The 72089-nt window shown below is 32.2% G+C and overlaps 3 protein-coding genes, 1 non-coding gene and 2 pseudogenes across 5 annotated transcripts; 2 read left to right on the plus strand and 4 right to left on the minus strand.

The window, feature by feature from the left end:
• Positions 1-6030: 6030 nt before the first annotated feature.
• Positions 6031-10329, minus strand: LOC137819718 (uncharacterized). Of its 2 annotated transcripts, none has more exons than XM_068623709.1 (7): positions 10067-10329; positions 8651-9018; positions 8165-8392; positions 7665-8019; positions 7454-7581; positions 7159-7294; positions 6031-6559 (listed from the first exon to the last, which is right to left on the minus strand). In XM_068623709.1, exons 2-7 carry the CDS (start codon positions 8992-8994, stop codon positions 6320-6322), a joined length of 1431 nt encoding a protein of 476 aa, XP_068479810.1. In that variant the 5' UTR covers positions 8995-9018; positions 10067-10329; the 3' UTR covers positions 6031-6319. The 2 variants fall into 2 exon arrangements, with proteins under 2 accessions (XP_068479810.1, XP_068479862.1); XM_068623761.1 differs by having other exon boundaries at positions 9964-10152.
• Positions 10330-14609: 4280 nt separating this feature from the next.
• TRNAA-UGC (transfer RNA alanine (anticodon UGC)) lies at positions 14610-14682 on the minus strand. Its single transcript has one exon. It is a non-coding gene; the product is annotated as a tRNA-Ala (tRNA).
• Positions 14683-19237: 4555 nt separating this feature from the next.
• Positions 19238-20172, minus strand: LOC137809023 (uncharacterized mitochondrial protein AtMg00810-like). The gene is made up of 2 exons (XM_068610166.1): positions 20052-20172; positions 19238-19971 (listed from the first exon to the last, which is right to left on the minus strand). The coding sequence occupies exons 1-2, from the start codon at positions 20170-20172 to the stop codon at positions 19238-19240; spliced, it is 855 nt and encodes a 284-aa protein (XP_068466267.1).
• A 3890-nt stretch (positions 20173-24062) lies between these two features.
• On the plus strand, positions 24063-28275 carry LOC137824692 (uncharacterized; annotated as a pseudogene).
• Positions 28276-39296: 11021 nt separating this feature from the next.
• Positions 39297-42956, plus strand: LOC137810546 (receptor-like protein kinase; annotated as a pseudogene).
• A 16394-nt stretch (positions 42957-59350) lies between these two features.
• LOC137829915 (kunitz type trypsin inhibitor 104-like) lies at positions 59351-60211 on the minus strand. Its single transcript, XM_068636942.1, has one exon. It carries the CDS (start codon positions 60134-60136, stop codon positions 59513-59515), a length of 624 nt encoding a protein of 207 aa, XP_068493043.1. The 5' UTR covers positions 60137-60211; the 3' UTR covers positions 59351-59512.
• Positions 60212-72089: the final 11878 nt, after the last annotated feature.

Consider the following 72089-nt stretch of genomic DNA (forward strand, 5'->3'; position numbering starts at 1 on the left):
TATTTTTTTAGGTTTTGCGATTTAAGAGTTTGATTTGATTTTTGAAGAAATTAGTTTTTACATTGTGAACATTTCAATAACTTTTGAAATTCATAGGAGGCAATATGAATCTTTAAAGTAGTGTAAAACAAATAAGATGTCTGAAACTTCCAATGTTAAGGAACACTCGTTCCGATTTTTATTAGAATTCTTATTCGTAGTCAATTTGTTGGGATTCTTTCAGAAGAAGACTGAAACACACCGACTTAAGGTAGTGAGTTTGTCAATGAAGTAATAGGGTTGGCTTGAAGGTTGGAATTTGTATTCTTATATCCAAATTATTTAGTATAATTTTATTATTTTTTATAATTTTTCAAATTGTCTTTGATCTAATTGGTTGGCTCATGGTAGGCTACTAAGAAATTTACTCATGGGTAGCATAATTTTTTTCCTTAACCTAAGATTCTTTAAGGTATCAATGGACTTGCTTTTCTTTGGTTTCCAAACTAGGGCTTTGTATTTCAAACAATGATTGATTGACAACATATAATTCACATCCAAACTAGAGTTAAGATTTTGAACACTGATGAAGATTCGTCTATTTCCCCAACAACTACTCCAAAGTTGACCCAGTTGAAGTAGTATAACATTTGGAGCATTATATTTGGTGTTGCTTATTTTTGTTAAGTTTTTCTTCTCATCCAACTTTATATATATATAGTAAAAGAAACATTATGAAGTTTCTAGTTTATGTGTTTTGTTATTTTTGTCTCCTCTGGATGGATTCTACATTTCTAGATAATATAGAAAGTTTCACAAAAATTGCTTCTGAAACATATATTGCATTACTCACATATATGGATACAACACCAGTAGGACGTAGGAAAGGTCGATTGAATGTGTGGGATAATTTTGATAATCAAGATCCTTTGTTTGAGAAGAGAGTTAAAAATAAGTATTGTGGAGATTTGATTAACTATAATACCAGGATAGGTGTTATGTATAATCATTTGACAATGTGTGATGATAATCCTAACAGATAAGCAATGAAAAGGCAAAAAAGTTGTCAACAACAAAATGCATTCACCAACTACTTTTAACTTTGACCAAAACGCATCTCGAATGAAGCAAACTAAGATGTTTGTGAAGTGTGAGCTTCCTTTGGAATTTGTGGAGAATGAGGATTTTCACAGACTTTTATGGTCCTTACAAGCACAATTTGGCATCCCATCACGTAGTACACTGAGGCATGAAATTTGGGAACTTTATTATGAGGAGAACAGAACTTGAAAAATAGTCTACCAAAACATTGTTGAAGGGTTATTTTAACTACAAATGCATGAACTTCAATCCAAAATAGCTACTATATAATTTGATTGCAGACTTTATTGACAATGATTGGAAGCTTCAAAAGAAATTTTAAATTTTACTCAAATATTAGGACATACATGAGAAATCAATGCTAAAAATATAGAGGCTTGTTTGAATAATTGATAGTTGAAGCAAGTTCTTAGTATTAGTATGGATAATGCTACATCAAGTGATGTTGGGTTCAATACCTTGAAAAAGGACGTTATCATGGAATTGCCTTGTATTGAAGGGAGAATACATTCATATGAGTTATTGTACACATATATTGAGTTTGACCATGAAGGAGGGCTTAGGAGATATTAGTAGTCTGATTTTGAGAATTCAAAGAATAATTAAATATGTGAAGTCATCTTCTACAAGATTGACTATGTTTAAGGCATAGAGCAAGAGAAAATTTCTTACAAAGGTCATCTTTGCCTTGATTTCAAAACTAGGTAGAATTCAACTTACCTAATGTTAGAGGCAGTCTTGAAATTTAAATATATCTTTTGATTTGTTGGATATTCAAGACAAGAAATTTGGTGTTGAATTTTTCAAAAACAATGGTAGTGTTCCATAAGAAGAATATTGGAACCACGCTAGCTCAAACAAATCATTTTTAAAGATGTTTTATGAGTCTAGATTTCACATTTCTAATTCTTCCTATGTGACTAGTCATATATATGTGAAGGAGGTGTTTGGCATTGGAAAAAAGATTTGAGAGTAATGATGAAAAGATAAAGTCCATTGAACGTGAAAGATAAATATAAAAAATAGAGAAAATGTTATGGAATTAATATGTTGTTATTGATTATTTATTTTATTGTTTGAACCTATAAATAAGTTGGATTTTTTTATTTCCTGTATTGACTATATATTTAAACATGATCAAGTAGTCAATTGTAGTCAACATTATTGTCATCTTTGAAAGCACTTTATGAACAATATCTAGGTATTAAAGAGGGTTCACAATGTAGCCAACAAGAACCACAATTAGATTATGAAGATAATGATCCTCATGGTATCAATTTCTATTTAAAATCCATTAGACATAGATTTAATTATATATCAGAGCTTGATAAACATATGAAAGAAGATCTTAAACCTTATATCAGTCATTTGAGCTTTATGTTTTAAATTGGTATAAAGTAAACTCAACTAGATTTCATGTCCTTACAAATAGGGCTTTAGATATGTTAGTCATCGTCATCTCTACTATGACATTGGAATTTGCATTTAGCATAGAATAAAGGGTGATTAGTCCTCATCACAGTTGTTGATCGCCCAAAATAGTAGAAGCATTTGTTTGCATGCAAGATTGGTTGAAAAGAAAGTCTTTCTCTTTGCCTTATGATAAGGATGCTAAAGAGCTCAATAAATTTGAGCAAGGTGAATTTATATTAATGATCTATTGGTTTATATTCGATTTTTTTTTGAAAAATAATTAATTGATTTTTTATTTTGTAGTGGTGACCTCTGAAGATGAAGTGGCACCTTCAAGTACTACTAGTTGTAGGTGAAACTAGCATCAAGGGGGAGGGGAGGGGGGGGGGGGGTTAATAGAGTTTGGACTCTTTTTAGAACGAATAAAGATAGATTGTCTAATAGATCATTTAATCAAATAATCTAGGCAGACTTTCTAGTTGATCGCCTAACAGATCCCCTAACAAGAAGAATAAAATAAGCAACAAAGGATGAGAAATATCAAAAGTAACAAAAGATCAGCACACAAGAATATATCCCGGTTCATCTAAATGCAGGCTACATCCAGTCCTTTGAAGAAACGGCTTAAAAGCTTCCACTAACCAAAATACTTTGTTACAACGAGTTTTCTCACCTCTCCGGGGGGGTTAATGGAGTTTGGACTCTTTTAAGAACGAATAAAGATAGATTGTCTAATAGATCATTTAATCAAATAATCTAGGCAGACGTTCTAGTTGATCGCCTAACAGATCCCCTAACAAGAAGAATAAAATAAGCAACAAAGGATGAGAAATATCAAAAGTAACAAAAGATCAACACACAAGAATATATCACGGTTCATCTAAATGCAGGCTACATCCAGTCCTTTGAAGAAACGGCTTAAAAGCGCCACTAACCGAAATACTTTATTACAACGAGTTTTCTCACCTCTCCAGGTTATAACTAATATTCACACATCTCTAGTTACAACGAGTATTCACACATTTCTAGGTTACACGTTCTTAACCTCCCCCTAAGAATAAGAACTCTCAAGAAAACAAAGAACAATGTCAAAGAGAGCATAAAAGAACTCACAAGTGTATAATTTCACAATATGAAGAACTACAATGGTTTAGCACTCAATCCAAAAGACTAAACACACTAACATTGGAGAATGTCCAAAAGACTAAACTCAATCCAAAAGACGCTCATTGTGGCTCTTGTATTTTCAGCAATATCATTTCTATATCTTTTGTTATTTGGCTTTCCTTTTCTTTCGTTCTTTACCTTTATTCCTTTTATATACCTTTTTAAATTTGTTATTTGATACTTGAATTAGTTAAGTTTGAAATTTGCAATGTCTTCATATTTTCATCTTTTTGTTTCATAACAGAAAGCTTGGATTTTTATTCCTTTAATTTGTTTTTGCTTCGAATATTGTTAAGAAACTAATTCAAAAGTATTTGTGGGTTAGTTAAAAAAGATTGAAACATAATTAAAAAATCTTTTCATTATGAATAATACATGATGCTCAAAACATTGTACTTCAGATTTTCTTTTCTATCTAAAAAATATTTAGAGATATTCGCAATATATTACAATTGATAAAATTTGTTTAAGCAAGATCATTATGAAAGAGATAATAAAAGATATTTTATTTTCAAAGATTATATTACTTTGATTAAATGCATTTTTAGCAAGTGTATTTCAATATTTTGTTTTTCACAATTAACTATTTTAAACAAATTGTTACACGTTCAATTTGTTCATCAAACGGTCTATCATGAACAATCTATCAAACCGTTTGTCATGAACAAAAGTTGTAGATGCTCAGAGGGTCTACTACATACTATAATTGTTTAAAACACTATTAGATCATTCAAATCACAAATAAACCATTCAGGTTGTTTTTTTTTAATAATCAAAACATAAACTCATCATATAATCTTCTAGTTATCTGACCGTCTAGTGGGTCATAGATCATCTAATGTCTCAAAGGACCGTTTATAAGGTCTTAGACCATTCAGGGTCTCAACATTAATTTGGATGGCTGAAGATGTATTTTGTTGTAGAGTGTACCAATTGTCTCGTGACATAAGCCAGTGGTATAAGTCACAATTGATAATGGTGTTTAAGTTTATGTCACTTTTGTCCTAATTGTAAGCCCTTGATCGAACATATTTTACTTTCACTAGTTTAGGTATATTTGATTTTAATATTAGAATATTTGAATTTTGAGGTAGCTACTTCATGTTGCCATTCTACAAAGTCTATAACAATATTATATTATACCCATAGCCAAATAAAAGCATACAATGCTAGTGAAATTGCAGGTCATACTGTTGCTTAAGTCAATGAATGAAATGTTTTGATGTTTACAATGCTTTTTAGATCCACATTCTCATTAATGTTTTATTTGGTTGTTAGCATAACTATATACTTCCAAGATAGAAAAATAATTTTTTATTCATATGATCCATAGTCTTGTTTTTTATGTCACATCAGCATACTCCAATATAGAGATCTTATAAGGCCTAGATTTTAATATTATAATCTTACAATGAAGATGTTCTTTTGTTTGTGTGTATTAGAAAGTTTTAGATCTTCCACAACTTCATTTCTCATCAAGTCAATTACAATACCCTTTTAAAGATGTATTTATTGGGGGCAAGGTTAACATCATTCACCTCAAATACCATTAATTGATGAAAACAAAGTATTCTAATAGTCTAAAACTTTCTACTACTGCATGATATGGAGAATTGAGTATGGTCAAATAACACTTTATATGCTCTCTTTCATCACAAACCAAGTTGATTACATACTCAAATGAAAGTTGAGATACACCTTTCTGCAAACTTTTAAAAGTAAGTCAAATTCACGATGAAATATATCAAAAATCATATATTCTTGAACAAGTTGCACTAACATTGGAGAATGTCCAAATTTCAACCTGAGAAACCTATGTTGAAAGTCGTATTCACATTCTAACTCATTATACCACTTCTCTTCAACAACTCTGCCAGTGTTTGAAGAATAGGATGACATTAAAATATGGTTTCTGCATAAAATTATTCTGTATAAAAAGGAACTTCAAAAATTATTCTGCCCCTAATGGTTGAAGCCTAAACCCTTGCACATAGAAGTGTCTGGTCTAATAGAGTCATCTTTCCTTTTGCTATTGTTTTTTAACTCCAAAACCAATTTTTTTCTACATTCATTCCAAAAGTGCCATACTGCATCTACACTATCAAACTACTTAAACAGTCAAAGAGTAGGAGAAAGAAGAGTTAGATGTCATTGAATAATTTTTTATTTTAAGAAAAAAAAAACACAAATAATGTTGCTGCATGGTCAACGAAATGACAAGCTTGAATGTTTATTTTCCCCAACAAACAATGTCAATTGTTACAACCTGCCCACGTTTATAATCTTAAAAAAAAGCACGACCTCAGCACTTTCAATCTGTTAGTACTATTTCCAACGAAAGATTCTTGTCAAAAATGAATGCTTCACACGTCAAGAAAAATAATATGAAATAGCAGGTAATGTCTAGAACTAAGCTATCAATTAAGATCCAGTTTTAGCCCATGTATCAGACTGACATTAAATTAACACAAGTCTATTCAGAGAAAATCAAAAACGTTTACAGTGATATACTACGGGCTTCCTCCGCAGAGAAAAGATTAAAACTAATCTAAAGTTCTTCCTTACTGGGTTAAACAACCTACAAGCAGTACTCAATACACAGCAAAACTGCAGGTGTGGTAGGAGAATTGCTTCACCAACAGTAAATGCTAAGCAGAAATCAGAAACCAAAGAAGCCAAGCTCACTAGCTCTCTCCTTCTCAAATGTCTCGAAGTACTGATATATGATTGTTACTGCAAGCAATATTCCAGTCCCTGAACCAATTGCGCCCATGAAATCTGCCAACACAGTCAGAGCACCAATACAAATGCCTCCAAATGCTGCAGCAGTGGGAATGTATCGGTTCAATTCTTTCTGAAGGTTTGACTCCCGATGTCCAGGCATTACCATTTGTTGCTCCTGTAAATTAAAAACCAAGATATTATATTATGACAACAGAAATTTTAACAAGCATCAAAATAGATTCAGCTCACGAGTTTTTACAAAGATCAATTTCCATAGGATGAGACAGAGTGCTTGAAGATCAGACTTACCAGCTTACAAAAAAACATTACTAATAAAATTGCAGTGATGCTAGAACAATTGAATATTTTAGGTAGTGTGTGGCCTAACTGCTTTGGGCTTCTCTTCTTAAAGTAGAGGATCCTCTAACTAGCTTTTATAGAAGCTCTACTTTTTGGCTCATGGTTATTAAAAAAAGGAATACTACAAGAGGTTTTTTCTCCATTTAGAAAGATAAGCCCAAAGAAAAGTTAGGGCTAAATACTACATTAGACAATATGTTAGCTCATCCAATCCTATGATTCTTATCTATTTTGCTTCAAGTGTTTTAAGAGTATATTTCCAGTACTAATTCAATTGGGAAACAAGAATTCAAACATGCAGATACAAAACTAAATAATGATGAGAAAACGGCTCGTTATTATATTGAAGAGCTTAAGTTGCATATACAAAACAAAATAATAAATTTACAAAAATGCATGTTAATCAGTACGTACCTTCAGCTGCTTTGCGACATCTTTAGCAGATGAACCAGAGACTTCAATCCAAGTTTTAGAGAACAAGGCACATGCTGACAACATAAACACAAGGTAGAACAATGCATGGAAAGGATTTGCTGCCATGTCAGCTAAGCTGCAAAAAAGTGCCAAAATGGAAATTTAGCAACAAATAATAATGGCGGTAAAATGTAGTTGATTGAAATTTTAGATCATATCGGCACGACATAATAAAGTAGCACAAATTTACATTATAATAAACCATAAACAATACAGTGGGCCGCATTTCTCTTACCTGGAAGGAGCAGTGATGTAGTATGCAATACCACCAACAGGAGCAGATTGACCACCTCCATATTCAGACTCCTTCCATTTGCCCAATAGATCAACAAAGAAGTTTCCACTGTACTTTCTGTGTAGAAGCTGTACAAATACAATAAAATCTGGTTAAAACTGTAAAGAAAATTTACTCCAGATGACAATTTACCATCCTTAAACTTCACTACCTGAGAAATGAAGTAGAGATTGGACACAAGGGCAGACTGAAGAATAATTGGCATATTGGAGGTATAAAATAGCTTGATTGGATATGAACCCTGCTGCCCACGGGCATTCTTTGATCTCACAGGCAAAACCACACGGAAACCTTGGAAGTATATCACAATTAGGAAGATCAAGACAGTAGCAAGCAGATTTGTCACATTGGGAAGGTTTTGCCGATAAAATGCTTCACGAAGGGCTCGAACCTTGTCCGATCTAGTTATCAACAAATGGAATAGTGCTATGACAGCACCCTCAAATTCAGCTCCTCGTCCACTATTAATGGTGGTGGGACTGAATGCTTTCCATATGATGTTTTCACTAACATAATGAGAGAATTTTTATAAGTTTTCTGATAAAAGGCCATACTCTTCTAATAGTTGTTATTATGAGACGCAAGATCAATGCTGGAAATAAACTATAAACAATTTAAATTATTACTAATAATAAAGATAATAAAACTTACCATATATTAGTAGCAATGAATAGAGAAATTCCAGATCCCAAACCATACCCTTTCTGAAGGAGCTCATCTAAACATATCACAATAATACCCGCAAAACAGAGCTGGAGGATAATGAGGATTGCATTTCCCACTCCAAGTTGGCCCACACTACCATACATCCCAGAAAGAACATATGCAACTGCCTCACCAATAGCTATCAAGATGCCAAGTAGCTTCTGTGCTCCATTTCTGGAATACGAAAAGAAATTATGTCAATATTTATAACAGTGCAAAGCCTCATAAAATATCTAAAAGCTCATAAGAACTGACAGCCATAAGATATAACCCAGTGCACAAGAGAATAAACTGTATATGTCACTAAATGAATGAATGCATGAAAAATTGATAGCCACGAAACCAACCAACTAAATCATAGGTATTGTAAAAAGAAAAAATGTGAAAAACATGTGCCAAGAAAATAAATAAGTTACAAAGAAAGATACTAACAAGAGAGCTCGATCCTCCCGCACATTGTTGTCCACTTCAATTATCTTTGACCCAGCCAAGAGTTGCATTACCAGCCCAGAAGTCACAATGGGGGTTATTCCTAGCTCCATAACAGTTCCACGGTTTGAAGCAAGGATAACACGCATCCAATAGAATGGATCGGCTCCAGTTGTAGAGTGAATTCCATACAGAGGGAGCTGACTGCAAACGAGAAAAATGAACAGAGAGATCACAGTATATATGACCTTCTCTCTAAATGGCACTTTCCTGTCAGCAGTCTGAACTTCCGGAAGAAATGAGAGAAATGGTCTGACTAGGTGAAGCACTCTAAACCCACCTCCCATCTTGTCAGACTACAAGAATCTAACCTGCGCCATAAACTTATAGGACATAGATAAGAGTGGAGAAAAACAGAAATTGTACTTTAAAAGCACACCTCTGCATCCAAATGACAATTAATATAAAAAGGCAAAACCCAAGATAAGAGGGGGAAAACACAAATTGTAATTCAAAAGCATACCTCTGCATCCAAATGACAATTCAAAAGAAAAAAAAAATCAAGTAATGCAAAAATCAACATGACACAGTAAGTCTTTATGAAGTTATTTCAATTGCAAGTCTTTATGAAGAATCTCAAATGAGATCTGGTCCCCAAAACCTATGATGCATGGAGTATATATGTACAAGACTACTACACCCAGGTTAATTGGATAAGGAAACTATTAAAACACCAAAGCATAGGTTTCTACTATTATTTTTGATTATGAGCATTCAACTCATTCATGTAAAATAGTGACAATAAAAATCATATAAAAAAAGGAAAAAGAAAAGGGATTCAGCTCTGGAAAAAACTGAAATAATGAAAGATTATCACATCCAGAAACTAGTCATGCACCCCCATGATTGAGCATAAGAAAGTTTTTATATATTATTAATTAACTAATATTAATTAAATTAGTTGCTTAAATGTTCAATGGAAATGGACAAAATTGGTGATACTGAACAATTCCAAAATTCATAAAAACTAGCACATGCATTGACTAAGAGAAGGGATGCAACCTAGCATGTCATTGTGGTTTAGAAAATAAAAATAACTACAATGATACAGGCAAACCAATCAGACAACCAGTGAAAATCACAATACCAGCAATCATCACACAAAAAAATATTCAAGATGAGACATCAATCAAATCATGCGAGAAAACGCGATCAAGCTACATCTGAGCCAAGTCAAACCCTAACAAATAAAAAATAAAATCGGAACAAAGACGGCCACATCATTCACACAAAGCAAACATTCAGAAAACATTGACCTATGCAAAATGCAGATCGAACAGAGGCAGAATATGACTCAGATCTGTTATTCTGAGAATTCGGGGAAGCGAATCAAAGAGAAAATATAGAGAGAAGATTTACCAGATTATTGAAGATATTGAATCGATGAAGAAACTTTAAAGAAAAATTTGAAATAAAAGAAAAAAAATTTGGACACTACGAACTATGAAAAATGAAGCTTTGTGAATTCTCTAATAAGAGCAGAGGGGTTGCAGGTTTTGCGCAGGTAAGAAAGAGTTTACGTGGAGAAACTAATCATATTTTGACATGTGTACTAACTTGGTGACATGGCAAGGTTGCCATTTTTGACTTCTTTCCTAATTTTAGCTGGGTCAAGTATTTTCAAACCAAGCCATTTTTTCGAATTTTGGGCTTTTTAAGAGAAAAAAAAATCTATCAGACCATTTTTTTTCCTTTTTTTTTTCTTTTTTTTTCTATAAGTGGTTTCAATTCAAAATTGTTCCATACTAACTTGATACACTTTTTTTCATAAGAAAATTTGGTGAGTTTTAATTAGATTATTTTATTTTTTCATTAAATAAAAATAATTTTATTATTTGGTACAAATTTAAATAGGTAATTGTGACCACAATTTTTTACTCAAGTAATAATCTAATCTCTTTATTTAAACTAATCACAACAAACTTAAATAATTTAGAAATGGATATGAATATTTAAAAATGACATTTTTTGTATTTCTTCTTACAATCAATTTATAATCCTTCTAACATAATTATTATTTTAAACTTTTTTAAAATATTATTATTTAAGAGTAATACAAATTCTGTTATATAATTTTTATTTTATAAATGTATATAATTTTATTATATGAATTTTTAAAAAAAATATTGCAAATTATTTATATTAATTTATAAATTTCATTATATAAATTATATAATTTTATGATTTTATAATTATATAGTTTATCATTTTATAATTATATAACTTATAAATTTTTATAATTTTAAAAAAGTTATTATTAATTTTTTAGTTTATAATTTTATATAAATCTGTCATTGTATATAGTTTACCTAGTTTATATACTTTTATATAATTTATACAATTTTATATAACATTATAATTTAAGTATTTTATATAATTTTGTTATATAAATTAAATACTTTATAGTTTTATATTAATTCATATAATTTTATACACTTTTATATAAATTCATATATAATCAATTTTTAATTTCATATAACTTTATAATTTTAAATATTTATATAATTTATATATTTTTTAAAGTTAGGTCTTTCACTAAGTTGTCAATTCGGATAAAATTAGATTTGATTCATTCTATGATGACTAACCAATTGGATTATGGGAAGTAATTAATCCGATTGAATTTGTAGAAGATAAAACATGACAAAATCCAATCTCCTCTATTTTGTAGAATAAGCAATATTTTTAATTGAATGAGAAGCTCTTACTAATAGAGATGGGTTGTGATAGAATTATGGAAACTTTACCTAGGATTATGTTTAGCTAAAGAAAAATGAATTCAATCTATAGAGGTCCAAGTTAATTCTCAAACTATGGTGACCTACTTGTCAAGTATTAAAAAAAACTCTATTGTAGTTTGTATAGTTTGGTTAAAGACATTCAAGACTTAAGTGAGGAAAGTTAGAAAGTTATATTCAAACATATTTCTAGATAATCTATAAGAGGATTACTTGTTGTTAGAGCAACCTTACTTTTTTTATCTTACATGGATTGTTTTATTCTAATATATATATATGAGAGTTGTTGTTATTATTAGAGTAAAGTATTTTAATGTTTTTTATTAATTATTGTTTAACAATAAAGTAAAGTATAAATATGTTTGATAATTTTTATAAACATAAAAGATGTCAGTGCTTTATTTTAAGGACGATATAACACATTATGATCTCTTACTTTGTTAGATAAGTAAAGTTATAGTTAATATTCTCACAAATCTTAAATTAATGTTGTACTTTAAGAAATTATTTATAAATTTGTTTTGTGTTAAAGGAAATATTTTCATTTTTACGTCTTTAAAAAGATTTTTTAAAGTTCCTATTTACATGAAAGATCTCCCGAAAGGCACATTAAAGTTGTTCTACCCTAATAAGCATCTTGACATGCCTTATATCAACCTTGAAAAGGCTATATGTTGCTACAATCTTTTGCTTTACTCCATTTTGGGTGAAATCTCTTTGACCTAGGTATGATAAGTCATTTTAGCTATTGAGATGTTTTTTGAAGAAGAAATAAGTATTTAATGTTGCATGGAATACTTTTAATGTATCTTTACGTCTTAGCAAGGACAAACACAAGCTTGAAGGTTAAGACCTGAGTTAAAATTTCTCAACAAGCAGAAAATGATTTATAATAAATCTTTCCTCAACATTTTGTATAAAGCAATCTTCTCTGGTTAAAGGATAATAAGAAGTGATTTAGAGTTGTTGAAACACTATCCATATTCTAACTCAGTTTTTTGTGCCCTGAACTTCACAATAACATTATTTGTGCTCAATAGCAAACTAGAAGAGTATACAAACTTTGTATCTATTGAAAGACATTAACTATCTATCTAGTGGGTAAAACCGTGTAATTGTTTAAATCACTCTTTCTTTGTAAAACTCTTTTAGCTAGGAGTGGTTGTGTTCCAAAAACTACTCAAGTCTTAGCTAGAAGTGGTTGTGTTCAAATAATACTCAAGTTATCTTGTCAAGAGTGTCTAAGTTCTAAATAATACTTTGTTATATATTTGCAATATTAGTATGTCCAAGAATTATACGTAGTCTGCTTTTACAAACGAACTAGTATAAAAATATGCGGTGTAAATTTGTCATGTCTTTAAATTCGTTTGTGAAAATTTGTGTGTATCTCATATGTATGATTGATAAATAATTTTTTTTTATTGATAAAAAAAGTAAGATTACAATTTTACATTTATCATTAAAATTAATTAAAAAAATATGATTTACTTATATAGAGTTAAGGTTAAGATTAGGGTTGAAGTTAGTGTTAGGAGTTAAATTGTACCAATTACATTTTAGTTTAATAAAAATAAAAACACTTCCTTTAAAACAAGATAACTTTTAAAAGACAAATGTAACTTCACTACATGTGTTTGATTCATGATATAAACAAAATGAATTTTTACTAGTATACACATAAACAGTATATTCTCATGATTTATAAACTAACTGTTTAAGTTAAACATATTTTAACTCAAAAGCTAGTGACATAGTACTTGTCAAATGAAAAGGACAGATAGTATTAGATATAGTATAAACAATTATTGGGCAGATGATTAATTTGTTTATAAATAAATCAAAAAAAAATATTATTATCTAATCATAAATTATTAGTAGAATACTTTTATAAAAATTAATTGACTTGTCATTCAAAATAACTTTGAATATAAATGAGAATGTAAAACATTTACAGGTTACTTTCTTGAAAGAATACTTATTATTAGATTAAAAATATGATTTTTAAGATATTTATTATAAATTAGTAAATTTATCATACATAACCGTGATGATTTAATATGGTATAAAAGTGTTTGTAAATTTATATAAAGTTGCAATTTTTAAAACACGTATTATAAAAATTAATAAATTCATTACGATCTATTTGGGATATTTTTTTAGGGCATAGAAGTCAAACTTATTTGCTTCAATAATCACATCGGATTAGTGAATCACTAATTAGATTAGTGAATTATTAGGCGCAAAAGAAACTGCTATCAATATTTTATGTGAAGAATATTCATTTATTTAAAGTAATTATCAGTTAATATTAACATATTTATTATATACACATATAACAAGTAAAAATTAATTAAAATTTAGAAAAAGAATAATTAATATTCAGATTTTTATATATATTTATTTCATGTAAATAATGACCACTTTAAAAATTAAATGTAAAACTAAATATAAAAATATTATTAAAAATAATTTTTTACCTTTTTAAATGTTACTTTTTTATAAAAACAATAAATATAAAATTTATTTTCCTGTTTATAAACTTTTATGCTCATTATTGGTATATAAATTGCATCACATTCACTACTTTCTTTATAAACTTGTATACATATTATTGGTACATAAATCACACCACATTCATTACTTTCTTCCACTTTCTCTGACTTTTCACCCTCTGTCCCAAAGATATCAGCTGAAGCAAATACTGCAAATTAATCTGAAGCAAATACAACGTTAGTGAACAATCTACTAATATTTTACATAATTTTATTTGTAAAACCTTTTGGTTTTAACCAATAAAAAAATTATTCGACTGAAAGTGAACTAGTTTAAAAAAACATTACGTAGTTTTATTTCTTTATTCCTTTAATTTCTTTTCATTTTTAATGAGTAATTATAGATTTGCTATGAAATCTTGAAATCTTGAAGATTCTTGACAATTAATTCTAAACTGGTAAATCAATTCATTTGAGAAATAAGAGACTAAAAAATTAGGGAGCAAAAGTTTTTAAATGTGAAATTCCTCTAATTGAACCTTCCATGAGCGAAATTGAAGAATATGATATACATTTTTGTTAAATTTTGTACACAAATCTTTGTTTACACGATGTCTTGTTGATAAGAATATGAATATAAAAAGTATAAACTTTCGATATTTATAAAATTGGAGATGCGGGGGATCGAACCCCGTGCCTCTCGCATGCAAAGCGAGCGCTCTACCATTTGAGCTACATCCCCTAATACTATTTTTACAATTGATATATAATAGAGAGATAAAACTTATTTAACAATAATAGAAACTAATTTTTTTTAGTCTTTAAAATGGTCTCTAATTTAGTTACTATTGCAACTAATTATTTTGGTCTCTAAAAATTGATTTCTATTTTATGATTTTCTTGTATTGTTATGGAAGAAACCTTAAATTGTCTTCTTCTTAAAATGAGTAGAAAATTCTACTTCATCCAATCATTTCGAAGATGAATATTGTTATTTATCTTTGTAATGTAACTTTTGTTATTAAAACTTAACCCATCTTTAGAAATAGTCTTTTTGATCCTTTATCTCATAACTCAAATTTGATTTTTTTTCACCAATATTTTTTATATTTTTGTGTGAATCAATCCTAATCCTTGATATTTGATGTCTTATAGTTTGACTAAGTTTCCAAAAGACTTGTTGAGAGTGACTTCACCTAACAAAATTGGAATCCTTATTCTTCTTCTAGCTACTACTTTCACAATTCTTGACCTAGTGTTGAGGAAGTCTTGTTATTTTCTTGAAATATATTATTTTAATTAAAGCTACTTTTTTTTCATTATGAATATTTATTATCAATAACCTTTTCTTCAAATGTAATTCATATATCAAATTTTGATATATATATTAATTAAGATGATGAAGAATAGTTTTGTTTTATTGACACGTAAATATATATATATATATATTTTATATAATATTGGATTACAAAATATTATTTCTTTATATAAACAAATTTAAATACATATATCAAAAGATAAAAGGTTTTTCCATATTTTTATACTAACTCCTTACTATTAAGATTTATCACTTGTAGCCTCTACTTTCATCTAAAGTACGAATATTACAAAATTTTAAAAACAACAAATACTACAAGAAAATTGGATAAATTAGAGATTTTTAAAACTTTCAATAATTAGATTCAAAAAATTCAATCAAAAAAATATGAATAGTCATATTTCATCTAATTCAATGAATACAATTATGAATATATGAATCATTACATTTCATCAATCTTCATGTACTAAACAATCAAGCACTTACAAATATCTCATGTTCAACATCACTCATGACAGAAATTAACTCACATCCACACATTGACATTTGATTGTACTTCCGGAAGACATGTGAATTGATTCAGATTAAAAGATCTACATTTGTGCTACTACTCTCATTGGGGAATCTCTCCACACAATCACATAAACATATGAATTCATTAAACTCATATGATAGGGTTTATCCATATATGATTTGCTATTATCAGTTATTTTTCAAACTTCAGACTCAATCATATGATTTGACCACTTGATAATCTTCCTTTATATGATTCAAATATATCAATAGAGTTAGGATATCTCCTTCTAGATGAACCCCTAATCAATGTACATCCTAACAACCTCAACATAGTATTTTCTTTCTTGAAAATACTATGTTTGAATCATATTCCATGTGATTCATAGTTCATCTCACTCATCAACATATCATTCAATTACACAAATAATTATACATTTAAAATAATTAAAAAATATCAACATTGATCACATACATTTAAAATTTCAAAAAATAAATTGAATATATAACTAGTATTTGTTTTTCATTTTGATAAATGTTAGATTTACTTGTTTTAAACACTTAAGTTGCACAAATTTAATCAAATATAGGTCTTAGAAAGTTGTAATCGGTTATAATTTACAAAGTGGTAAATTTTTATAAGATTTAATTCAATTTTATGACCTATATAAAAGAAACAAAAAGATAACTAAGCGAAGATGACAAGTGTTGTGAAAACAACTCGAGCTTAGGAAGTTGGAGCTTGATCTCAGGGTGCTTGCACTAAGCACATGATGTTGGCGTTGAGCATAGGGTGTTGGTAGTAGGTGTAGGGTGTTGATGCTAAGAGAATTTGATGCAAAAAATACTCCAAAAGTTGCATCTCAATTCCCTTGAAACCTAAATTTCTATTGAAAGATAAAACTAGCTTCTCTTGCTTGATTAAAAGGATGAACACTCACAAAGAGCTCTAACCCCTAAAGAAAATAAGGATAATTTAACTTGCACCACATAGTTCTGATCAATTATCTGAACACTTCAATATGACCCTAAACTAATAAAGACTAATCCTAAAGTCAAAGACACTACATGCAAAACATATATACTCACGTGAACAAAAAAACTCAAAATTTACTTAAAAGAAGAGAGATCATAAAGGAACTTGCTCTAAACATAAATATGATTAAACAACTTTACTCTACTCACTACTAAATGTCAAAAAATAACTTTCGATTATTTAAAATGATAAAAAATCATATTAGATATCTAAATAAAAATATAAAACCTAAATAAAAATTTTATCTACATGAGATTTTCACTTTAATAATAAAATATCTAAATATCATTTTATATATTTTTTTAATTCCTATACTAAACCCGTCCAACTAGTTTGAAAAGTCAATAAAATAAATTAACTCAAATTAAGAAATTATTAGTTAAATTAAATCGGTCATTTTTAATATGGTAGTTTACTGTGAATGTGTTTTATAAAATACTATTTATATTTAATAAATAAATAATAATATATTATAATTTATATTTCAAATAATTATACCTAAAATTTAAATTTTAAAAATATTATTTAAATTTATTTATTTTTAAAGTTTTCTTAAAACAAATCAAAATAACATGTAGACCCAATGTAAAATCGGTTCACTTTTGCAAGGAAGACAAATCCCAACAGCAAAGTAACAATTGAGAAAAGGCATTTCAGTTTTCTTTTCTCTTTTCTACTTAGAAAAACTATAAAGTTTTACTTATTCCATTAACACGATTAATGCAAAACTGAGATGAAGATGTGCCTTGCAATAGATGGTGGAAGGTGTTGTGGCTTCAATCCAATCGGTGAAAAAGAGACCCTGCGTAGAAGACAAAAGCGCTTGCACTTTGGATCAAATGAGGCGCTGTAATATTAACACTGTAAACGAAACCAGAATGAACAGAAAAAAGACTTGATGAACCCTAAGTCTGAAGAAGCATAGAAAGAAGAATAACTAGTACAAAGGTGAGGAGAAAATATTATTTACTTCAATGAATTTGTTGTAATTACAGGAGTACACTTATAAAAAAGGGAACATGGGCCAAGGAAATAAACAAAAACTAACAACTCGTATAACAACCCAAACCAAATTGTTGAACCAAGTAGTGTTCAAGCTTTGAAGAATCCAAACCCTTTGAAGGATGTTGAAGGCTAGGTTGTGCTTGCTGTTGCTGAGTTGTCCTAGATAGGATCTGGGGTAGATTGGTTATGTAATCCACTCTTGATTGAATCCAAAGCATAGGCATTCTCAATCTTTTAAAAGAAAAGTGTTTTTCAAACTAAGTGAAAAACAACCGATTGTTTTATACTTAGGTGTTTTTAGAAAAGGTTGAAAACTGTTTTTCAAATGGTTGAGCTCTTAAAACTAAAACAACCGATTGATTCGTGGAAACAACCGATTGTTTGTTTTGGTACCATAACAGAAAAACTGTTTTAGCTTTGATTGAGCTTTAAATGTTTTAACTGATTACGCTCCAGTCTTTAATGCTTTGACCAATCTTTTAAATGCAATGAATAAGTTTGTTAAGATTTGATAACAAAAAATATCTTTGAATATATTCAGAAAAACAGATTTGAGTAATAAGATTTTAACACAAGTTTTTGAGTTTTTCAAAGAGTTGAGATTGCTTAGAGATTGAGATTGATCAAAGAGTGTGAGATAGGATTTCTGCTTGTATTGATTTCATATTTGCTTTTGTAACAAGTGTAATCCTTGTATTCTGTTGAACAAGTTTATTTGTGTGTTTTGCTGAGAAGTGTTGTGTGTTCTTGAGGGGATCAAGATCAACATTCTTAGTGTTGGTGTGTTGGCCAAGAGAAGTGTGTGTCTTGAGGGGATCAAGGTCACTTTCTTGGTTGTGGTGTAAGTGATCTAGGTTTGATTGCTTAGTGGAATTCCTCAATGGTTTCTGAGAAGACTGGATGTAGCTCTGGGTTTAGAGTGAACCAATATAAACATCTGTGTGCATTCCCTCTATCCCTAACTCTTTAAATTCAGTTTTGATATTTGTTTACTGGTATAAACAACCGATTGTTTTACTGGTGCTGTGCTTTTAGCTTTGTGTTTTGAAAAACTGATTTCTCAATCAAGGTATTCTCGAAGTAATTTCATTCAAGGCTTAAAAGTTTGCGAAAACCCTCTTTAAACAATTCACCCCCCCTCTAGTTTAAAGCCATATATTCTAACACAAATAACTACCCACTTTATCACCCCCCTCAAGCTGGGAGTAGATATTTTGCATTCCCAGCTTGGATTTAAGTTGAGTAAACATAGCTGGAGTAAGAGGTTTTGTGAATAGGTCGGCAATTTGTAGGGAAGATGAAATTGGAAGTAATTTGAGAAGCCCAGTAGTGACCTTTTCTCTGACAATATGAGAATCGGTTTCAATGTGCTTGGTACGCTCATGAAAGACTGGATTGGAAGCGATTTGGATAGCAGATTGATTGTCACAAAAAAGAGTGGCTGGTTGAGTGTATGGAATTCCATTGTAACTCATAAGTGGTAGTGGCAAGTGCCCTGTACTCGGCCTCAGACAAGATCTTAGAGATAGTCTGTTGTTTCTTTGATTTCCACGAAATGAGAGACTCTCCCAAAAAAATGGAGAAACCAGTTACAGATTTTCTGGTGTCAGGACAGGTAGCCCAGTTCGAATCACTATAGGCACGTAGATGTATGGGGCTGTTGCGGTGAAGGAAGATACTAGAACTTGGATTGCCTTTGAGATAGCGGAGAATACGAAAAAAAGCTTGTTGATGAGCTTTAGTTGGAGATGAGAGAAACTGGCTGAGGTTGTTTACACTGAAAGTGATGTCTGGTCTTGTGTTAGTGAGATAAATAAGTCTGCCAATCAAACGACGATATGTGGAAGAGTCTTTCTCATAAAAGAGAATGCCTTCAGAAGATTTCAATCGAGAGGAGTGGATCATTGGAGTGGGCACTGGAGCAGAATCTAATATTCTTGTCTCATGGAGAAGATCCAGAACATATTTTTGTTGAATGAGATGTAAACCACTGCTGTTTCGGGCAACTTCAAGTCCTAGAAAGTATGTGAGATCGTCAAGGTTCTTGATCTTGAATTGTTGATGTAGTATGGCGGTAATGTGATTGATTTCCTCGATGTTGTTTCCAGTAAGTACAAGTTCATCAACATAGACAAGGATAGCAGTTAGTTTGTTTGTATCTTGTTTCAAAAAAAGGGAATGATCGGCAGACGATAAGACATAATTATGGGAAATGAGAAAAGATGATAACTTAGCATACCACTGCCTACCAGCTTGGCGAAGTCCATAAAGGGATCATTGAAGTTTGCAAACATGTTGAGATGTAGGGACAAACAAGCGAGGTGGTGATTGCATATAAACTTCTTCGTGTAGATCGCCATGTAAAAAAGCGTTGTTGACATCTAGTTGCTTTAAATATCAGTCATTAGCAGTGGCAACCGCAAGCAAAATTCGTAAGGTAGTGAGCTTGGCGACAGGAGCGAATGTATCGAGAAAATCAAGACCTTCGAGTTGAGTATAACCCTTGGCCACTAAGCATGCTTTGTAGTGATCAAGAGTGCCATCTGATTTATGTTTGATTTTGTAGACCCATCTACAACCTATGGTTGTTTTCCCTTCGGGAAGAGGGATGAGCTGCCAAGTATGATTGGTAGTAAGAGCATTAAACTCTTCTTGCATCCCTTACTTCCAACAGGCATGCTTGGAAGCCTCATTATAATTTCGAGGCTCCGTGTGTGAGGATATAGAAAGAATAGTGTTTTTAAAAGTAGATGATAAAGCTGAATAAGAAAGAAACTTGTGAATAGGGTATTTAGAACTTACATTGCTTGCATTTGGTATTTAAGTATGGAAATCTTCTAAGTACGTGGGTGGTTGTCGTGGTCTACTGGACCGTCTAGGTGGTGCATCAGTATCGTTTGAATCAAAGAATTATCCTCATGTAGAGTAGTATCCTCACGTGGAGAAATATCCTCACGTAAAGCAGTGTCCTCAGGTGTAGTATTTGTAGATTCAAAAGTAAGATCATAATTGATATCATAATTTGAAGGTATAGGTAAAGACAAACTGTTAGGACTGTCATTTTTATCATTTTTCGACATGTATGGAAAATGATTTTCGTAAAAGACTATGTGCCTTGAGATCTCAATACGATGATATTTTAGATTTAAGAAAATATATCCCTTGTATGAGCTGAAAATCCAAGAAAAAGGCCATGCACAGACCGATCATCTAACTTTTTTCTATGTGCAATAAGAGTGCTAGAGTAACAAAGGCATCCAAAAACACGTAAATTAGATATATCACAAGGTTTATCATGTAGTTTCTCATATGGGGCAATGTTTTGCAACAATGGAGTAGGAGTACAGTTAATAAGGTAAGTAGCATGTTGAACAGCAAAATCCCAAAAAAGAGAAGGTAAATGAGCTTGAAAAATTAAAGCACAAGTGATATTTAAAAGATGTTGGTGCTTGCGTTCAACAATGCCATTTTGTTCGGGTGTTTCAATGCTTGTTGTTTGGTGAATAATACCTTTAGAGGAAAAGAAATCTTTCATAGAAAATTCAGGGCCATTATCCGTACGAATAATTTTAGCAGTAGTATGAAAATGATTTTCAATATAGACAATAAAACTAACAATCTTTTGTCTAACTTCAAATTTTGCATGTAAAAGTAAAGTTCAAGAATAACAAGAAAAGTCATCTACAACAGTCAAAAAATATCTGAAACCTTGCATAGAATTTATAGAACAAGGACCCCAAATGTCCATGTGTATAAGATAAAAATACAGTTGTAGTTTTCGAAGTGCTTAAAGTAAAAGGGAGTTTCTTTTGTTTGACACGATTGCAAATATCACACAAATGTATTTTTTCAGAAGAAATAAAAGGATATTGAGTTCTCAACACACGTAATCTTTCATCAGAAAGATATCCCAGTCTATAGTGCCACAAATTAAAGTCCTTAGAAATGTAATGAACAGAAGGAACAATATTAAGCACGGTAGGAAAAAGAAAAATGGCAGAATTAAACATGTACAAGCCAACTTTGGCACTAACTAAACCAATCTTCTATTGAGTTATGTTGTCCTGTATAATACAGTGGGTAGAGAAAAAGATCAAATGGCAGTTCAGATGTAGACAAAGTTTGGAAGTAGAAATCAAATTGAAAGAAAACTGAGGTACATACAAAACATCTTTAAGAAAGAACTTTTTATTGAAAATGATAGTTCCAGAATATTCAGCATACACATGATTTCCATTGTGTAAGTTAATGAGAATAGGATTGATTTTCCTATAAGCAGTAAAAGCTGATAAAACAGTGCATACATGATCTATTGCTCCAGAGTCAAGAATCCAGAAATTTTCAGTTTTAATTGCAGAATTTAAAATGGTATTACCAGTTGAAGACTGCTAAAGAACTTCGTGATTTGGATTGCAGAGAAGGATCCCACTTGATTTATTTGGGCAGCACCATCGTTGCCATTTTGTTTGAACATCTCAGATAAGATTTGATATTGTTGAGCTGTAAAAGGACTATCTTTGTGTTCCTGTTCTTTTGAACAATGCTCAGAAAAACTATCATCAACAACAAGAATCATATTATTAGCTTGGTTATTTTGACCATTACCATAAAACCTATATCCAACAAGATAATCATGTTTTTTGTAGCAAGATTCAATGGTATGACCACTTCTATTACAATAGGTACAATGTTTTCTATTTCCACTATTTTTTAGGGTTTTATTATCTTGACTAGGAAAACCAATTTTTCTAAAACATACATTCTCAGAATGTCCAGATTTACCACAGAAGGTACAAACAACAGAAGTATTCATATGTTTAGTGTTAGCACTATTGATATTAGAAACATGATGACTGCTAGCTAATTCTTGTTGAACCACAAGGGAGAAAATTTTCGTTATAGAGGGAACAAGATCCATAAGCAAGACATGAGATCGAATGTTGTGATATTGATCGTTTAGACCCCTAAGGAACTGCATAGCTTGATCCTCACATTTTCTTTGACATATGACAGAAGCAACATTACACGTATCTTGATGAACACACAGAGGATTAGGCCTAAAGTTGTCTAATTCATCCCAAATAATCCTCAGCTTAGTAAAATAATCTGTCACAGATAGATCACCTTTGTTTAAAGAAGCAGCCTCAAATTGTAAATCAGAAACCCTAGACAAATTACCTTGAGAATACCTAACTTTCAAATCATTCCAAATATCCAAAGCTTTTTCCATCCATACAATACTTTGTCTAATGGGTATAAAGATAAGTGGGCTAACCAAGACGCTACCATATTGTTACATATGTACTAGGAAGGGTAAGAGGAGTGATCCTTTGCTGAACAAGGATGCGTTCCAAGAACCAACTCTATTTTGTTTTTTGCACTCAACGCTGTCAACATGGAGCGACTCCAGGAATGGTATTTCGAAGGTTCCAGCAGCGGCGACACCAACGATGTGGCTGGATTTTCGTTAGGATGCAAGTACAGGTAACTTCTGGCTGATGGGGTCGACTGTTCCGTTTGAGTGGAGGAGGAAGAGGTCTTATTTTGTTCTTCCGCCATATCTGTAAGGAGAAACAATAAGGAAAAAAAGAAAAATCAGAAAAGCAAGAATCGGAGACAGATTGAGAAAGAAAATGAAAAAGAAAAAAGAGATTGAAACAAGAAAATCAGAGTTACACAGCAGAGCTCTTCAATTGAAGAGCTCTGATACCATAACACGATTAATGCAAAACTGAGATGAAGATGTGCCTTGCGGGAGATGGTGGAAGGTGTTGTGGCTTCAATCCAATCGGTGAAAAAGAGACCTTGTGTAGAAGACAAAAGCGCTTGCACTTTGGATCAAATGAGGCGCTGCAATGTTAACACTGTAAACGAAACCAGAATGAACAGAAAAGGGACTTGATGAACCCTAAGTCTGAAGAAGCACAAAAAGAAGAATAACTGGTACGAAGGTAAGGAGAAAATATTATTTACTTCAGTGAATCTGTTGTAATTACAGGAGTACACTTATAAAAAAGGGAACATAGACCAAAGACATGGACCACGAAAATAAACAAAAACTAATAACCCGTATAACAACCCAAACCAAATAGCTACCCACTTTATCATCCATTTCTATTTACAAAATTCATTTAATTTTTTTATCCCTTTTATAAATTATTTTTTAATTAAATGAATTAGTTTTTACTCAAAATATCATTAATTAACTAACATAACATAACATGTTTTTCATTAAATTTCAAACAAGAAGGAGAGACACTGAGGCGGTGAAGATAACAATTAAAAACAACAGAAGTGTATGAGTTGCAGAACTTGCAGATAGCACTTTATGGCTTCTACTTGATCACGTTCAGGCCCTTATTCCCAAAATGCCCCTTCATCATCTTCCATAATTACTGACAAGAAATCACCTTATGTTGGATCATTCACACTCGCACAACTATGACTAATCACCTTTTTTGTACTTTCACTGTGCTTGCTCTCACTTTCTCTCTTCAGTTTCAAGCTCATGCTGCTCCTTCAGGTGAACCTGTTTTTCTTTTGAAAAAAAGAAGCAACTTCCTCATTTACGTACCCATGTATGAAAAGTTTGATTTTTCCTCATGTTCTTCTTTTGTTTTTATCTTTTTTCAAAAGGGTATTCTAAAGTTTGATCCTATCTGCGGTTTCACGAATTGGACACTTTGAATGAGCATTTGGGGATTATTTTCCTTTTATAGCATTCTGCTTAGATTCAATGAAATTTAACCCTTTTGGCTTTCTTTTTCTTTAAGAAAACCCCTTATATGTATATAATTTTTTCACAAAAGTTGATATTTCTCGTTCGTGTAATTATGTATCAGGATCATTAATCGAGCATCTGTCTTCATTTCTCAAATGGAGAAGGTCTAACTCCAAGATCCCTCAGTCAGGTTGGATGTTTTCTTTTAAATTGTCTAACTTTTCTTTATAAGAAATTTGTTGAATTTATCTTGTATGGTTTAACATGTTTATGTGGCTCATGGTGTGGTTTATAACACGTGATTTGATTGTTGCTTTTCAGATGGGAATGTTCTTCAATTTGAGAATGGTTATGTAGTAGAGACTGTTGTTGAAGGAAATGATATAGGGGTCATTCCTCATAGGATCCGTATTTCGGCTGAAAATGGTGAACTCTTTGCTGTTGATGCAATTAATAGCAACATTGTTCGAATCACCCCGCCCTTATCTCAGTGTATGGTTGCTCATGTCCTCATTCCTTCTATACCTATCAAACTTGATAGCTAGGTACATGACAGTTTTGGCATACAAACTTGGCTGGCATGTTTTATTTTCTTCAAATTGGTTTATATTTTGCTGGAGAAACATAATAAGAATGGTGATTAAAAATAATGGTAGTTTTAGTCTTTTGAATATGTGCCCAGGCAAAAAAATAAGGTAACAGAAAATGAAAAACTTGAAAAGCTTTATTGTACTTGGTTTATGGGTTTATCATAGCATGCCAGCATTAGCATATGAGATTTTTCTAGTTAATGGAGTAGAATTTTGGAGTTATTGAGTGCTTACAATGATTTATTTTTTAGTTATTGGACATAACATTTAACTCTGTTTCGTCTCTATGTTGCTACAGATAGTAGAGGAAGATTGGTGGCAGGGTCGTTTCAAGGCTACACTGGTCACGTAGATGGAAAACCAAGTGATTCTCGTTTCAATCATCCCAAAGGCATAACTGTGGATGATAAGGGGAATGTTTATGTTGCTGATACTCAAAATCTAGCTATCAGAAAGATTGGAGATGCTGGTATATGTTAAACTAAAGTTAAAAGAATAAGTGAGTTTGGGGGAGTCTGGACTAGTGCAGTCCATTGGTAGAGAATAACAATAACAGAACTGAGTTTGATATTAATTACCAATAAACATTGATAAAGAAGTGTTGTATTAGTAGCCATGAGAATTGTGAAAAGGTATCAGTTACTAATTTTTGGAAATATGTTTTAGGTGTGACAACCATTGCTGGAGGAAAGTCAAATATTGCAGGCTACAGGGATGGGCCCAGTGAGGATGCTAAGTTCTCAAATGATTTTGATGTGGTGTATGTTCGTCCAACGTGTTCCTTGTTGGTCATAGATAGAGGAAATGCTGCTCTTCGACAAATCATTCTCAACCGGGAGGATTGTGAATATCAATCCAGTTCAATTTCTCTTACAGGTTTAAATTCTTAGTCTTTTGTTTGACATATGTAGCTATTAAACGAATTTGTTGAAAGATCTGTAGATATTTCTTATATTTCTAACATTCCCCTCATACTGAAACTTAGTTTTAGCTAGTTACAATAAAATAAATAACTTTCCTGCGATTAATAATAATTAATAAAAAACAAAAGTTGAGATAAAGCCGGGGCTAGTGCACATTGGAAAAGCTGAGTTAGTGTGCCTTTGAAAAAGCTGGTTGGTTGTTCTTGCCTGATAACTGGGAGTGTTGCTCAGGCACAGACTGTGTTAATTGTTGAACATTATTCGATTGTTGATTGTGCTGAAGAATACTAGAAAGAGATGTTTTCATCATGGAAGTCTTTTGCTTAACAGATGATGCTTGGATGACAGGTTGCTGAGAAGATTGCAACTGATTTGGTTGTACAAGTTTCTGTTGTTATTGCTGTTGTTGGTAGAGTTATGAGTCATCTCGGGTTGTCCATTCTGCGTCAATCTAGACTACTGAGAATTCATAAAAGAAAGGGATGATGACCTTGATATACGAAATTAGGTTAGGATACAATGGAAAAGTGATAGTCATGCAGGAAATAAGTGACAAAGCAAAAGTGGTCACTGATTGAAATTCTAAAGTCTCAGAGAACCTAACAATGGGATTGTGAGAAAACAAGTCATAGAGGATATTGCTCTGATATCATGTTAAAAGAGAGATAATCTAAGATAGTCTAAATATTCTAAGATAGTGTATCTTAGATGTTATATTTCTAACAGAATTTAGAATTTGCAATTGATGTATCTGCACTACCCTAATCTTAACTCCCTTGCGTGGTCCAGAAAAGAAATTGAAAATTTCAATCAGAAAATGAATTTAAACTTCATTTTGTTGCCCTTGGTGGGTTTGTTTAATATTTTTATCAAAAAGTTCTGTAAATCTGTCCTGGTGTTTGCCACTGGCAGATGTGATTTTTCTGCTGTGCTGTGCTATTAAGTGAAGAAAATGGGCATTATGTAAATTTGAAAATTTTATTTTGGGGCTAAAGCTTGAAGCTGTTTATGTAATCCATAAATGCTCTCTATTACAGCATTCTTCAATGTTAATGCTAAATTCCATTCTTTGATTTTCTGCAGATGTCCTCACAGTTGTTGGTGCTGTTTTAGTAGGATACGCAACATGCAGGCTTCAGCAAGGATTTGGATCATCTTTCATCCCCAAAACAGTATGTTTATTTATGGCTATTCTGCCGTAACAATTTTCTTAACAATAACATAAAATTAAGAGGTATATGACGTTTTCGCTGCTGCAACCTGACAATTTTGCAAATGTGTTGTTACTTCAAACGGTGATAATTCTTTTGAATGACAAAGCTTGTTCATTTTCTAAAGTGAAATAGTTTTTCTTTCATTTCTTCTATATTGTCATTTTGGCAGGTTCATAGTAGGATTTCCCCCCTCCCGTATATTTCCTTCATCCTTTTGACAACAACTCTTGTTTTCTGAGCCTTAACATTTCATTTTGTCATATTTTAATTGTCACGTCGTGCTCTTCATTTTAAAAAATCTTGTTCATGTTGGTTGACTGATTACACTGCATGCATAATGCAGAAGCCACCATCAAAAAGTGAATTCAAAGGTCAAGGCCATAAGGAGGAGACAGAATGGCCATCTTTCAGCAAACTTCTTGTGTATCTTTCTAATCTCTCCATGGAAACATTTAGTTCTTTCTTTCAAATCATACCATGGCGTTCCAAATCTGACAGCACCAAGAGAGGCCTGACACCTCTGAAAGATGGTCTTAAGATGCCAGAAGATGAGGTGGAGGCCCCCATGGGAGATATGCAAAGGACTTTTGATTCAGTTGTTACCGAAACTAAGCAAGTTCACACTCCAAATACAGCTGAGAAATATTCAGAAATGAGGCTGCAAAGATGAAACCAAGCTCTTCCAAGGATCCCTCTTTGTTAAGCAAGCACCATTCATTGAAAAGGCAGGAGTATGCTGAGTTCTATGGATCAAGCGAGGTTCCATCTTATGCAAAATCCAAGAGCCAGAAGCAAAGGTCGAAGCATCGGCAACGAGAAAAGGTTGGACAAGTTCATTTGGGGGGTGTTGGAGCAGAGAAAAAACCAGTTGAGATGAGGGGTGTTGATTATGGTAATCCTAGGTTTGAGCATTACAATACGAGGACTAAATATGTCCCTGATTAACAGGGTTTACACCTTTTTTTTTGGTCTTCACATGAATATCTGATGAAAATGAATCAAGGAAGATATATTCTAACTAAAGTTTCTGCACTTAGCAAAGCATTTTCTATTGAAATTAAAATAAATTCAGAAAAACCAGAAGTTGGTCTCTCTTGATTTTTCCACTCTATTCAGCTTCATTTGTCATGCAAACGTAAAGATTTGCAGAATATAAATTATAAAAGATTAATAAATAATTCAAATGTAAGTAAAAGATGATAGTGAAGATGAAATAGAACAAAAGATAAAAGATGATAGTAATGTACATAATCTCCACTTTCATTATAGCTGTCTAATGGACATCACAATTTCTTATATAGAGATTTTCTATGAAAAGTTTCTCATACTGAATGCTATTTGAATATTTCTATTTATACTCTTAGTTAACAATTATCTCTTCTAATAACAATCATTCCCTTAATATTATATCTCATCAATATCTTATTATAGATATAGTTTTATTGACCATAATAAATGTGTCAACAAGAATGTGGTTTGAAATTTTTTTTTTCCATAGATGAGAAGTCATATGCTCTTGTACACCATTCATGTTCGGTGTGATTTCTAAACTTCACTTCACATTTTGACTTTTTTTTTTTTCATTTCATTATATTATGTCTTAAATCCATGATCATTACAATATCTGACATTTACACGATACTCGACAAATTCAACTTTTGATTTCTCCAAAATACGGTCATTAAAATAAAAGTGGTTTCTTTATTTTATAAAAAATAATATTTCATAAATATATTAATAATTTTCGAATGACAACACTTTCATTCATAATTTTTCACATTTTCTCTCTAAGCTTTCTTACAAACTTTTCTCTATAACAAAAAAAAAACCTTTCACTCCACTCTTAGAAGATGACAACTCCAACATCAAACAAATCAACAACTAAACTATCTTCGTTCACTATGAAGAATACGTCATCCTCCTCGCTAAATTGTTCTCCTCCTCCTAGTTTTGAAGCGAACCTAAGTTTATTTAAATGACACTAAATTTGCACCCATCCTTAGTTTAGAGGAAGAACCTAAAAATATTGAAAACTTAGGTATTAATTCCTCACTCTTCATCTTCTAAGCAATATGCCTTTCTAGCTCCAGTAAGATCTCATCCTCCATTATAAGATTTTAAAGACTTTTCATCAACTAAAGAGGAAATGATTATATTCACAGTTTTGAGATCAAAACTAATTTTTTTATATAGGTTTAAGCATGGTTATCAAACTCGTGAGTTAATTCGAATTTAATAAAAGTTTACTGATGAGTCACGAGTAAAGTTAATTCATTCGAGTTTAATAAAAGTTTACTGATGAGTCACGAGTAAACTCGTCTATAGACACTTTTTTTAGTAAACTCAAATTAGAATTGGACAAACTCGTAGAATTTGTCAAATTCGCGAGTTAGGTTGAGTGAACAAGTTTTTTTGGAGAAAAGCCAAAAAAAACCCACACATGGGTCGTCTCTATGTAGATTTAGGGTTTGTTTTCATTTCATACTTGGACCGCGTTCGTATTTCATTTAAGTTCTTTGTTGTCGTTCTCACCTCATCGTTGCTCACTATGGCCTTGTCGTCGCTCATCGTGACCTCGCGTCTAGCCATCGTCTTACCGTTCTTTCGTTGTGCATCTCGTCTCATAATCTCATGTCTCCTCACATTGTGTTAGGTTACCTCGCCTAGCACCATCGTGTTCTACCTTCGTTTTCATATAGGTGCTTTGGTTCTTTATCACGATTGAGATTGAAACTGGTTTTCATGATTTTTGTTTGGGGTTGGGTTTCGTGATTTTTGTTTTGGGTTGGGGTGAATAAAAAATAAGGAATGGAATATGGAGGTTTTGAAAATAAAGTAAAGTCATTTGAGTTTTTTTATTTGGAGTGTAGTTGAAATAAAGTTAAAATAAAATTGTTTTTTTATTGGTTGTGTTTCAGTATATAAAGTTTTAAAATGTGTGTAAGTAGTTCAAATTTTAGCAGTATTTTTTGTGTCTTGTATAAATTTATTTATTTCTAAGATTGTGAAATTAATATAATGAATGTTTATCTGTTTTTATTGATTTTTTTTATATGAAATAGATTGAGTCTACGAGTTAGATTTGCGAGTTGAGTTTACAGATTTTTCATAAGTTTATGTAGACTATTGAGTCTGGTAACCTTGGTTCTAGGGTTTATCGCACTATACCCACTAAAAAGAGAACTAATTATTGGAAGTTGATGGATAGAGTAGAGAAATCTTATGAAGACCACTAGTATTTTTGGCCTTATTCAGTTATTTTGATATTGTCAGGTTGTTCCTTGTATCAGGTGTTTTTTGTTTTACTTTTTCTGGAAGCTACTCACACAATGTTGTATATTCTTTTAACAAGTGCTTGGTTTTAATTTTCAAAGTCTTATATAATTGATAACTTGATCAAAGCTGGGAAAGGGTGATTTTGTAAATTTAAAACATGAATGAACGTAAATTGAACACATACAATAATGTTCACATATAGATCTTATCATATCATGACTCTCACACAATCATACAATCAAGAAGGAATAGACACTTACCTTGATGATCCATGAGTGATCCTAATTGAGCAATTACTTTATCTCCTTTGTCCCAATCTGTTTCTTAGCAATTTCGTTCTCGTCACACACTTTCGTGATGGTTATCAGTGAGACAACTATTATTTGCAGAGATAGAACCCTATAGCCTTTTGTTCCCAATCTCCATCAGATGTGGGTTTTCATTAGGTATATCTTTAGATATATATTTCTCACGTTAACCAATTGACCCTTTATTCTATTATTATTATTAAATTATATTTGGGCCCAAAGCCAAACTCTAAGTCATGTGAGTCACTTTATAGAAATTAATTTACATAATTTCTTACATTCTCCCACTTGACTCATATGAGTTATAATACTTTCATGATTTAATAATTACATAAATGCGCATTTAAAAGGCTTTACATAAATTGGTTCTATCATTAATCAAAATCAAGGATATAGAAATAATAAGAGTCATGGCGGTTACATGTTATTTCAATCAACACATTTCCTTCCATGTACTACTATATCATTCTTTCTCCTTAATATGACTTTATAGTGAGAAATGCATAATAGGTTCAAACATAATGTCATTTTTCATCAATAACAACATAATTTGTTTTCCACAACATAATTTACATGCATATACATAAAGTAGAAAACATAAATTTAAGAAACTTTATTTATCAATGAGCTCAGAGTGTCAAATAAGCATTAATAACAACATTAATCATTCACTAGTAGACATAATACCCATACTTACAACATGACCAGTAAATGTTTTGGGCGGTAACCCTTTTGTTAAAGGGTCAACAATCATAAGATCAGTGCTAATATGTTCTATTGACACTCTATGTTTCTGAACTTCTTCTTTAACGACAAAATATTTCAATTCCATATGTTTAGCACCTTTGGAATACTTGTCGTTTTTAGAAAAGAAGACAGTTGCGGAGTTATCACAATAAATTCTCAGCGGCTTGGCAATACTGTCAACAATCCCAAGTCCTGAAACAAAATTCCGCAATCAATTAGCCTGAACTGTGGCCTCAAAGCATGCCACAAATTCAGCCTCTATGGTGGATGCAGTAATGACTGTCTGCTTCTCACTTTTCCATGAAATCACTCCTCTGGCTAAAAGATACACATAACCAAAAGTAGACTATCGTGTATCCACACAACCAGCAAAATCTGAATCTGTATATCCAATCACCTCAAGATGATCAAATCTTTTATAAGTAAGCATGTGATCCTTCGTTCCTTGCAAGTATCTTAAAACTTTCTTTGCAGCTTTCCAATGATCCAATCCTGGATTACTCTGGTATCTACCAAGCATACCAACTGCAAAACTAATATCTGGTTGTGTACAAGTTTGAGCATACATTAAACTCCCAACAATAGATGCATAAGGTATATTCTTCATCTGTTTCCGTTCCAAGTCATTCTTTGGACATTGCATGAGACTAAATTTGTCTCCTTTCTATATTGGAACAGGAGATGTTGAACATTTATCCATTCTGAATCTCTCTAAAACTTTATTAATATATGCTTTCTGAGACAAACCTAACAGTCCTTGTGATCTGTCACGGAATATTTCAATTCCTATCACATAGTATGCCTCACCCATATCTTTCATCTCAAAGTTATTAGAGAGAAACTTCTTAGTCTCACTTAATAGACCAAGATCATTAGTTGCAAGCAAGATATCATCAACATACAGAATCAAGAATATAAACTTGCTCCCAATGACCTTCAGATATATACACCGATCAACGATATTTTCCTTAAGATACCATTGCCTAGAAGCTTGTTTAAGCCCATATATTGATTTTTTAAGTTTACACACCATGTGTTCCTTTCCTTCTTCAATGAACCCCACTGGTTGGTCCATATAAACATCCTCTTCTAAGTCCCCATTCAGAAAGGCATTTTTGACATCCATCTGATGTAGCTCAAGATCATAATGAGCTACTAATGCCATGATAATTCTAAAGGAATCTTTCTTAGAAACAGGTGAAAATGTTTCCTTATAATCAATGCCATCCTTTTGAGTAAAACCTTTGGCAACAAGTCGGGCCTTGTAACGTTTGATATTGCCATGAGAGTCACGTTTAGTCTTAAAGACCCATTTACACCCGACTCTCTTGCATCCTTCTGGCAATTCTATAAGGTCCCATACATCATTCTGTGCCATTTTCTGACTCTTGTAGATAAACCACATAATCATTCGAAATAGCAGACTTTCTTTCTCTTTGAGATCTTCTTAATACTATTTCTTGTGGTTGTTCTACTACAGGTTCATTGTTAACTTCATGATCATTAATTTGTTGTTCTTCTTCATTGTTGAGTGACTCAACTACATTAGGAACAACAATACTTGAAGTAAATGTACTAGTTAAAGGAACTTGTACTCTAACTTCCTTAATCTCCACATTTTGTGAAGTATCACTCCCACTGGTTTCACCATTTTCAATGAACCGTGCATTTCCAGATTCAACAATTCTTGTGCTATGGGTAGGACGGTAAAACATATACTCTTTTGACTTTGCTGGATAACCAATGAAATATCCACTGATTGTTCTTGCATCCAATTTCTTCTCTTGCGGATTGTATATTCTAACTTCTGTCTGACATCCCCAAACATGCAGGTGTCTCAAACTGGGTTTCCTTCCTGTCCACAATTCAAAAGGTGTCTTTTGAACTGCCTTACTAGGAACCCTGTTCAACAGATACATGACAGTTTTTAAAGCATACATCCACAATGAAACAGGTACAGTTGACTTACTTAATATGCTCCTAACCATATCCATTAAGGTTCGATTACGCCTTTCCGAAACACCATTTTGTTGTGGTGTACCTGGCATTGTGTATTGAACACAAATACCACGTCTTTCAAGGAACTTTGCAAACGGACCAGGGTGTTGTCCACTTTCATCATACTTTCCATAATATTCACCACCTCTATCTGACCTGACAATTTTCACCTTTCTGTCTAATTGCCTTTCCACTTCATTTATATAATCTTCCAAGGCATTCACCGCTTGCAATTTTTCATGCAGTAAATAGATATAACCATAACGTGAAAAAATCATCAATAAAAGGTGATAAAATACCCTTTTTTATTGAAATAACTTGCATCAAAAGGTCCACATATATCTGTGTGTATAATTTGAAGAAGCTGAGTACTTCTTGTGGCTCCTTTCTTTGTGTGTTTTGTTTGTTTGCCTTTAATACAATTCACACATACATTCAGATCAGTAAAATCCAAACTTGGAAGTATTTCATTCTTTACTAATCTTTCCATCCTTTCTTTGGAAATATGTCCCAAACGTTTGTGCCACAAGAAAGCAGAACATTCATTCACCAAACTACGTTTAATGCCAACATTATGATGCGAGGTCATAAGAGTTTCAGCATATAAATTATCAAGATTCAATCTATATAATCCATCATAAAGAGCACCAGATCCAATCAAAATTGGCACGCTGATATAAACTGAAACAACCATTCCCAAATTTAAAAGAGTATCCAACAACATCAAGTTTAGACAACGAAACTAAATTCCTAGATATACTAGGTACATAAAAAGTATCCATTAAGTCTAAATAAAATATAGTGTCGAGGATTAAACGATAAGTCCCGACTGCTTTCACTGGAACCTTCTCTCTATTCCCCATAAAGACAAAATTTTCATTTGGCTTTATGGTTCGGGTTGAAAGGAATCCTTGCATCATGTTAGAAACATGAGTTGTGCATCCATAATCAATCCACCAAGAATTATGTGGAACTTCCGTTAAGTTTGATTCAAAACATACATAATAAGCATTCATGATGTACTCATTAATGTCCCAACAAGAGACTTATCAGCAGTTTGGGAGCGCTCTTCCATAGATTTCATGAATTCTTTTGCATTCTCGGTTTCGGGAAGAGCAGACTTAATATTGTTTGCTATGCTCATCCGCATAAACATCAGGCTAAGTCTGTTTGACTTTTCCCAAGCTCTATAATGAGCTTTCTCCTCATTGCTACTATCATCAGTAATAGCAGCAGGTTTCTCGATTCGAATGGCCAAATCAAGATCTAATACACTTAAGTGAAATTGGACTTTTTCACTCCAGTCAGAAAAATTTAGACCATTAAAGACTGGAACAGACGTAACTTGCAAATGTAAGGCTACAAGAACAGATACTGCAATCACACATGCTTAACATTAATACTTCGAGTCATAAACTAACCATACAATACAAATTCAGAAAACATTCTATGTATACTAATGTTCTCCTTTGGGAGATTCATTAATACACAAAACATAATGATGCTAATAGTATTAACTTTATTTGGCAAGATATATGCATTAACTAGAAACACTTGTTATCTTTGGATATACAAACAAAACTAATAACACATACTCACTACCAACAATCATATCCATTAATTATAAGGACAACTAATCAACCTTTGGGCGATCCAAAAATGTCTTATAATAACGAATTTCCATTTACCCATATTTAAATAATTTAGCATCCATTCTATAGGTAATTGAAATAAAATTTATCAATAATCTGGAATTAAATAAAACTTAAAGATTTGATCACTTTGGTGATTACAAATCTACCATACAAATAATTTCATAAATAATATCATTAATTGAAATAAAATTTCATAATCCATAATTTGGAATTAAATAAAACATAAAGATTTGATCACTTTGGTGATTACAAATCTATCATACAAATAAAACCATAAATAATATCATTAATTGAAATAAAATTTCATCATCCATAATTTGGAATTAAATAAAACATAAAAATTTGATCACTTTGGTGATTACAAATCTATCATACAAATAATTCCATAAATAATATCATTAATTGAAATAAAATTTCATCATCCATAATTTGGAATTAAATAAAACATAAAGATTTGATCACTTTGGTGATTACAAATCTATCATACAAATAATTCCATAAATAATATCATTAATTAAAATAAAATTTCATCATCCATAATTTGGAATTAAATAAAACATAAAGATTTGATTACTTTGGTGATTACAAATCTATCATACAAATAATTCCATAAATAATATCATTAATTGAAATAAAATTTCATCATCCATAATTTGGAATTAAATAAAACATAAAGATTTGATCACTTTGGTGATAACAAATCTATCATACAAATAATTCCATAAATAATATCATTAATTGAAATAAAATTTCATCATCCATAATTTGGAAATAAATAAAATATAAAGATTTGATCACTTTGGTGATTACAAATCTATCATACAATAATTCCAAAATCATAAATTTTTTTTTACATAAAGCGGAAAAATTAATTTTCCATTCCTCACTTTCAATCAATTAATTAAACTTTAATTTAATGCAAATTAAATTACATTATAACATAATAAAATTTCATTAAAATTTTAATTTAATGCAAATTAAATTACATTAAAAATTAATACATAAAGTGGAAAAAATAATTTTCCATTCCTCACTTTAATTAAAATTTTAATTTAAATCATTAATAAAATAAATGAGGTAAGGAAATTAATTCATAAGTTTCAGTAATTGAATTAAAAATAAAATAACATAAGATGAATGAATGACATAAGGTGCGGGAATGAATTCATTGTTATTCATAAATTGAATTTAACATTATATTATAATTTAATCTAAAGTGCAGGAAGAAACAATTCATGCTTTTCATTAATTTATATTATAATTCCATAATCAGAAATTAAATCCACATCATCATCTTTCTCACACCTTTCTTTTGGAAGGCTCCTACCACAATCACAACACTACCACGTGCAAATAAGGTTCACGAAAGCGGTGAAGGCTTGCGGTCCCACTAATAGGTTCATAGGGTTTTTAACACTGTTAATGGTGTTGGGTGCAGGAAGATTAGGGTTATGTTAATGGAAACCTTAATCGATAAACCCTAATTTTAAAATTAGGGTTCTTCAATTGGATTATTTTAAAATTAGGGTTATTTAATTTTTGATGGTTTAGGACAATTAGGGATATATTATAGAGGAATGGAAACCTTAATCTATAAATCCTAATTTTAAAATTAGAGTTCTTAAATTGGGAATATTTTAAAAGTAGGGTTCTTTGATTTTGAAAAAACATTAATGGAGAATCACAAAAATGAGCAACGTGGCTCTGATACCACATGTAAATTTAAAACACATGAATGAACGTAAATTGAACACATACAATAATGTTCACATATAGATCTTATCATATCATGACTCTCACACAATCATACAATCAAGAAGGAATAGACACTTACCTTGATGATCCATGAGTGATCCTAATTGAGCAATTACTTTATCTCCTTTGTCCCAATCTATCTCTTAGCAATTCTGTTCTTGTCACACACTTTCGTGATGGTTATCAGTGAAACAACTATTATTTGCAGAGACACAACCCTATAGCCTTTTGTTCCCAATCTCTGAGATGTGGGTTTTCATTAGGTATATCTTTAGATATATATTTCTCACGTTAACCAATTGACCCTTTATTCTATTATTATTATTAAATTATATTTGGGCCCAAAGCCAAACTCTAAGTCATGTGAGTCACTTTATAGAAATTAATTTACATAATTTCTTACACATTTTTCTTTTCCAAAGATTAGTGCAAAGAGCAGGAAGGCAACCAAGTTGTAACCAACAGAAATGACCCTAGTTTTCTAGTCCAAGTATGTTTGGAGGCTCTGAAAATCAATCAGTGAAAAGCAGTAACATGTGTCGATTTTATCTATCAAAATACATTTTTATGGGAACAACGTCTAAGGGGTCTGAGTAAAGCAAACAAGAACCGTGGAGGGAAAAGTGACTTATTTCTGTTTTGCTTGTTAGGAAATACAGTCACATGGTTTTTTCATAGGTTCAAGTTTGGTGTATTTCTCTTTTGGTTTAATAGTTGGAAGAAATTATTGGTAGTTATCTATGGACTCATTTTACTATCCAAAGCTATTTTATTATTTTCTGGGATGCAGGTTTGGTTTGTAGGTTTTGTTAAGAACCTTACTTTTTTTATATAAAGGTTGAAGTTATTAAAGCTTGTATTATATGTAATTGAATTTATAGTTAATTAGCCTGTACTACAAGAAAATATTCTGTTTATAATATTTATTATCGACGGATAGATTTACTTACAAATTTTTGTTTGTCGATAATTACAGACGTAATATGAAAATTAAATTTTTTAACCAAATCAATACTCGTCAGTAATATCTCTTAGTAAAATTCGTCAATAATTGAACATAAATCAATATATGTCGATAATATTGATCGATAAAAGAGTGTCAATATTAATATTATCATAATTATATAATAATAATACTATTAATTAAGATAATAATAATAATAATATTATTATTATTAATAATAAACAAATAATTATAATGATAATAATAAAAATAATAAAAATAAATATAACGAAAATAATTTCGTAATCACTTAATTATTTTCATCAAGTTGTTAAAGTTTCTCCCATATACTTAGTGAACCTAGATTTGATTTCCTATAACAAAAAAAATTTAATATTAACTATCAAAACTCTGATAATAATAAATAAAAATATTATTAATTACCAATAAATTTTGATCATTTATAAAATTATTTTTTTCTGTTATGTTCAAATATTTGTAAGTTTTTCCTAACAATCCAGACAAAACTCCTAAAAAATTAAGATTATCTAAGATTTGTAATTAAGTTCTTCTTGACAATTCAAACAAACTCCTAAAAATTAAGATTATATATATATATATATATATATATATATATATATATATATATATATATATATATATATATATATATAAACACACACATATAACTTTGGTTAAGTTTCCTTTGGTTGAGCTGCAAAGGAAATTGGAACTAAATCTAAACCAATATCCAAGATTAGTTTCTTGTTATTTTTATGCTTATGTCACACTTAATACTTCTAAATTTTCTTGGTCAAACCTGTCGCCCCATTTGAAATTTCTACTAACATCTGCAAAGCATCTTCATACGTTGATTTAATTCAATTTTCTTTCTTGTGTAGACTTGGAAACCTAACTTGGTGCTTTGTTCGATGCAGATTTAATTAATTAGATTAATTAGTATAACAACTTCTCTTTTTAACTGCTCCTAAATTTTTTATTATCATAAATGAGACCATCGAAGTGTGAATTTGGGATGTTCGTTAACAACAATTTCTAATTATGTATAATAAACAATTTTCAAGTAGACTTTGACTTCCGAAAATGCAAAGAATTTCATCATTGTTTAAATGGAGAAACTTCGGTTAATTTTCTCTACTCTCACACCATTAAACAAATTAAAATATCAGTTATTCTATAATATAGTGAGCTACAAGCATATGCCTATCATATTCAAGTATATATAGTGAGCTACAAGCATAGTTCTAGACACCCAACACTGTTATGTTATGTTGCTACCTTTCTCATTTTCCTTTTCTCTCAATCCTCCTTCATTCATATTCTAGTCATCAATTTCTTTAGAAATCTCATTCAAACTTTCATTATAAAGCCTGAAGATAGGTACTTTTTCTCTTCAAAACTGTTGTAGCTTTTGAATTATCAATTTCTTTTTAGCTTGCATGTGTGTGTGCTAACTACACATCATGGTGAGATTCAACTTGGTCATGCTTTGCTTATCTGTGTTGTTATGTGTTGTTAATGCATTGAACACTGATGGGGTGACTCTTCTGTCACTCCAGAAGCATTGGACATTTGTTCCTCCTTCCATAAACTTGAGTTGGAATGCTTCTGATTCCACTCCATGCTCTTGGTTAGGAGTCCAGTGTGACAATAACTATAATGCAATCTCTCTTAATCTCTCTGAACACTCAATTTCAGGTCTTTTGGGACCTGAAATAGGACACTTGAGTCATTTGCAAACACTTGACTTGGCCTCAAACAACTTCTCAGGGAAAATACCTCCTGAGTTAGGAAATTGTAGTCTGCTTCAGAACCTGGACCTTTCTTATAACAGTATCACAGGAAACATACCTGATAGTTTGAGAAACTTGCATAACTTAGTCTCTTTCAGTGTTAGGTACAATATGCTAACTGGTCAAATTCCTGAGTTCTTGTTTCAACTTCAACACTTGGAAGATCTTTTCCTGAACCGAAACTCTTTGACTGGTTCCATTCCAATGAATGTTGGGAACGGTACACAAATTTTGATGTTGTATCTGGATGGTAATCAGTTGTCAGGAGGGATTCCCCCCTCCATTGGAAACTGCAGTAAATTAGTGGAGCTATATTTGGATTATAACCAGTTGCATAGAGTTCTACCTGAAAGTCTTAACAATCTCCATAGTGTTGTTAGGTTAAGTCTTAGTAATAATAGACTTGAGGGTACCATTCCATTATTTGGTTCTAGCATATGTAAAAGTTTACAGTATTTGGACCTGTCAGTCAATAAATTTAGTGGAGCATACCTTCAACCTTGGGAAATTGCAGTGGATTAGTAGATATTTATGCTTTCAACACAAGTTTAGGAGGCACATCCCATCATCCTTGGGACAACTAAGAGAACTTTCTATTCTTCGCATTGAAAACAATCATTTGTCAGGACAGATACCTTCAGAAATTGGTAATTGTAGGTCATTACAACAGTTGATGTTAAATAACAATGAATTTGAGGGAGAGATTCCAAGTGAATTTGGAAAGCTAAGTCAATTGCAAGATCTCAGACTTCATGTCAACCATTTGACAGGTGGAATTCCAGTAAGCATTTGAAAAATTTCTAGCCTTCAGGAACTGCATGTGTATTACAATAACCTTTCTGGGGAGGAGCCTTCAGAATTGGCAGAACTCAAACAACTGAAAAATCTCACCTTGTATCACAATCAATTCTCTGGAGTCATTCCTCAAAGCTTAGGAATCAATAGCAGTTTAGAGGTGTTGGATATCTCATATAATAACTTCACTGGCAATATCCCACCTAATATCTGCTTTGGACAGCAATTAGTTAGGCTAATCTTGTCTTCAAATCAATTTCAAGGTGGTATACCACCTGACATAGGAAGATGCACAACACTTGTTAGGTTACGGCTTGATGGAAAAAACTTCACTGGACCTTTACCTCATTTTACAAGCAATAGTAGTCTCACCTTCGTGGACTTGAGTAAGAACAATATCAATGGAGCAATTCCATCATGTTTGGGAAACTGCACAAATCTTACCAATGTTATTTTGTCCCACAACAATCTTTTTGGTATCATACCCTTTGAGCTAGGAAACCTTGTGAACCTTCAAACGCTGAACCTTTCTCACAAAAAATTAGTAGGTCCTTTGCCACCTGAGTTGTCAAACTGCAAGAAAATGCAATACTTTGATGCTGGATTCAATTCTCTAAATGGTTCATTCCCATCGAGTTTAAGAACTTGGACAGGGTTGACAACATTAAATTTAAGGGACAATCATTTCACTGGTGGTATCCCAACTTTCTTATCAGAATATGAAGGCCTTTCTGATCTACATCTTGGAGGAAATTATTTTGGAGGCCAAATTCCTAGATCAATTGGTGAGTTGCACAATCTTTTGTATTTGTTGAATCTAAGTGCTAATGAGCTGACAGGTGAAATTCCTCCAGAGATTGGGAAACTGAAATCACTGCAAAGCCTCGATATTTCTCTTAACAACCTGACTGGAAAAATTGAAGTTCTTGAAGATCTATCTTCATTAACTGAACTCAATATTTCATACAATTCTTTTTCTGGTTCTCTTCCAGACACACTGGTGAACTTGCTCCATTCTTCTCCTCTATCATTCATGGGCCTTCCTGGCTTATGTATTAGATGTCTTCCATCGAATTGCTCCAAAAGTAACAGCTTGAAGCCATGTGATGAAAGAAATTCTACACATAAAAAAGGGCTGAGTAAAATTAAAGTTGTGTTGATAGCACTTGGATCTACACTACTTGTAACATTTCTGTTACTTGGTCTTGTTTACAGGCTACACTATAAGCAACATGTGAAGATTTTTCCTGAACAACGGTCATCAACTTTCCTCAAGAAGGTGATGAAGGTTACACAGAACCTAAATGATAGGCATATCATTGGGAGAGGAGCACATGGAGTTATTTACAAAGTTGAATTCGACCAAGACAATGTTTTTGTCATAAAGAAATTTCCCTTTTCAGACAACAATGATCAGATCACTAGCATGACCACAGAGATTAAAACCACTGCGATGATCAGGCACCGAAATCTAGTAAGAATAAAAAAGTTTTGGTTAAGAAAGGACTGTGGTCTAATTCTGTACAAGTACATGGAAAATGGAAGTCTTCATGATGTTCTGCATGAGAAGTATCCACCACCACCTTTAGAGTGGAATGTCCGCTATAAGATTGCAGTTGGAATTGCACATGGACTTGAATATCTTCATCATGATTGTCATCCTTTCATAGTGCACAGAGACATTAAACCAAAGAATATACTTTTGGATTCTGACATGGAGCCTCATATTGCTGATTTTGGCATTGCAAGGCTTCTAGACCATTCCTCTTCATTGCAATCTTTCTTTGTTCCTGGTACAGTTGGGTACATTGCACCAGGTAATTCTTCTAGTACTTTTGTTCATTATGTTTACATTAGTCTCTCTCTTTTAAATATGAATTTTTGTAGGGAATAACACATGTTTGTTTTGGTATGCATCAGAGAATGCTTATGCAGCAATGATAAGTACAAAGTCTGATGTGTATAGTTATGGAGTGTTGTTGCTAGAACTGATAAGCAGAAAGAAGGTGCTAGATGATCCTTTATTTGTGGAAGGAACAGATCTTGTGGAGTGGATCACATTTACCTGGGAAAAAACAAAAGGCATTGATGGAATTGTTGACTCAGGGCTTGAAGAGGAACTTTTGGCTTCAAATTTGAAGGAAGAAGTTGAACAAATGCTTCTTATGGCATTGAGATGTACTAAGAAACATCCAAGTGAGAGACCAACAATGAGAGAAGTGGTTTAAGACATGACAGTTAGATGCAAAAAAAGGTCCTGAAATGAAGAGTAGCCAAATGTTGGCTAGGACATTAATTGTATAAAAAAGAAAAAAAATACTTAAATAGCTCATGAGCACACTTGCTTTATGTATTTATTCAATAATGATTTGTAATGTATAGAAAAAATTGTATGAATGATTTTTTTTAGTTGATTCTTTATGTTTATAAATATATTAAATTCCTTATAAAAAACCAAAAATTTATAGAAGTAATTTATTAGTTCAAATAATAGATTTAAACTTCATCTTGAAGAAGTAATTTTTACAGATTTATTGTCTTCTTACTTTGTTTCTGTCAAAATGCCATTAGATTACAAAAACATAAAATGTGAATATAATTTTATTACAATCTATTATATTGGAACTAAAGATATATATACTATTTACCCTCTCAAAATTGATATGATATCTCTATGAAATAGATAAGTGTATTATTGGTAAAAGATTTTTTTTTCTTCTTTCAAAAACTCTATGTTATTTTGTAGCTCTTAGAGTTTTGGGACATGTTATTGGTCAAAGGAAATAAACTTTAATTATTTTTTTTTTGTAAAGACTTTATGTCACTTTGGAGTTCCTTGAACATGGGAGACCAATATAAAAAGGCAAATGCTCCTGCACCATATCAATTCCAACATACACCCAATCTGGTGTTTAAAATGACAAAAAGGGCCTTTTAACGGAAATAACTTTTAAAAAGAAGGGTGTAAATAAAAATTACTTCTAGAACCTTTTATCTGAAAATATTATGGATTTGGATATCCAGAACACATTTTTGAATTTCAAATTTTTTTATCCAAAATGCATTTTTTATTTTCTGTTCTGAATTTTTTTTATCCGAAATGTACTTTTTATTTTTGAATTATTTTTACTATTCTAGATTTTTAAATTTGGAATAAGGGTAATTTTGAAAATTTTGAAAGATGATTGGGTGTAGGTTCGAATTGATATGGCGCAGGAAGAAATTGCCATATAAAAAATAGGTGGAATACACCTTAGATTAATAAAAGGGAACCCTTAATCCCTTAATTACAATATAGACATCTTGCTTGCTTATGAACATATAGGCTGGTAATCAAACCTAACAAGCAATAGAACCATTATGCAAATCCATATGAACAAAATTCTACTAGTAGTATAAATAGGGGACAATTACAAGGTACGAACTGTTTATGAACACATTTATTATCTCATATTTTCTCTAAGTGATTGGCATGTTGAAGTGTATTTGCATGAATTGAGAGGAAAAAGAGAGAATACTTGGTGGTCAAGAAGGAGGAAGACATTGTTGAAGTTGGTGCTGAATTATTCAAGTGTTATTTGATCGATCTAATCTCTCCTTGAAGAGTTATTGAGGATTGAAAATTTAGATGTGTCTAATGTTTGTTTTTAATTATGATTTGTATGTAAGTTTCTTTCTGGTTAGTTTGATCTTTAATTACTCACAATAAATGTTTTTAGACTTATCTTTGTGACATTATAACTTTAATTTATTTAAAAAAAAATTAATTTATTAAAAAGGTTATTATCTGAAGCTTGAAATGGTATTGAAGGATATTTTAATTGATTATATTATCCATTTAATCAATTAACTTAGAATTATGAGGAATTTGGAAGTTTGTTTTAATATATTAAAGCAATTTTTTAATAGATTAAAAATTTGTTGTGTTTTAAAAATGATTTAACCATCCTATTTTAACATATTAAAATAGTGATTTAATTTATTAGGAGTCATTGGATCATTTGGAAGATGAGGCTACAAGTCAATTGGAGTTATTTTTTTCTTTCGCTTTTTTATATCCTGCTTCATTTAATTGTCCATCTAGTTAGAAAGGTAAGGTTGTGTAACTCTCTTTATTTAAGATGAATGTATCTAATTGAACGATAGTTGAAGATTTTGAATGACATAAAAAGAATCATTGATCTAAATCATCAATAGTTGAAAGTTATATTATATAAGAGATTGTAGAATTTTTATGTGTACTTAACAAAAACACATATAATAAGAGTGCATAAATGTCATATATTGGAGCAACTAGCTCAAGAAAGAGGGATTCAGTAGAACCATATACTCTTTCTCGCAAACAAAGACTAGACTATCTAGCACATAACCAAAGAAAAAATAGCAATTTAGTTTTGTTAGAGTTAAACAGTGTCTAAGTTCAAGAGGGGAGGGGTGAATTGAGCTTATCAAATTTTCGCAAGCACAAACTGTTTTCAGTATATCAGAGGTAAAAGGAACAGATTGATTCTAAATGAAACAGATTTATTTTCCAAATGAATTTAGCACAAACAGAACTTGATCAACAAGATTTAGATCAACCAGCAAGAATAGCAGAGACAAATTGATTAACTTTTACAGCTTACAAAGTTGCGGATTATATCACAGGATTAATCAATTTTACTTAACATAAAGCATCTAGGGGAATGACCAAATGTCAAGTTCAGTCACGACAACCAATTCACACTTTAGCCATATTACAGATTCACATAGCAGCTTGATTTATGTTTAGAAGATTGACATATTTTATCAGGTCCAGAATTAAAAAATTAAATTCAAAAGAACAGATTCCTTTCTTGACAGATTACGTGAAAACTTAGAAATAAGTGCAGGGATGAGGAGAGAAACACAAGAGAATTTTTATACTGGTTCACTCATCAAGAGTTACGTCCAATTCACCTTACTCCAAGGTGGAATCCACTAAAACACATGCAATCAATTACAACATACACAGCAGTTCTTGAACCCTTCAAGAACTTCAACAAACAAGGCTGAAAAACACTATTCATTTATTCAATGACCAGAATTAAACGAGGATATATAGCTCGCAAACGGAGGACAAAAGTTTGTTTATTCGTATAGCACACCTTGCACTCCAAGAAACACTATCAAAGAGGGACTAACACTTACACCTATTACAAGAATGAATAAGGAAGGATTACACCTGAAATTGTGTTGCAAGAACATAAACCAGTTGTTCTATTTGCTTCAAGACAGTACCAACACCTTTATCCAACACAAGGTTCTTCAAGAACAAGCATACATGTATTTTCCTTTGAAAAACCTTTGCAAATCCTTTTTCAATTCTCTTTCTCACTCAAGAAATGTTTTTGTCTCTGTTAAAACTGTGATTGCTCAGCCACCTTCATGTGAGAAGGACATTTTATTTTATAGAGAACAGTTTCTAACCACTTTTCAAAAAGCAGTTTCAGAGCAGTTTTGAAAACAACAGATTAAATCTAAAAACAACAGGTTAAATGTTAACAAAACTGTCAGCTTAGTTTAACTGAAATAACAAACTGAGCTTTACCTTTGGTGCCCTAACAGAATTTCGAAAAGCCTTTCAACAGAGCAAAAAATAAACCTATTGTTTCTCAAGAAAACAAATTTATTTTTGTACTAAATCAAACTTTTTAAGAAACCTTTAAAAAGCTTTTCAAAACCATTTAACCACATCATGTGCTTTAAAAAGCTTCATCCTCAACAAGTTTTATGTGTACCAAACTTCATTGATCCATACCAAACTTCTTAAGCAACTCCTTGCAGTACATTGCTTGATTTATGAAGATTCCATCCTTGAGTTGTTTTACTTGTAGTCCAAGGAAGAAATTCATCTCTCCTAACATTGACATCTCAATTTCACTCTTCATTGCATCAACAAAAGCTTCACACATTTCTTCATTTTTGGATCCAAAGATGATATCATCCACATAAACTTGCACAAGTATAATGTCTTCTCTTTTCTTCTTTATGAACAGAGTTTTATCAGAATTGCCACGGTTATATCCTTGAGAGAGCAGAAACTCACTTAGCCTCTCATACCAATGTCTAGGTGCCTGTTTTAATCCATACAAGGTCTTCTTAAGCTTGTACACATGCTCTGGATTTTTGTAGTCTTCGAATCCTGTAGGCTGAGATACAAACACCTCTCCATTATTGTAACCATTCAAGAATGCACTCTTGACATCCATTTGAAACAACTTGAAGCCTTGTATGCTGGAAAATGCTAAGAGTAATCTGAAAGCTTCAAGACATGCTACTGGTGCATAGGTTTCACCAAAGTCTATTCCCTCTTCTTGGTTGTAGCTTTTGGCAACCAGCCTTGCTTTATTTCTGGTGATGGCTCCATGTTCATCCATTTTGTTCTTGTACACCCATTTGGTTCTTATGATATTCATCTCATGTGTTCTTGGAACCAAGGACCATACTTCATTTATTCAAACTGGTTCAGTTCTTCCTGCATTGTTGTTATCCAATTACTGTCTTATAGTGCTTCTTCCAGACTTTTAGGCTTAATCTGTGAAACAAAGGCCACTGTTCTGCAGAAAATATTAAGTGAATTCCTTGTTGAGACTCCTTTCTCAATTTTCCCAATTACATTATCAAGTGTGAGATCCCTTGGAGTCTTCCATTCTTTAGGCAATCCTGCATTCACAGTAGATTCTTTGACAGTATTTGGATTAGTTGCATCAAACTCACTAGATTGGTTCTTTTGCAAAATGATTCTTAAATCATTCATACCAGGTTCATCCATAACAGGTTTAGACACATTACAATCTATTTCATCAAATACAACATGTATAGATTCTTCTACTGCAAGCAATCTTTTGTTATACACTCTATAAGCTTGTCCATTTATAGCATATCCAATATGTATTCCTTCATCTGATTTAGGATCAAATTTCCCCAAATTATCTTTACCATTATTTAGAACAAAGCATTTGCAGCCAAAAACCCTAAGATGACTAATGTTAGGCTTCCTACCTTTATACAATTCATAGGGAGTTTTCTTAAGAATGGGTCTAATCAAGGTTCTGTTAAGCACATAAGAGGCAGTGTATACTGCATCTGCCCAAAAATATTTAGGTAAACCAGATTCATTTAACATGGTCCTAGCTAACTCCTTTAATGATCTATTCTTCCTTTCAACTACACCATTTTGTTGGGGTGTCCTAGGAGCAGAATAGCTATGTGTGATCCCATGTTTTTCACAATACTTATCAAATTTTGCATTTTGAAACTTTCCCCCATGATCACTACGAATCTGTTTTATTCTATTTTCATTTTCATTATGCAGAACCTTAGCTAGTTTCTTAAAGGCTTTATATGCATCATTTTTAGAAGCAAGAAACAAAGTCCATGTATATCTTGAGAAGTCATCAACAATCACCAAAGCATAGTAATTTCCAGCTAAGTTAGCAGTCCTAGATGGTCCAAACAAGTCCATATGTAAAACATCCAAAGCTTTATTTGTAGAAACCACATCTTTAGATTTAAATGAAGTTCTTATCTGTTTGCCCTTTACACAAGCATCACACAATCTGTTATTTTGAAACCTTATATTTGGTAAACCAGAAACAAGATCTTTAGACTTCAACTTATTCAAGTGATTAGTGTGGATATGAGCTAATCTCCTGTGCCATAGCCAAGATTCATCACTTTTTTATAACAAGCATTCATTTTCAAAATTACTATTCATGATATCTAAGAGATAGATGTTATTTACCCTTCTACCTGGAACAACACCTTACCAGAAGTTTCACCTGAGATTGTACATGTGTTGGTTTCAAAATTAACCTTGTAGCCCTTGTCACATAGTTGGCTAATGCTTAGGAGACTATGCTTTAGTCCCTCCACATATAGGACATTCTCAATCGTGGTTGACTATGCAGTACCAACATCTCCTCTTCCAAGAATTCTTCCAAGAATTCTTCCTCTATTATTATCACCATATGTGACATGTCCTTCAGCTTTCAGTGTTAGACTTGTGAATTGAGCAACATCACCAGTCATGTGTTTTGAACAACCACTATCCAAGTACCACTGATTTTTCCTGTTGTTTCTCTGCAAAACAAAATAGATTTAACACATATGGTACCCCTTTCTAGTCTAGGGTCCAACATGATTAATACCTTTCCTTAGGAAGCCATTTGGCCAATCCTTTGGGAACAAGGTACCTTCTAGCTTTACATGTTCTAGATATATGTCCATTCTTCATAAAGTAAAAGCAAGATGTAGTATGCATGGTATTTAAGCTGTTAAAAGAAGAAAACCATGTTTTGGAAGGAACAAAAAAACTGGACAGCTTTTTCACATTGCTTTTCATTCCAGGATTATATCCTAGACCATTTTTATTAAAAACAGCATTTTGTGAACCCAATAAAACTTCAAGATTTTCTCTTCCTTTGGTGAAATTTGATAGAGTTTTTAGCAGATATTCAACCTGTTTTTCCAGCTTCTTACAATTATCACAGGTTTTTATTGATGCATGCAAACATGTTAATTCAAGGCTAACCAATTCAGTTTTAGCTTGGTGCAGTTCTTCCTCAAGAGCTTTGACCTTAGGTTCAAGTACCCTATTTACTCTATTCAATTTGTTGCAAATGACAGCTAATTTGTTTGCTTCATCACGTGTTTCCTTAAAGACAATTAACAGTTGATCATAATTTTCAGAATCAGTGGAAAAATCACTTACTGAATCAGAGTTAGATTCTTCATCCTTCACCATAAAGCATAGATTTGCATCTTCACTTTCAGTTGAGGAATCACTCGATGAGGATACATCATTTTCTTCCCAAGAGATGTATGCTCTTTTTCCTTTGCTTCTTTCATTCTTCTTGCTTGCTGATTTTTCTTTGTTTTGATTGTTTGGACAATCAACCTTTATATGACCTGGTTTACCACATCCAAAGCAAGTGTAATTAGAAGAGTTTGAATCATTGGATTTAGAATACCTCTTTCTTTGTTGAGTTTTGTCACGGTTTTTCTTTCTAAGAAATCTGCTAAATTTTCTGGTGAGCAGACTCAATGTCTCATCATGTTCAGGATTCTTTTCTTCCTCACTTGTATCATGTACCATGGTAGTTTTCAAGGCAATTCCTTTGGCTCTCTTCTCCACAGTTTCTTGTTCTTTCAATCTTTTCAGCTTTAGTTCATGCTCCATCAGCTTTCCAAAGAGTGCAACAGTGGACATCTTGGATAAATCTCTGGATTCTGAGATTGCTGTTACCTTAGGCTGCCAGCTTCTATCAAGGAATTTCAGAACTTTTATGTTGAGCTCTTCCTTGTCAAACACTTTGCCAAGACCAGTGAGATGATTTACAATATGTGTAAATCGTTTCTGCACATCTGCAATGCTCTCTCCAGATAGCATTCTAAACAGTTCATATTCCTGGAAGAGTGAATGCTTCTTTGCTCATTTCACATCATCTGTGCCTTCATGAATTACCTCCAGTACTTCCAACATCTCCTTAGCTGAGTTGCATTGGGACAATCTAAAGAATTCATCCATATTCAGTGCAGAGGTGATGATGTTCTTGGCTAAGGAGTCATATTGAGCCTTCTTCCTTTCAGTGTCATTCCATTCGGACCAAGGCTTCTTCACAGTCTCTTCTTTGACAACCTGCATAGGTATAAAAGGTCCACTGACCACTGCATCCCAAATACCCATATCAATGGACTCCATGAAAATCTTCATTCTGATTTTCTAGAAAGCATAATTAACACCACCGAACATGGGAGGTCTGTTGATAGATGCTCCTTCAGCAAAAGGCATCTTGAATTCAGACATTTCTGCACACACTTGAGTAACCTACAAGCCCTAGCTCTATGATACCAATTGTTAGAGTTAAACAGTGTCTAAGTTCAAGAGGGGAGGGGTGAATTGAGCTTATCAAATTTTTGCAAGCACAAACTGTTTTCAGTATATCAGAGGTAAAAAGAACATATTGATTCTAAATGAAACATATTGATTTTCCAAATGACTTTAGCACAAACAGAACTTGATCAACAAGATTTAGATCAACCAACAAGAATAACAGAGACAAATTGATTAACTTTTACAGCTTACAAAGTTGCGGATTATATCACAGGATTAATCAATTTTACTTAACATACAACATCTAGGGAAATGACCAAATGTCACAGTTCAGTCAAGACAACCAATACACACTTTAGCCATATTACAGATTCACATAGCAGCTTGATTTATGTTAAGAAGATTGATTAACAAGCTAGAATGGCAAATTTTATCAGGTCCAGAATTAACAGATTTAGATTCAAAAGAACAGATTCCTTTCTTGACAGATTACGTGAAAACTTAGAAATAAGTGCAGGGATGAGGAGAGAAACACAAGAGAATTTTTATACTGGTTCACTCATCAAGAGCTACGTCCAATTCACCTTACTCCAAGGTGGAATCCACTAAAACACATGCAATCAATTACAACATACACAGCAGTTATTGAACCCTTCAAGAACTTCAACAAACAAGGCTGAAAAATACTATTCATTTATTCAATGACCAGAATTAAACGAGGATATATAGCTCGCAAACGGAGGACAAAAATTTGTTTATTCGTATACCACACCTTGCACTCCAAGAAACACTATCAAAGAGTGACTAACACTTACACCTATTACAAGAATGAATAAGGGAAGGATTACACCTGAAATTGTGTTGCAAGAACATAAACCAGTTGTTCTATTTGCTTCAAGACAGTACCAACACCTTTATCCAACACAAGGTTCTTCAAGAACAAGCATACATGTATTTTCCTTTGAAAAACCTTTGCAAATCCTTTTTCAATTCTCTTTCTCACTCAAGAAACGTTTTTGTCTCTGTTAAAACCGTGATTGCTCAGCCCCCTTCATGTGAGAAGGGCATTTTATTTTATAGAGAACAGTTTCTAACCACTTTTCAAAAAGCAGTTTCAGAGCAGTTTTGAAAACAACAGATTAAATCTAAAAACAACAGGTTAAATGTTAACAAAACTGTCAGCTCAACTTAACTGAAATAACAGACTGAGCTTTACCTTTGGTGCCCTAACAGAATTTCGAAAAGCCTTTCAACAGAGTAAAAAATAAACCTATTGTTTCTCAAGAAAACAAATTTATTTATGTACTGAATCGAACTTTTTAAGAAACCTTTAAAAAGCTTTTCAAAACCATTTATCCACATCATGTGCTTGATCTTGCTCCTTGATTTGGCATCTAGGATGAGTCATGTAGCAAAAGACAACCTTGAACACACACAAACCTAAAGTACAAATCATCTAAGTCACATTACAACCTTCAAAGCAAACCAGCTAAAATCTATCAAACATACTAAGGGTAGGCTGAGACAAGCTTCATGCTCAACAAGTTTTACACTAGTTCACCCAAAATCATATACTACATGCAATTCTCCCTCAAGACAACATATTATGAGGTTTCACTAATCAATCAATGATTACAACGACTGCACAAATCACTCTTAGTTGTCACGACTACATAAATCAATTTTAGTAATCCCTTAAGGTATAATTAGGATTGGTTGGCTTACTCGTTGTAATCATTTCATTTTATTAGTGTAACATCTTGAACAAGTTTCTTTAGGTAGATCTCGATGTAGCTCATATGTTTGAGTGAACCAATATTTATTTCTTTTAAAGAAATTAAATTTCTTTATAAAGAAATGAGTTTTAAGTAAAAATTTATAGAAATAATTTGATTAGTTTCATTTAGAAGAAGTAATGATTAAATTATTACTTTTTTTTTCTTACACGTGTTTATTCTCTTCTTACTTTCTTTTTGTCAAGATGCCATAATTTTTTTAAAAAATGTGAATACACTATTAAGTTATTAACTTAGAAGCATATAAGGCGTGAGTATATATTTTTTTCAGCCTATTATATTAGAACTAAAGACATATATACTATTTAACCTCTCAATTTATATGATATTTCTGTCACTACAAAAAAAAATCATGGAATAGAAATCAATTTTAGAGACAAAAAATAATTAGTTTCTATAGTGACTAAATTAGACACCATTTTAGAGATTAAAATATTTGTTGGTTTCTAAATTAGTTTCTATTATTGTTAAATAATTTATAAATTTGTATCCAATTAGCTACCAAGATTTTAGCTACCAGTTATTTAGATTCTAAATTTGATAGCAAAAATCTTGGTAGTTAATAGATATCAGTTTAGAAATCATTTAACAATAATAGAAACTAATTTAAAAATCAAAAGATTTTTTTAGTTTCTAAAATGGTCTCTAATTTAGTGACTATAGCAACTAATTATTTTTCTTTTCTAAAATTAGTTTTTATTTCATGATTTTTTTGTAGTGTATGAAATAGGTTAAAGATTGTTTTTTCTTTCAAAAAAAAATCTACTTTATTTTGTAGCTCTTAGAGTTTGGGACATGTTATGGCTGAAAGGAATAAACTTTAATTTTTTGGTACTATCTCCAAGACCTAGTCAACAATAGGACCACATCATGCAAACCCATGTGGGTAAAAGTCTACCAGTAACTATAAAATATGAATTATTATTACACATTAATTAATTTAAATAGTCAACAGAACATTTTTTTTTCTGTAGTTTTGGACCTTCAAAGTGCATATTCAATATTTATATTATTATTTAAATTATATTAAAATTTAAGGTATAATTAACATAAAATTTTAATGTTTTAGTGTTTTAAATGAAGTAGCTAAGGAATATATATATATATATATATGTAATATGTATGGATTATTGAAGACCAATTTCATATAGAAATTAGGAAATAAAAGGGAAAAACTTAAATATACACGTGAAAAATCATTATTCTTTTATGATGTTCGAAATATAGTATAAGATTAGCCTATGTCAAATATTGAGAACACAGGTTGATTAATATTCTTTCTTTCACAAATTTAAATTGGAGGTTTTGGATGGAGATTAAAATTGACCACAAACAAAAATATAAAATAAATTATGATGTAAATTATCTAAAGACGATTGTCTAATAAATCGTCTACCAACAATTAAACTTTGAATACTAAAAAGTAAATAAAAGTGTGTAAGAGAATTAAACATAAACTTAAAAACTGGAATTAAATTGATAGAAAATAAAATTACAATGAAGAAACAAAAATAGAGTAGGCATTAGACGCTTAAAAGAAAATTTCATTAAATGATTCAAGTATACATGATAAATGAATTGAAACTACAATCTAATTCTATACCAAAAATAAAACATGGATGAATTTGTGTAGTATGAAAATTAAGTGCAGTTGTTAGACCATCTAGTCAACAATTGTCTACCACACTACCAAAGAAAAAATAGTGTCTAATGGAATTGTAAACGACATAAATGTAAACACGAAAAAACAGAGTATGACTAGAATTAAAAAGTGCAATTGAAATTAACTGAATTGAAATGAAATAAGTGCAATAAATTGGAAATGTAAAGTGTAGAAATGTAAACGAATAGAAATTAAAAGAAATTTCAATAAAGAGAAGCAAATTTTACCAAAAAAACACAAAACAAAGAATGGAAATCATGGTCAAGCTTTCTTAATGTAAGAACACAAATATGGATTCCTTGCAAAATAAAGAAAATGCATAATCAATCGATTTGTAGGTTAAAAAAATGATTTTCAATCGAAAATAAAATTTTGAAAAATTTTAAAGAAAAAATTACTCAAATATAAAATCGTCTAACATAGTTTCATATTCTTTGCTACCCATTTGCTAAATTAATCAACTTTCTAATGTAAATTCGTATAACGAAAATTATAAAGAAACATAAAGCACGGATAATAGAAGAGAAGTAATGAGAGAAATAAGAGAGAAAATGAAGAACTTGAATAAACAAAAATGTAAACTAAATAATTTTTAAACAAATTACAAAAGAAAATTTTAAAAATTGAAACATAAAGTTGTCCAACTACCTATTCTCTTATCTCTTCATTTATCCTCTATTTATTATGTTCTAAATTACTATAATTGGATGGGGTTTGCCTAAAACAGAATTTGGTTTCACCGAAAATCTAATTCAACATTGTCCAATATTAGCTTGCCTTAGGCTCCTAGACCGTCTACCACCTTTTGTTAACAAAATTGATAAATTTGATTCTTTAAGCTTAGTTCTCTCAATGATCCACTTATCTTCATTAAGACTCCAAAAGTCAGGAACAAAGATCAACTATCATAGATATTTATAAAAAATTATGATCAAATCAACTAGTTCCAAAGTTTAAGCTAAAAATAAATATTTAAAAAAAAATTATTGCAACTCTTATTTACTAAAAAAAATACAAATTTATACAATAAAATAAAATACACCTCTAGAAGATACAATTAGTCTAGAAAAACATGAAGAACACAAAGTCATCAACGTGTAAAATTGCTTCTTAGAGTCAAGGAAAGATGTTTTACCTTAGTATTTAAATTAATAAATTAATATAATAAGTAAGATGTTTATATTATTGTATTTTAAAGAAATAGAGAGACTCCCTTGACAACTTCTACTTATTTGTCCTAAGGACAATGTTGTTTGCTGATTTTTCTAACTGCATGGTAAACTCAACAAGAATATAAAAACAAATGAGTATTTATTTCTCATACTAAGTGATTACATTTTTTTAAATATCTATGTTTAGTTGTACTCTTATTTATCTTTCTCATCAATATTGTCTTCAAACTTTGTAAAACAATTGATGGGAAACACACAAGTCTAAACATGAACTCGCAATTGATTATGATAATTGTAAGTTTGATTTTAGTACATCATAAACAAACTTACTAACTTATATAATACCTGATTTTAGTAGAATGAAAACTTTGTAATAGATATGAATAATAATTGTAGAGAATGTAAGAGATACTAGGAATTAGGTAATATAAAATGTTGTTTTGATCTTCATGTGATTTTTTTATAAGGGTTGAGACACCCCTCAAATGTCTCTCTTAATTTTAATTTATTTTTTACTGATAAAAAAAACTTATTGTTACTTTATTAAATAATATAACAATTTATGTTATGGGTTAGTTTTAGTTAAGATGAATCATTGTCAAGGAGACATTTTAAAAAATCAAATGGACAAGAATTTAAAACACAAATTTTATTAGTGTTTGTATTTTTATGTATTTTGAGCCAAAAAAATTGTATTTGTATGGAACTAAAAATATAGTGAAGTATTTTCAAGTTTGATTATGTTATATATATTATTATTTTTTGGCTACATTTTATTTTATAAGGGGGAATTAATTACCAAAAAAAAAAATTGCATTAAAAAAATTAACATTATAATAGACATTGATGAACTAACATGGATTCATCGTCTTTCTAAGTAATCAACATAATATACTTTCTATTTTAAAATTGATGTTACACCTTCTAGAATTTATTGGTCCCATATGATCAATGTCTTCCAAATGAAAATAAAACAAAAAAAAAACAAAAAAAAAGGTATATGTGAATTAAAATGCAAAGGTTAATGGCGTCATGTTTAACCTAATTCCTATATTTTTTCTTTTGTAGAAATTTTTATTCCAGAAGAAGTCATTCACACGTTAAATAAGACACTAGTGCAAAAAGATTAAAAGATTACTCCTTATTAAGTGCGGGTTGAAATTTTGTTATTAGATTACTGTTCCATCTTGACGGCCAGATCCAGAGGAATAGTTCTGGAAGCAAGATTGCTATTTATTACTAAAATATTGCTGTAAAAGACGACTTGATTGTGTTAATTTTGTGTCAAAATTCTTCTTATGTTTTTCTATAGATTATAAATAAAACTTTATGTAAATAATTGTAAGCATTACTTATCATTATAAGTTCTTCTTAACCTATGTAGCACGGGTAGTGACACGACACGAATACGGATACAGAGAGATATGTATAATTTCTAAAATATAGGATATAGGGACACAAATCTATATATTATATAATTTGAAAATAAATATTTATGTGCAAAAGTATGTTCCAGATTCTTTGGGGAGCAGGAAGATATTTTTCATCACTGGTTCAAAAGAATTTGTTCTTATTTTTATAATCATAATAAAAATTTATACAATAAATTTGAATTTTTAGTATGTTATTGTATTTATACCTTTTAAAATTGTGTTAGAACCGTATTAGAATTTTTAAAAATCCAACAAATATTTCTTTGAATTGAACATTTCACCGATAAGTATCTTACGAGTGTCGTACGAATGTCGACACGGATACGTGTGTCCGACACAGATACACCATTTAAGAAGAAGTGTCTGAGCCTAATAACTAACGAGATTATTCGAAAGAAAAAAAATCAAAACAAGGAAGGAAAAAAAGAGAAGAGATTAAGGAAAAAAAAAAGGATCGATGTAAATCCTATATTTAATAATAATAAACTTTGGTATAAACTAAACATAGTTTAAATTATTTTTTGTATAAGTTAAAATGACTTTTTACTAATTAGCATGATTTTTTTTTCATTACATAAAATAAATCCAGAGATAATCTTTTAAACATAAATATATTTTAAGGGTTTTCTTTTTTATTAACAAAATAGATACAGTATAGAAGTTCCTACAAGTGTTTTTTTTTAAAACTCACTTTTTGGCTATTTCTTTAATAAGTTAAGATGTTTTTAAAAATTAAGAAATTAACACTAAAAATTTGAGTCAGTGACTATATATTTTATAAACCTAATTTATAGAAAACTTGTCTTATTTATAAGAAGTTGGCCAAAAGGTGTTTACATCATTAATAACAATAGAGTAATTATGGCAGAGGAGGGTTAAGGGTTTGAAGGAAAAGTTTTCTGAAGTCTGTGAGAGACCGTGATAACCAAACTATTATGTTTAGCATTTAAATGATATGTTAGATTAGTCAAATTATAATTTAGTTTGTTCATGAAACATTTTTCTAAAAAAAATCCTTTTTTTCTTGTTCTCTATATATACATGTACTATAAACATTTCAAGTATGAAAGGTTTCATCCTCTAACCATTTTTTTTTTTTACTTTCTATTCTTGGTATGTTTTTTTTATTTGTCGGATTTACAATAGATTTTTCATCTAGGCCCCTACCTCCTTAGCTTAGCTTTGCCCTCCATTTGGTGACAAATGTTATCTCAATATTCACTTCATTTGTAAACAAAAATAGGTATTCATTCCTTCAAGTTATTTTTGTTTTAAATCTTTTAAAGGAAATCATTCTAAGTTTTGCTCTATGTGTGTAGGAATAAACTAGATGTTTTAATCCTTACATAACATTTTTTATAGTACTTGTTAGAAAATTTAACCTTCTATATAAAACTTAAATTAATCATTCTTACAATACCAATCACTATTACACAAGGTGTTATATATATACCTGTATGGATGATGGGGCCTAGGTAATATTTATCCATTGGTTCACAATTCGTTGTCGTGCTGGTAGTCTCCTAATTCTTCGAAAATTTTTCTCTCGCTACGTGTGTGCTCCGCCGGTCGGGGTACCTGTGATTGCACCTCGACGCTCAAGTCAGTGCTAGTATTATAGTTTATCCTCTCAGGATATGAAAAACATACATTTTCCCCCTTTCAAAATCCTATTTATAGGTTGACCTGGGTCCCCACTTGTGTGGGTTAGGTAATCAGTTCACTCAGACGTGTGTAGTGGTCCTCAGAACGCATAGTGATCTCCTGATATCATAGGCATGTGTCAAGAAGTATGTCTTTGACCTATTCAACGCCAATTACAATTGCTTCTTTACTTATTATATGTTTATTATATTATAAATGTGATTTGACTTGGTCGATGTTCGACCGTCAATAAATATATATATATATATATATTATTTCTATTTTTTGGTTGAGTCTATTTTCCGACAACTATATTTAATATTCTTGTATTAGTAATACTGTTCAAGACTTATATTTTATAATATTTCAGCGTTGCAAACTGTCGTATATTATAATTTATTTGGTTGAAAAGTGATGAATTTTTGCCACTTGTATTGCTATCAAGGAGTAGTTCCTTTATGTGCCAATTGCTATAATTTTGTTACTTTTCTTCTTCTTCGTTAATTGCCCTTCCAATCCTTTTTAAATACGTACGTCACCTGAAAATAAAATTTCAAACTAAAAAGATTCAAAACATAACATCATGAGACTGTCATCTAACTCACCAACACAGAAACTTAAATCTGAAACGTGTAGATCTTGCAACTGCATTACATAAATTATAATATATTTTATATATTACTCTCCAAGTGCATACAATTTTTACACCTTTTACAAGTATAAAATCTCCCTGCACCAAAAAGAAAAATAAAAATAAAAATAATATTAGACCTCAAAAAAAGAGAAATAGAATATTCTTATTATTACAAGGTTTTAACATCATTTTAACAATAACTTATTTTAAAAGTGCAATAAAAATTTGGTAAAGAAAAACTACTATCGGACTCCATTAGTTAACATATGGGTGGAAAGAAAAGAGTGTAAAATAAATTTCATATTTTTTATTAAAATACTGGTATCTCCAATATTTTTTAGTTTTTAATCCCAATATCTAATTAATTTAATTTTGAAAGTAACTTTTTTATTTGAATACAATTTTTATTTTCAATCCCATATATTTACAAACATAATAACACATAATTACTTAATTGATATTAGAAAAAAAAATTGAATCTCATAACTAAATTCACATATTTAACATAAACAAATTTATGAGGGTACAACAAATTATTTAAACAAATAGTAAATTATACAACGAGAGTGAAAAGATAACTTAAAGAAAAATAAGGTAAGAATGAAAAGAAAATAAAAAAGTGTATGAATTACATACTCCTAACACAAGTTGGAGTTTTTATTTTGCAGATCAAGAAGATCAGAATACTGAATAAATGTATCTTTATTTCATACAATATATATAAAAATGGATGATAGCTCCACCATATTGTTTAATCTTGAAACTAATCATCCTTTTTCTGGAAAACTACAGGAAGAGCAGAACCATCCAAGGCAAACAAAATGGTTCCATTCTCACGCACAATCCCACCAGTTCCACAAATGAATCTGCAAGTGGGGCAAACTTCTGTAGGGCACCATCTGATGTTATAGATGCTCGCGTTCTGCGTTTCCTCGATTCTGAAATAGTTTCCAGCACTGTGTGTTCCGTCATCAAGACCAGTGACGATAACCCTTCTTCCAATGCTCGTGTCATTCTCACCCAACTTCCATGCAGTGGACTGCACACACGTCGAAGAAACTTCAACGAACTCCACTTTCAAGTCCCTATCCACCCTCACTTCATCGTCATCTTCCTCTCGGGCAAAAGGGGTGAATCTCACAGGGTACCCCTGTGGCAAGTCAGTGTTTTCAAGACCAACATGCAAAGGGCACGACTGGTTCCTGTTGATCAAGGTGAAACGTCCTCCGTTGTCTGTTATGGCTGGCCTGATGAAGTACTCCTCGTCGCTTTCAAGAGGGTCACCGTGTGTGTCCATCACATAGCGGTTGTTGGATTGGGAGAGCGTTGGTGTGGCCACCAAAAGCCACAACGCGAGAGAGAGGGAAGCGAACAGCTTCATCGACATGGTGACACTTTGGTCTCAGAATAGTGTGGTTTAAGGTTTGTGTGGTTTTGCAATGGTGTGTGTGGTTTTTAAGGTTGCAGGAGGAAGGTATTTATAGGATATGGTATAGAGGGTTGTTGGAACAAAAGTGGAACATGATTTATCCAACACGTTGCTTGTACCTTAAGGATGTGATACGTAGCAAGACAAAGGTTGAATCTGGGATGAGTTACATAAATTTCCATGATCAAACTTTGATTTCTATATATTTTGTGGAATTTCATTACACCGCCAAATGGAAATTTTGTTTTGTGGAATTTCAACATGTTTTGTAAAACTAGGATACTTGTGGTTTAATGTATATTTTATTTTATTTCAAAACTTTTTTTCTTAATATATGGTGCTGATATATTAATCTTCTGAAATTACTAGATCTAACTCACCCATATAATTATGGATTTGTGTACATGCAAGTTGATTGGTATAAATTATAAAAGTACTGAAAAAGAATCTAGAAAGTCTTTTGTAATTTTTTATCTCAAATTTGAATATCTTATTAAGAACAAGGTTTTCAGATGGAGGTGTAACAATTACAAAAACTTAAAATTAAAAATAATGATTTATTATTTATCACAAAGTAAATAAATAAATATACTATAAAAATAAAATAATATATGATACTATTAAAATCATGAATTAAAATATTTAGTCAAAATTCAGTTTACACAATAAAAGGTTAAAAACATTGATGAGGGTTATGAGACGAGACAGTCAACCTGCACTTGTCTCACTTGAGGTACGAATTACATGAAACAAACTTAAATATATATATATATATATATATATATATATCATAATAGAATTTTTTTTATCACAATAATAAATAAAAAAAATTAAAAAATAAAACACTTTGAACTGTTTCAATCCATTTACAACAAAACTTATCAGACACAAACTAAAGTAAAAAAATGGGGCAATTTAAAATCATTATTACTAATTTGGACAATTTTATTTTATTTTATAAATTTGGGTTAAGTCGTGGGGATAAAACCCATTTTAAATGAGAACCCGTAATTATGACAAACGAGTTTGTTAACAAAGAAGAAGTTGTGTGCATAATACACAATTTTTTGTACAATCTATGTTGAAATTGTGTAGCATCTGTACAACTTTGTTAATTAACTAAAGTTGTGCATGAATGACACAACTTCAATCTTGGTACCCAAAGCGGGTTGGCCATGCAACATGAGCAACGTAGTCCTCGTATGTAAGACATTGAAATGGCTTGGGAACACCAGTGGACATGTGAAAAGAAAGTCCTTGCATTATGTCCATGAGCATGGTGATGACCCTTTAATTTGTTGCAATTTCAACTATAATATATCCATGTCTTGTGGTGGTGGTGGTCGAAGGAAGCTTCTAGCTTGTGGCTAGGGTTAATCTATCTCATTCACAAAATGTACATATTAAACGTTTTATAAAATAGGGTTGACCATAGGGCTTGCCATATGGTGGATTCACTTGAAAACATAAAATTACACAGTAGAGTGATGAGGGTCAGAAATCCCTAAAGTTCTTGTGAGGCCAGTACAAACTCCTATATTCAATGAGAGATGAAGTTCTTAATGTTGATGGAGAAGGTGTCCTAAGTTGCATAGATGAACTTTGCAATCTTAGTGATAATGTTAAAACTGTGAAAGGTAGGATCAAAGTTGATAAGGATGAAACTCATCCAAATTTTTGAAAGATTATTAAAATGGTCTCTAAATATGCAATGGAATGACATTCTCCCATCCTCCGTATTCAAAATCATGACCCCTCACGCATAATGTCTTCTTTAGGGTCTAAATGGGACAAGGATGGTGAAGTCATTCATCATACTTTGATATACAACTTGGAACAAACTATGTAGTCTCCAAATATGCATTTATGTCCAATGCATCATACTAGATATAACTTCACAGACAAAGCTTGTTCAAAGCAGTGACTCAAACTCTCTATCTTCCTTTATCACCCTCTCATGGTATATGTTATCACAAGATTCTCTCACCAAGATCTCACTAAAAGGGGTGTCAGGCTTTCCCATCTTATTTCATTTTCTCCCCTCCAATTTTGAGGTGAACCACTCATATTTACCTTCCTAGAGTTTCACCTTCCTCTACAGTATGACTTCCTATTTTTTATTTTTTTTTCGTAATGAACTTGGTAATGCGAAGAGTGAAAGATGTGTCCATCAATGGGAATGTTTTCATTATCCTGACCATTACCACTTATCATGGAGTTCCCTCTCAAAGAAATTCATTTTCTTTTAACAACATTGACAAAGTTGATAAATCCTTTAATAATCTTTGTTCTTGTCATATGTTAAAAACTAATATTAATGTTAAAAAGTCAATGCATTACTATATTTTAAAAAATTATAAGATTTAAATTAAAATAACAAAAGGTGTTTAAGTGAAATCTCACTCACCTGAATTGACACTTGTTTAAGCGAGATTGATCAAGCAAGTCTATGTTTGCTTAAAGCACATCACGTTTAAGAAAAACACACACTAGTACAAAATTTGAAAACAACGACCATTTATTTAGTGCGGCTTTGCGTTTAAACGCATTTGTAAAAAACGCGGTGGCATTTTTGTAATTAAATTGATTTACAAATGCGGTTCTAGGGTAAGACCGCATTTGTAAATCAATTAAAATGAATTACAACTACAGTCATAGTAAAGACCGCATTTGTAATTCATTCTGAATTGAATTACAACTGTTCGTATAAGTGATGAGTACGAAAGGGGAGTAGAGGAATTTATACAATTTGCGCAGCGTAACGCGATTATTAGTGGTCATGATGGAGCAAAGATCAGGTGTCCGTGCGTTAACTGTTTGAATGGAAGGATACTGGATGTGAATATCATGAGGGAACACCTGCTATGTGATGGGTTTCTTCGATCTTATACAACTTGGACATGGCATGGTGAATTATTAAATTTACCACGTGTTTCCGTAACTGAAGAATATGTGGGTTCTACCATGGATGAAGCAGTACACGATGATGGAGATGATGATCGATTGGAGGACATGATTCGTGATGTGGGAGCTGAGTGTTTTGCAAAAGCGCATGGATATGAAAGTATGTCAAAAGATGCAGAGACTCCTTTGTATCCTGGATCAACTAACTTCACACGGTTGTCGGTGGTGTTAAGATTGATGAATTTGAAGGCAATAAACGGATGGACTGATAAAAGCTTCACGGAATTGCTCCAGCTGTTGAAGGATATGCTTCCAGAGGGAAATAGTCTACCTAATCGTAATTATGAGGCAAAAAAGATTTTTTGTCCAATGGGTATGGAGTACAAAAAGATACATGCATGTCCTAATGATTGTATATTATACCGGAAAGATTTTGAATTGTTGAAAAGTTGTCCGAGGTGTGGGTTATCACGTTATAAGTTGAAACAAAAAGATGATGATTCTATTGATGACATGGAAAAGCATGGACCCCCAATGAAGGTTATGTGGTATCTTCCCATTATTCCAAGGATGAAGCGTTTGTTTGCAAACCTAGACGATGCTAAGAATCTTAGATGGCATGCAGATGAGAGGAAATGCGATGGCATGTACCGACATCCAGCTGATTCTATTCAATGGAAGAAATTTGATGATGACTTTCCAGAATTTGGTAAAGAATCAAGAAATATCCGACTTGGTTTAGCTACAGACGGAATGAATCCGTTTGGTAATATGAGTACAAATCACAGTTCATGGTCTGTATTACTAGTTATTTCCAACTTACCTCCTGGATTGTGCATGAAGCGAAAATACATGATGTTGTCTATGATGATATCCGGTCCGAAACAACCAGGGAATGATATTGATGTTTATCTAAGTCCCCTAATTGAAGATTTGAAGTTAATGTGGGACCAGGGTGTCGAAGTATTTGACGGATTTGCTAATGAAACTTTCAAGCTTCATGCCATGTTATTTTGCACCATCAATGACTTTCCGGGATATGGTAACTTATCAGGTTATAGTGTTAAGGGTCACAAAGCGTGTCCAATATGCGAAGAAGACACTGCTTCTCAACAATTGAAACATGGAAGGAAAACAGTATATCTTCGGCATCGGAGGTTTCTTAGAAGTCATCATCCTTACCGGAGGTTGAAAAAAGCCTTTAATGGACACCAAGAGGGTAGGGGTCCACCAACTCCATTAACCGGTGTTGAGGTTTACGAAAAGGTAAATAACATAGACCACACCTTCGGCAAGTCCAAAAAAAAGTCATCTGTGACAAATATTTGGAAGAAGAAATCAATCTTCTTTGATCTTCCGTACTGGTCGAGGTTAGAAGTCAGACATTGTATAGATGTAATGCATGTTGAGAAGAATGTGTGTGATAGCTTAATTGGTACACTTCTTAACATTAACGGGAAGACGAAGGATGGTCTAAATGCTCGTTTAGATTTGATTGAGATGAACATACGCGGCGAGTTGGCACCCATACAAATGGGTAAGCGTACATATTTGCCCCCAGCCTGTTACACAATGTCAAAAGATGAAAAAATTAGTTTTTGTTAATGTCTAAAGGGTGTGAAAGTGCCACAAGGACATTCCTCAAATGTGAAGAGTCTAGTGTCAATGCAAGATTTGAAGTTAATTGGGTTGAAGTCTCATGATTGTCACATCTTGATACAACAGTTGTTGCCGGTAGCTATCCGTGGGATCTTACCAAAAAATGTTAGACACACCATAACCCGTTTGTGCTCATTCTTCTCTTCCATCTGTTGTAAAGTCATTGATCCCTCAAAACTAGATGAACTTCAAAATGAAATTGTTGTTATCTTGTGTGAATTGGAAATGTTTTTTCCTCCGTCTTTTTTTGACATCATGGTTCATCTAGTGGTGCATCTGGTAAGAGAGGTTAGATTGTGTGGACCAGTGTACTTAAGATGGATGTATCCTGTTGAGCGGTATATGAAAATTTTGAAAGGTTATGTGAAAAATCATTATCGTCCAGAGGCTTCAATAATTGAAAGGTACATAGCTGAAGAAAGTATTCAATTTTGTTCAGAGTACATGACAAAAGCAAATCCAATAGGTGTTCCAGCTAATTCATGGCACCACAGGCGTTCTACAAGTAAATGTTTACGTGGTGTGAATATTGTAAGCAAATCTCGATCAGAAGTCTTGCAAGCACATTTGTACATATTGAATAACACAGATGAAGTTGTACCTTACATAGAAGCTCACAAAGCCATTGTGAAGGCAGATAACCCAAGACAAGCAGAGAAATGGGTCTTGATGGAACATAATATAACTTTCATGCCTTGGTTTAAAGATGAGGTGTTCAAGGATTCAACGACATCAGAGACCTTGACCTGGTTGGTTGTTGGATTGAAGTTTGATGTCATCTCATGTACAGCATACGAAGTGAATAATTGTATATTTTACACGAAGGCCATGGATGAAAAGAGTACAGTTCAAAATTCTGGTGTTACTCTTGAAGCCGAGTCAATGCAGTTTTCGACTTCGAAACATACAAATCCAGTACTTGGATCAATGGCATACTATGGTTTATAGAAGAGATATGGGAGATTGACTACACTAAGTTTTCCGTTCCAGTTTTCAAGTGTAAATGGGTTGACAATAAAAGTGGGGTTAAAATTGATGATTCAGGATTCACACTAGTGGACTTTCGAAAGATAGGGTATCGAGATGAGCCATTTATAATGGTTCAACAAGCATCTCAAGTTTTCTACGTGAAAGATCCTACGTCAGAACATTGGTATGTCGTTTTACACGGCAAAAAACAAGGGGAGACCATAGATGATATTGAAAATGGTGACCCCTGTTCATTCACACCAAAGATAATTAATAAAGATGACGATGTAGTTGGTGATATACATGCAACCCGTAAAGACCACAGTGAAGGAATTTACATATAAACTTTCAACCCCCATGCAACCTGTAAATAAGCATTTTAGATTTACATTTTTATGTATTATTTTTAGAAGATTTTAATTCGATGCAGATTAACTAATGTTTGTTACCTAATTTTTTTAACAGAGACATGGATGACGATCAGACCCCACTCAAACCTCGATCCGGACGAGGCAGCAGAGGACCTACTAGATTGAAGCGTCTCGCATTGAGACGTGCTGCTGGTGAGAAGACACGTGTTGACATTGACGTTAACACTGGAGTGGCTTTTGATCCTAAGGCAGATGAGTTTATGAGCTATCTTGAAGTTGTTTCTCGTGAGAGGCTCTCCATTCTGATTAATTCATGGGATGAGGTGTCAGAGGTCGACCGTAACATGATCTGGGAGGATGTTCTGGTAAGCTTTACATTTTGATATAATGCTTTTTAATATTCATTGATTAATTTTAATTTGCTGATGTTATTTTGCAGGCAAACTTTGAAATTCCTGATGTGGAACCGCTTCGATCAAAGATTATATCCAATATCGGACTCAAATTCCATACCTTTAAGTCAAGACTGACTTCGAGATACATTTTTGGCGACCTTAAAGACGAAAATCCATGTTTAAAGTACAAACATATTGATGAAGAGACATGGCGTCTTTTTAGAGAAAGCCGTGAAAATGAGGCTTGGATGGTAAGTGAAGTAACTTTTTTGTTTATATAACATTAATAAGTTTATCTTATTTACTTCAGTTTGTTTATTTCAATTATGACAGGATCGTCGGAAGAAAGCTCAAGACATAGCTTTGAAGAATCTTACCCCGCACGTTATGTCTCGTTCGGGGTATCGAAAACTTGAGCAAACACTGATGGTGGAAAAGGAGAAATCTAAACAGGGGACATTGTCTGAGAATGTGGAAACAGGGGTCACTTCTCCTCCATCACCACCTTTTCGCCATGTAAAATGGAAGAAAGCCCGAATTAAATAGTCGGGTGCACCAAGTTCTGAGCAATCCGGGGTTATCATTGAAAAAGTTGTAAGTTATTTTTGTTATTTTCATTTATTTTAAAGCATTAATTATATTAATGCTTGAAAATATGATTTTTGTGTACTCTTGCAGGATTCCTTGGAATCCGACGGTAAATTTGTTGCTGAAGGTCGTCACGATATCCTGGTTGAAGCAATTAGATGACCTGAGCACTCTGATCGTGTTCGTGCAGCTGGACAAGGGGTCGGAATTAAACTATATTTTGGAGTTTCAGAACGACAGTCATCCTCCTCCTCCAAAGAGAACGAAACTCAAATGAAGACTAAGATACGTGAAGAATTAATGGAGGAGATGAGAAAGGAGACTGATTTGATGTGGCTACAGATGAAAAAGGAGAATGATCGAATGTGACAAGAGTTTCTATCGCAACAAGTTTGTGCTGAGCCGATTGAACCCCTTGTTAGTCCCACTCCCAAGAGCACAAAGGGGTGCAGCTCCTCCAACATCAGGGGATGATATCAATGGGCAGACGGAGGATTGTGAGCTACTGGTAGTGGGCGGCAAACTTTCTCGGGTGGTGGCCCTTGGAAAAGTCTATCAAAACGCCACCACCTTACATAACGTTCCTCTCTCCCCTAATGTGGCGAAGGTAACAGTTGAAAAAATACGATTTCCTGATGCTCGTGTTCTGCTACCTTCAGATGAGGTAACCACTGTGGCCGATGCATTTCATAAATTCGTTGCCTGGCCCAGAGAGCTCATTCGATCTATGCCCAAACCTTATGTAATAATTTCATTTCATTATATTATTTTTTATTTATATTTATATATTACATATAATTTAATACAAATGTTGTTTATCTTGTAGAAACCTTTTCAACCACCAAGTCCGGAAAAGAAGCGTGAGGTTCTAGTTGACGATCCTATAGCTTCCTTACGCCTCATTGCTAGTCAGATTGGCAATGAACCTTTTCCAGTTCCGTGGGATGATACATTTTTTCAAATAAACACCGAACTGCCACTGATGATTTACAACACAGATTTATCAGAATTTATATATGGGAAACAGGAGCTCAATATAAGTATAATTCAATTTTTTATGATGTAAGTATCTTTACCTATTATTCAATTTACTTTATGTTAAATTATTATTGATTATGCTTTAACTAAAAACTTGTAGGTTTTTGCATAGAGTCTGTATCACTGAGGGGAAGGAAAATATGTATGGATTCTTAGATCCTGCATATACTAATCCCGTTGGACCAAACTCATCTGAGACTCAAGCATACATCACTAACACCCTGGAAAAAGAGGGAAAACAAATTTATTTATGCCCTTATATTAATGAGTAAGTTTAATTATATATCATCAATTATTATTATTTCATGTTTTAAATATTTACTAACTCTTTTCATTGATGATATAGGCATCATTGGCAGTTACTTGTCTTATCAATGGTTGATAAGACTGCTGTGTGGTTTTGTTCCCTACACAAGAAGATTCCCAAAAACTTTAAGGATATCATTGATACGTAAGTACATTATAAACTGAACTTTGTATATGTTACTAATTAACCATCTACTTACGAGGTTTTTTGTATTAACCAGTTCATGGCGTGGATATAACATCCTAAAAGGTCGATCAATTTCAAATAATTTGAACTAGATAAGAATAAAGGTTTGTAATTTTTTTCTTTCTCTATTATCATTGTTTATCAATATACTAACATATTACTTTTTATTGAATTATAGTGTAATAAACAACTAGGAAGCTATGAGTGTGGCTATTACATTATGCAATGGATGATTACCATTATAAGACTAGGTGTTAAAACTGGTTGGAAAGAGGGACTATATATGTTAAATCAATTTTATAATTCTTGAACATATATATATATCTAAAAACTAATTTATGTCAACTTTGCAATGCAGTTATTCACAGAAGAAACACCAATGAATGAGGAAGGCATTTCATATGTTAGAGATTCTTGGTCCACATATTTCATAAATTTTTATAACTCTAGCATAGGTAAACAATACTGGTTTTATTATATGTAATTTGATTACTTGTAAATGTACATTTTGATGATCTCAATTGATTACTATATTTCTGTATTTGTCTGGTTGGGTTTGATCATTATGCAGGTTATTAATTTATATGGTTTATGCACAATACAAACTGCACTTTAAAAAAACACTATTTACAAATGCGGTCATTTACCAAAACCGCATTTGTAAATGTGAATTACCTATTTACAAATGCGGTCATTTACCAAAACCGCATTTGTAAATGTGATTTATGAATGCGGTTTTTACCAAGACCGCATTCGTAAATCCTAAACCCCTAAACCCTCATCCCTCATTCAGAATAATATACAAATGCGGTTATTTTAAATAACCGCATTTGTAAATCTAATTTATAAATGTGGTTCTTTGACCGCATTTGTATATGTCCGATTTACGAATGCATGCTGATCAAATGCGGTTCTATGACCGCATTTGTAAATGTAAAATAGCCTTATTTATTTTACATTTCTGCGCTAATGAGACTAGGGGACTTGAAAATATTGTACCATTTCCAACTACCAATAAAGAATAAAACACCATTATTAAAGATTGTGTTCACATTACTTGGCTATATACACAGAACAAGAGTCGGTGGCAATGGTGTAGTGAAAAGATTATGATATATGAACACATATTCATAGTCAACCACTCTCATTCTTTACTAAATATTCCATGCAAACGTGTTGATATGAGCTTAAACCCTACAAAAGAATGGAACTTGACTTGTTAAAACTATGTAATAAAAGATAAATAGAAACAAAAGTAACTATCATGACCTATCTCTTTGGTCGGATGTCTGTACAAAATTATTTCAAAGGCTCTGTCGCTGCGTCTAAAAAAGGTGATTGCAAAAGTCATTGATGTCAGGCAGTCCGCCTTTCTTCAGGGGAGGGGTTTGTTGGATGGTGTGTTAGTCGCCAATTAAGTTCTGGATGAGATAAAGAGAAGGAAGAAAAGTTGTGTTTTCTTCAAAGCCGATTTTGAAAAGGCGTATGACTCAGTGAGATGGGAGTTCATCTATTATATGTTAGAAAGGCTCGGTTTTTGTGGTAAATGGATTCGTTGGATAAAAGGGTGTTTGGAGTCTGCTTCTGTGTCTGTGTTAGTGAATGGTAGTCTGTCTAAGGAGTTCTTCCCAAAAAAAGGACTTCGACAAGGCGATCCGTTAGCCCCTTTTTTGTTCCTTATTGCGGCGGAAGGCTTGGCAGGCGTGTCTAGAATGGCAACTGAGAGGAAGATGATAGATAGTCTGGAGATTGGCAGAGAGAAGGTGAAAGTTAACATGTTACAGTATGCTGATGATACTGTTTTCTTTTGTGAAGCTAATGTCAAGAGCATTTTCAATATTAAGGCGGCTCTGAATTGTTTTGAACTTGCGTCTGGGCTTAAGGTGAATTTTATGAAGAGCAAGTTAGGAGGTGTGGGGGTAAAGTAAATATCGATTCAGCGTTTTGCGACCATTCTTAATTGCGAGGTGATGACAATTCCTTTTGTTTATTTGGGTTTGCCGATAGGAGGGTGTCATAAGAAAAATGAGTTTTGGGCTGGGGTGATAGATAGAGTGAAAAGAAGATTGAGTAGTTGGAAAGGCAGGCTATTGTCTATGGCAGGGCGAATTTGCCTGATCAAGTCGGTTCTCTCTTCTATCCCTTTGTTTTACCTATCTCTTTTCAAAATGCCTGTTGGGGTGGCAAACGAGATAGTGAGTATTCAAAGGAATTTCCTGTGGGGTTGGGGCTCTGATGGAAGAAAGGTAGCGTGGGCTTCTTGGAAAAAGGTGTGTGAAGCGCGGGAGGATGGAGGGCTTGGCGTCATTGACTTAAGGATTTTCAACTTGGCTTTACTCGGTAAATGGATTTGGCGTCTGGGGTCGGATAAGGGTGGTTTGTGGAAGGAGGTAATTGATTCCAAGTACGGGGGCTGGAGAATTTTGAGAGAGGGAAGGGGAGGAAGTTCAGATTCCCTGTGGTGGAAAGATTTAAGGGAGGTGTGGAGCTTAGAAGGGTGGGGTCAGAATTTTGAAGATGCCGTGGCTTGGAAGGTGGGTAATGGGAAGGAAGTTATGTTCTGGGAAGACAATTGGGTGGGTAGGGGGCGTTGAAAAGTGTTTTCCCGAGGCTGTTTTCACTTAGTGTCTCAAAAGCTTCCTCGGTGGCAGAGGTAGGGGCTTGGAACAACAATGTTTGGGTTTGGAAGTTTGGTTGGAGAAGGAGTCTTTTTGAGTGGGAAAAGAGTTTAGTGTGTCTACTGTCTCAGGAAGTTCAGGGTGTGAGCTTGAATTTGGAGAAGGAAGATAATTGGGAGTGGAAGGAAGGGGAGGAGGTAGGGTATTCGGTTAAACTGGATATCTCCGTCTAGGGGGGGGGGGGGCGAATAGGGGAGAGAGAAGGGGAGTTTATAAAGTTCTGGAAGTGTAAGGTTGTACCTTCTGCACATGTTACGGTGTGGAGGGTGTTGGAAAATAAGTTGGCTACTAAGGCTAACTTGGAAAAACGTGGGATCACGGTGGTAAGTTCTATGTGTAGTCTTTGCGGGGTGGAGGAGGAATCTAACACTCATCTGTTCTTTGAGTGTAGTTTTGCGTGGCGAGTGTGGAACCTTTGTTGTGTTTGGTTGGGCGTGCAAAGTGTGTTTCATAATGTTCCACTGCAAAATTTCTCTCAGTTTAGGTTGAGTAACGTGTCTGTTTCGGTAAATAAGGTTTGGGGAGTGATTTGGATCGCGGTCGTCAACGAAATCTGGAAACATAGAAACAGAGTAATTTTTAGAGGGGGTGTAATAGATGTATTGGAAGTATTCGCGTTGGTGCAATTAAAGGCATGGGCTTGGGTTACTTCCAAGTCGCAGGATGCTATCTTTTCCTTCTCTGACTGGTGTGTTGATCCTTTGGTCTGTATGAAGATGATGTTTTGATGTCTTATTTGGGTACAAGAGTGAGGGTTGTTGGTGGTTCTTTTCGGTTTTATTTAAGTTCTTAGGAGTTGGCGGGGTGTGTGTTGTG

The sequence above is a fragment of the Phaseolus vulgaris genome, chromosome 11, assembly GCF_000499845.2.
Source record: "Phaseolus vulgaris cultivar G19833 chromosome 11, P. vulgaris v2.0, whole genome shotgun sequence".
Taxonomy (NCBI): domain Eukaryota; kingdom Viridiplantae; phylum Streptophyta; class Magnoliopsida; order Fabales; family Fabaceae; genus Phaseolus; species Phaseolus vulgaris.

Bases quoted from the DNA above. Each gene is read 5' to 3' on its own strand.
- LOC137819718 (XM_068623709.1), bottom strand. From the start codon at position 8,994: ATGGGAGGTGGGTTTAGAGTGCTTCACCTAGTCAGACCATTTCTCTCA. The intron at 7,295-7,453 runs GTAAGAGAAATG...ACTTTTTTGCAG, and splicing joins TACATCACTGCTCCTTCCAG to CTTAGCTGACATGGCAGCAA. The intron at 6,560-7,158 runs GTACGTACTGAT...TTTAATTTACAG, and splicing joins ATGTCGCAAAGCAGCTGAAG to GAGCAACAAATGGTAATGCC.
- LOC137809023 (XM_068610166.1), bottom strand. From the start codon at position 20,172: ATGGCGATCTACACGAAGAAGTTTATATGCAATCACCACCTCGCTTGT. The intron at 19,972-20,051 runs GTATGCTAAGTT...TTTTGAAACAAG, and splicing joins CGCCAAGCTGGTAGGCAGTG to ATACAAACAAACTAACTGCT.
- LOC137829915 (XM_068636942.1), bottom strand. From the start codon at position 60,136: ATGTCGATGAAGCTGTTCGCTTCCCTCTCTCTCGCGTTGTGGCTTTTG.